This window comes from Eleutherodactylus coqui, chromosome 3, assembly GCF_035609145.1.
Source record: "Eleutherodactylus coqui strain aEleCoq1 chromosome 3, aEleCoq1.hap1, whole genome shotgun sequence".
NCBI classification, from domain to species: Eukaryota; Metazoa; Chordata; class Amphibia; order Anura; family Eleutherodactylidae; genus Eleutherodactylus; species Eleutherodactylus coqui.
The window spans coordinates 101,431,221-101,503,309 of record NC_089839.1 but is presented as its reverse complement, the minus strand read 5'-3'; the positions used below and the strand labels follow the sequence as shown (position 1 = coordinate 101,503,309).

Below are 72,089 nucleotides of genomic sequence, written 5' to 3'. Positions count from 1 at the left end.
GTTATGCATCCAGACATGAGATTAGGGCCACAATGGGTATGTCTCTGAACACGGGAGAAACGGGGGTATCTATTTTGGTGTGTAAATCCTCATTTTCATGGGCTCTATAGGAAAAAAATATGTCTTTAAAATGACATATTTGCAAAAATATGAAATTTTATTTTTTCTCCCCTAAATTTAACTAATTCCTGAAAAAAACTGGTGGGGTCAAAATACTCATGACCCCCCTCAGTGAATACACTAAGGAGTGTAGTTTTTAAAATGGGGTCATTTGTGGGTGTATCTATTATTCTGACACTTATGAGCCTTTGCAAACTTGCCTTGGTGCAGGAAAACAAAGTGCTCCTCAAAATGCTGAAAAGTAATGTTAAATGTGTACGTCCTCTAAATGGTTAAAAAAAACACAAAAGTTTTTCAAGTGTGCATTCAGAATAAAGTAAACAGATGGAAATACATATCTTATCAAAAATTTGTACAGTATGTTTGGACATATTTGAGATATTACGGTTGAAAATGTGAAAAAATGACAATTTTTTCAAAATTTTTCCAATATTGGTACTTTTAATAAATATACACAAATTATATCGGTCTATTTTTACAATCTAAATGAAGTACAACATGTGGCGAAAAAACAATGTCAGAATCACTGGGATATGTAAAGCCTTTACGGAGTTATGCCACGTTGAACGACGCATGTCAGATTTCCAAAATTTGGCTCCACCACTAAGGCGCAAACAGGCTTCGTCACTAAGGGGTTAAATATAACAACTCAGTGAGATCTATTTTCCCTGATTTTTCGGCGGATCTGCAGAAACAAAGAGCCACCTTCGTGGAAATAAAAAAGAGATTCAAGGATAGAGGCATTCCATACTCTATGGCATACCCGTCCCGTTTACGGATTGCAGCAAATGATAAAGTGATCTTTCTACATTCCCCTACTGAAGCCATGGAGTGGCTCCGTATGCACCTTGCGTCATCCGACGTTGCATAGTCCCGAGTTCTGATCTATGCAATGTAAATTCTGCAAAGAACATTTGGGCCCATGATCCATTGGCCTATGGTTGATACTGTATATGGCTGGGATGAAGAGATATGTCACCTAGCCTTTACGCTGTCCCGGATTGTGGGCTCGTCCCCGGGTAGCCACCGCTGCGGCAATAGCCTGAAGCCATGCTTAAAGGGAAAAAAAATTTTTTATCACATAAACCAATCCCCGATAGGCCATTGGAATGTCCCCCACTCACAACAACTGCTACTTTCAAAATAGATTGTAGCTTACTCTTTTTTTTTAGACACCTGCGACACATTATTGTTAAGCGGGATGTCAATTCTTAGTTGTTTAAGCTGTTACAGTTTCTTTTAAGTTACAAGTAGGTCTGTGCTTATATCCTTCTTTCTAATATGGGTAATATGCTCCCCTACTTGGAAAACCCGACTGTGCTATATGTCATTATGTCTCCCAATGTCGCTGTCATGTCTTAGTTGGAACATGTGAGGCCTGGGCACCGCTAATAAGCGTAAAGCAGTTTTCTCTTATACTAAGCAATTTAATCCCCAGATTGTGGGTTTGCAAGAGACTCACCTCACTATAGATAAAGCAGATACCCTTAAAAAAACGTGGGTACAGTGGACATGTCACTCCTTTCATACTTCTTTCTCCAGATGAGTCTCACTCCTTATTCACAAATCATTAAGATGGAACCCCATAAATGTCAGAAGGGACCCTGAGGGCAGATTCGTATTTGTATACGCAGAAATTGATTCTAAACCCTTTGTCATTTTATGGTCCCGGCGGCAGCATTGCACCACATGCTAGGGGCACGCGATGCGAGGTCTCCCATTAAAATCAATGTCAGAAACTCCTGTCCGTCACGGCGGAGGTTTCCTGCATCCCTGAAGTGATACGAGGCTGTTCTCACGTGACAACGCCTCACATCCTCAGGGATTTGACATAGCGGAGAGTGTGATATAGGGGTGGGATTCATGGCCCCATATTGCGCTCGCCCTTTTTGTGAAGTTAGCCTAAGTGAGTAAAATGCTTCTCAGGTTGCTGCCCACCCAACAGGTGGCAATTGTTTTTTTTTTCACCAGAGGGCAGCAACCTCCTCCTTCTGGGGTCCTACAAACTGCTGCCTCACGGTAGGGGCCCCGCTGCTAGTGCGTGCAAGAATGTTTAACGTAAAGAGAGTATTAAAGGCCCACTCCAGTGAATTCATTTCTCATTCATTATGTAACTAGCCCCCCGCCACCCCACCCCCAGTATATATTGTTTAAAGTGCACATTAATCACACCAGATCTGTACCTTCTCATATGTATGAGTGTATATATGTATTCCTCTTCACATCTATTTCATTAAGCCTGAAGAAGAACCCTGAGTAGGTTTGAAAGCTCGCTAGAACATCATGTCTTTTTGTTAGCCATTAAAAGGTATCATATCTCCAAGATTACATGGTTTTCTTGCTGGGAACAATCACATTTTGCTCTGCTGGCTAACACCGTACCAAACCTTTTTTTGTTCCTCCTATTACAGTGACTGATGATGATCACACGGCTCCTGTCAAAAAAAGCAGGCGGACTATAGGTAGTATTAACGCACGAGAATCCCGCTAGTAAAAACAAAACCTGAAAAAACACGTCCATCCGAAGATGTTCTCGCTGCGTATCTCATGCATCAATAGAGGACATGCTGCGTCTTTTATCATGTGTGCCTGAATGGCGCAGTGTAAATGGGCTTTTAGTACTGTGTATTACACATGTAAAAAAACAAGTGTAAATCACTTAAATTTTATTAAATATTAAAATAATAAAAAGGTAATAAAAGTTTAAAAAAAAAAAAACCTTTTGCCAGATGTATAATAAAAAAATCTACATAAAAAGACAAAAATCTATTTGGTATTGCTAAAAAATAAATGAGGCCCCACAGAACTATGTCGACGGAAAAATAAAAAAAAGGTATGGCTGTCAGAAGATTGCGGTAGAAAATAATTTTAAAAAATAAAATATCTTTGGGAAAAAAAGTGGTAAAGCAAAAAATAAAAATAATTTTTTTATGTTAGTAATCGTACTGACCCATAGAATATAGTTCTCACGTCATTTTTGCTGCACTGTGTACGCCGCAGAAACAAGATGCACCAAAAGATGGCAGAATTTACACTCAATATCTGACCACCTTTGCAAAATGGCGATCGAGCCACAAAACAGAAAAAGGTTGAATATGTGGCATGCGCCAAAATGTGTCACCTTTTTACACCAGAAACCCGGCAAACATCAGTTAATACATTTCCCCTACAACATCCTGATAAAGTAGTGTAGAAGGAGGCCAGACTAACGAGAGAAGTTCTAATTACTGTAACAACTATAAGGGCGCAGTCAGACAAGCAAATTTTTCACGCATGTAAAAAAAATAAAAGCACATGGCATGTAGAAAATAATCACGTGACCGGGTGCATTTTCACTCACACGTCCTATGTTTGGTAGGTGCGCATTTTAAAGAATTCTAAAAAACGGACATGTGACCGCTTTCATTAGAAAGCATTGGTTCTAATAGATTCGTTTCGGAAACGCGCCTATACATGCAGGAAAACTTTGCTGGTGTGACTGAACCCTAAAGCATGTGGAATGTCCTCTTACACAATGTAACTACATGACCAGCTACCTTGGCCAAATGGGAATTCATCCACTTGGTAAATGTTCTCTTGAACGGCTTCTTGCTCATCTGAAAAAGAAAGATTAGAATTATGATAGGATATTGGGCATTGTGGCATTATGGGGCCAATGCTACGGCTTAGGCACAATGCCCACGGACGGAAATTCTGCAGCGGGATTGGCACGCTATCATAGGATTGCGTTAGTTTATGCACTCTAAGGGCGCCTACCCATTGGCGTTGCTGATTTTCGTGCGTGAAAAACGCAGCGTTTTTCGCGCCTTTTTTGCGGCGTTTTTCGTTAATTTCCATTGACAATCATGGGTGCATTAAAGGGGTTGTCTCACGCCGAAACGGGTTTTTTTTTTATTCAATAGGCCCCCCGTTCGGCGCGAGACAAACCCAAGGGATGGGTTAAAAAAAAAAAAAAAGTTTATTACTTACCCGAATCCCCGCGCTCGCGGCGACTTCTTTCTTCCTTTACCAAGATGGCCGCCGGGATCTTCACCCACGATGCACCGCGGGTCTTCTCCCATGGTGCACCGTGGGCTCTGTGCGGTCCATTGCTGATTCCAGCTTTCTGATTGGCTGGAATCCGCACACGTGACGGGGCGGAGCTACGAGGACCAGCTCTCCGGCACGAGCGGCCCCATTCACCAGGGAGAAGACCGGACTGCGCAAGCGCGTCTAAAAACGCCAGAAGACAGCGAATTTATACGGATCCATGACAACGGGGACGCTAGCAACGGAGCAGGTAAGTGAATAATTTCTGTATGGCTCATAATTAATGCACGATGTATATTACAAAGTGCATTAATATGGCCATACAGAAGTGCTGAACCCCACTTGATTTCACGAGACAACCCCTTTAAGAGAAAAATAAGGAGACATATGCAACTGACAGTTCCTATGTGAAAAATTGCAACGCAACGAAAAAAAAACAACAAATGGACAAGAACACATTCTATGCTAATTGCTCTTCAGAAAAAACGCAAAACGCAATTTAGCATCGCAGGAAAAAAAAAATAAAAAAATCGCCAGTGGGTAGGCGCCCTAATGCTGGCTTATGATAAATCGCAGCATGTCCTAATTCTGTGCGGCCCCACGCTGGATGGGTAAGTATGAGACTCTATATGAATACACATATATTATATATATTCTAAACACACACATTTTATATAAATATACAAGGGCAACATCACACGGGCTTATGCACAACTACGATCACCAGTATGGAGCATAGTGGTGCATTAATGGAGGGTTTTTCCCCCTTCTCGGCCCATTCAAACTCCATGCCATTGTGCAGAAGGCTGAAAATAATTGGGGGAAGATAGGTGCGACGTAGTATTCACTCCCGAGAAAAGAGCTGAAATCAATTGCCTCGTGATTATCACGGCCGCTTAAAGGAACAAAATCATGCGCATGTGTTCAAACTCCTAGTAATACAGTATGCTAGGCTGAAGAATGACACCAGGGGTGCGGATTTTGACTGTTTTTGGTTGCAAAAATGCTGCATAATTAGCAGCAGAAATTTCTACCGTGGACAGTCTGCAGCACTTCTGCCACCTGTAAGCATACAGTAAGTCAGCTTGAGGTATACTGCCACATACAGAGTGGCGTCAGTAGTAATAGTATCCCCCAGAGTGGCTTCACTAGTAATGGGGACCCCACCCCCACAGAGGCCTTGGTAGTAATAGTGTCCCCCCATATACTTACCCTTCTCCTGGTCTACAGAGCTCTCTCTTCTCGGCGCTGCTGCAGGCAGAAGTGTGTGCACCCAAAGCAACACCTCCTCCCTTCTCCTCTCCTCCTGTGGAACAAATGAGGATCGGTCAGGGGAGAAGGATCCTGGATGCACACACTGCCGTCCGCAGCGCCACTGACTGATTACAAGCCAGGGAGCTTGGACCCTAGGAAAGGCAGGACACAGGGTCCCAAAGTGGGACTGTCCTGCCTAAATTGGGACGTCTGGTCACCTTATATAAGGGCTTAAACAGATGAGTGCGATATGTAGAGAATAGAACCCATTGATTGCAAACGGGCTCATTGCGGCTGTATTTGCCCTATCTTGTGCGTGTTTGTGCACCATAGAGTCCCACGTGAGGTGGGCAAGCGCGCACATCTGCCTACGCGGGTATGCACTAAGTGCAGTGCAGATCTGCAATCATCCACGTTAGGCAAATTAGCCTTTTAAATCAGGGTGCGGTGATTCCACTGCTTGTGTGAACGAATGGAGCCTGCGGACATACACTCCATATTTGCACAGGCATGAATGTTAAATACACTCGTTCACTGCGCAAAAAATGTGCAGGAGTGAGCGTGTTACGTTACACGCTCGTCTGTCGTTGCCCTAAACCTGACTATATCTTGCACACAACCTCTTATTCTCCCAGACTTTAGATTGCACTCACAAGCTTGTCTAATAAAATAGTCTTTATTGTCTCAGTGTAAATAAAAAGTCCTATAATACCGTATTACTGCGCCAATTTGCAGCCCCCAACAATAACTCACACAGCAACCGTAGATTTATAACATCCTCCTAACATTTCTGTATGACCCCTTTCTATCATTTGACACCTCAGCATTAATCCCCATTGTGGATAAATCCATCTATGACCTCCATAGAAGCATCTCCGCCCGCTACACCCAGATCTGCACTGGCGAGGGCGCTGCCCGCTGTAACATATGGAGATACACATCATGTATCTGGATGATGGACACTTATTAAATGACCTCTCACAAGACTTTATTATTCCTCTCATTAGTACAATTTATGTTTTTTCCTCCGCCGGGTTCATTTCAATTTCCAATCAACCGTAAGTTTTATAAAACTCCAAAAGTTTCTGATGAACTATGGGCACCACTGCCAACCCAGACATCAAGTGCCATCCCTGCCCATCTACTAATAATGTGGCACTGGAAGAACCAGCTATGATTTTCTCCATTTCCCTGGGCACTAGACTATCACTCATGGTGGCCACATCACAGTGTATATGGCAGAGCAGGGTACTGGCAGGCAAAGTACTGGCAAGCCTGGTACTGGCGGCTTCACTGACCTTTGACCTCCAATCGGCCAACTGCCATTTCCTTTCAACTGACGACGGCAGCGGTTGGATCGAAGATTACAGGACTGAGAAAAATGGAGTCCAATGGACAAAAAGGAGACGTCGAAAAGCGCAAAAGAGAAGATGAGAGCGTGAGCGGACTCACAGCTATAAAGAGGAGGAGGAGTGGAGAGGATGAGGAGCCAAGACCAGGCACCAGCCAGGACCTTCTACCATCAGACCGCGGATTTGACATCAAGCGCTTCACCGCCCTTCAGATCTTGGGCAGAGGAAGCTTCAGCGAGGTAAGTTATATGACTGTTATTTTCTGGGAATGGCGCAGTGACGGCTCCTCCACATATCAGTATTTTGCTCCCTTCTTTTTACGGCTTTTGCTGCGCAAAATTAATAGTTTGCTCAAATTATAGCACAGCTCATTACAGACACAATGATACCACATGTGGGGGGTTTCTTAATTTTTTTTCCATACAAATAGGGGAAAATGAGCAAAAAAAGGCTTTTTAAAATGTACTTATTTAATTTTGCTTTTTGACACTGTTTATGTCCCTGAAGGGGACCTGATCCATAGCAGCTATGATTACTATTACAACCTTATCGATTGTAAAAACAATCATAGGCAACAGTAAAGCAAGACGCCTCTATCTAGCATCCTGCCACCCATCGCAACCCATCGGCCCTCCGCGATTACATCGCAAGGGTCCAATGACATCACAAGGAAAGCGCCCTTCCTCTGTGAATCCTTTAATTTGCCGTGATCTACATAGATCGTGGTATGTAAGGAGTTAACAGCAGGGGTCACTGTCCTTCTGCACCCCGGCTGTCACAGCAGGAGGCCGGCTATCAGAAACAGTCAATGGGAAACCTCGCATCACACGCCATACAATCTGTTTTCCTGTCCCATTGAAAACAATAGACAATGGATTTTGAGGAACATGCAAAGAAAACATGCTGCAATTTTTTTTCCTTGCACCAAGATGCGGTGCGGGACAAAAAGAGAAAAACGCTCATGTATATGACTCCATTCAAAAGAACGGGGTTCTAATTTGCACAATCTTCTTGGCCATGTGAAAGCGCCTAGTGATAAATCCACCATGTGATAAATATATATGATTTTCCCTTCTGGCCGCTGTCAGTGATAATTTCTTATCTGCTTTCTTAAGGTGGTCCTGGCATCTTTTCCTGGAAGGAACACCTTCATGGCCATCAAGGTTGTTGACAGAGGAAAGAGCAAGGCAGACGTCATAAGGAGAGAGCGGCGGATACTCCTGAAGGCCCAAGACTGCCCCTTCATCTACCATCTGTATGCCGCACAGCAGTCTGCAGACCGGGCCTACTTCATCACGGAGTATCTGTCCGGAGGAAGCCTGGCGGCGATGATCAGGATGTGCGGCAGCTTGGACATCAACCATGTCAGGTGAGTAAATGACTAATCAGGAGACGGGGGGATACTGAGGGCGACATGACAGATATAGAAGAGTGGAGGGCGTACAGGTGACACTATGATGGTGACATGACGTCGGGGACTTATTTCATGTCATTGATACTACACTCTTTTCTCAGATTCTACACAGCGGAGATTGCATGCGGCCTCCAGTTCCTGCACCGACGCTACATCATCCATCGGTAAGCACAACTTTCCCACATCTCCCTGTTTCCCTGGTGAAGATAATGTACCCAGCTTTCCCAGAGTCCTGAATTAGGACTGGTTAAGCTGTGGTACATTATTTCTCTACTACATTATTACTGCATCACTCAACAGATTAACCTTTTTACTTTTCTTCATTGTAGTGACATAAAGCCGGCGAACATCATGCTGGACGGAGATGGACACATCCGCCTGATTGACCTGGGGCTGGCCCAAGACGGCGTCGTCCCGTCTAAGAAGATCAGCGGAGTGACAGGCACTTATAGATTCATGGCCCCAGAGGTGCTTCGTGAGAAGGCCTATGACGCAGCAGTCGACTGGTGGGGCCTGGGGATTGTCGTATCCTGGATGGCGACAGGACAGTCCCCCTTCTACCACGGCTCCTCCAGGAGAAAGATCATCAAGTCCATCACCAGAAAGAAGCCAAAATTCCCATCTTGGCTAGATGCTGACGTAAAGCATCTTCTGAAGAGACTGCTGCGGAAGAAGCCAAAGAAGAGGCTGGGTGTCCACAAGAATATCAGAGGTCACCGATTCTTCAACACCGTGAATTGGGAGGAGCTGAAGATGAAAAGAGCAGAGCCGCCATTCAAACCCTTCAGCAGAGTTCCCAGGAATCGAGACCTGCCGTGGCCGGAGGGTGGTACACCCCTTCACCCTGTGGACGGATTCTCGTACACTTCACCAAGCTGGACCCGGTAAGATCTTCCTCCTCTAGGGTTGATGTTCTTCAGGCAGACCTCTGTGTTGATTATCATTGTTCCTCTGGTGTCAGACAGCTCAGGAGGTCATATAATAACATTATTATTGCTCCTGTAAATACCATGTCTCTACTTCTTCTTAGGATGACGAGAAGAATCCGATTGTGAAGGAAGCCGCGACCATCTGGTAAGTATCCTCTATACACACTCACACATACATATCTGTACACCTATACACACAGGACACCTACAATCATATCCATACACTGTAGCAAAACTTCACATACCGTAGAAAGCTTAATACATAAACCATTTCCTCTAACATAGCAAAGGACTTTGGGGAAAATATATTAAGACCAGCAATATGGCCTCTATTATGGCTTCCACAATCACAAAACTCCCAATACCTCATAGTAAAGACACAGTTGCAGAAAATAACTTTTTTATATCAGATCCCAATCAGATCCTGATACAAGTCGTCATGTTACAGTAGTTCACTGGTTTATATCCACAACTGGTAACACTGACAATTCCTTCTTATGTCTTGTAGGCTCGGCCCACGACAACTGTCTGCTGAACCCACGACTCTGCTGCTGTAGAAGACCCCGGCTTACCAACAACATCCTCTCTCCACCAACTGCATCCTGCGTATTACCATCATGCTACCCCGACCTTGGCATCCTTCGGCTGGCATCGAACATCATCCTCTCCTGAAGACCCTCTACGCCCCCAGGAGCGGCCTGTGCTTGATTGGTAACTGGCGAGTTCAGGAACAATAGCCCGAGTGACTATTATCCCTGAACTCCTGGTTACTAGTAAGACCTCGGCACAGGCCAGGTAAGCAGCACGCACCACATACATAAAGGTTAGACACTAGTGTAGACACTAACACATACATAGACACAAATATACACACAGATAGGTGTAGATGTCGGCTTTGATCTTGGGACTTGCTCTGATCGCCATATTTGGGGTCAGGAAGGAATTTTTCCAACTTGAGGACAATTGGCTCATACCTCAAGGAGGTTTTTGCCTTCCTCTGGATCAACTCACAGCCTTAAATAGGGTTAGGTCTTATTTATAAGGAATCAGCCACATAAATAACATAATATAAACATAAAGAAACACAATCTTTAGCTGACATCACATACACCAGGGAGGTGAGCGGCTGGCGTTTGATCCTGAGATTTATTCTGGTCGCCATATTTGGGGTCAGGAAGGAATTTTTCCCCCTTAAAACAGGATAATTGGCTCTTTCCTCAAGGGGGTTTTCGCCTTCCTCTGGACCAACACAGTCTATAAACAGGTTTAGTTCAATACACTTTAGATTCCCCACAAACAATAAATGGTAAGAGATTTATTTAGATTTCTGACAACAAGAATACATTCTAATAAGTCAGGTCAGATGTTGGCTTTGATCCTGGGACTTGTTCTGATCGCCATATTTGGGGTCAGGAAGGAATTTTTCCCCTTTATACAAGGATAATTGGCTTCTTCCTATCAAAGGGTTTTCGCCTTCCTCTCGATCAATAGCCTCAAAATACCTCATAATAAAATCTACCATTTCCTACAGCTAGAAATAAAATGTTCTTTCTCCCTCCATAAACCTTTGTGTCGGTGTCTTTATTTCTATTGGATGTCTTAGGCCTCATGCCCACAGCCGTGGCGGACTCCGCTAGTGGAATATTGCAACGGAGTCCACCACGGCGCCCCCGAAAACCCTAACACTCAGCTTCCGGTTCCGCCATGCTGTTACCGTCCTTCGAGCCGGTGCGCATACGCAGTACAGTGCATGATGCGCCGGCAGTGCCAGATGATGCAGGTAGGCACGCGTTTTTTACGCGATACTTCCGAAGGATAGCATGACGGCTATGTCAATGGAAGCCGGCCACGCATATTCCCATGGCAAATAGAGCATGCCACCGTTTGTTGCACGCTGCGGAATTCTGCAGCGTGAACATTTAGCTGTTAGGTTCAATAGAACCGAATAGCTCCGGGGTAACGCCGCGGATTTCCGCCGCGTAAAACGTGGCAGAAATTCGGCAATGGGCATTAGCCCTTATTTAATGTTCTCTCAGACAAAAATGAGCGATAATCGCTACATGTAAACGCAGACATTGTGTACTTTTAATTTGATCGATGGATTTTAGCTAAACTTAAAATTCATCATGCAGCCGCTGAAAGACTGAGCACAAATACTCCGTTTGAACGTATTTTACTCATCCTTCAATAGACTGCAGGATGTTCTCCCTGTGGTATGTTTACACTAGCCAGGAGGAGAATAATGGAATGTGCAGGCAGCTGTTTGCACAGCTTGGAGTGTGTTTAAACACACACTGGTCTCTGCAAACAACTTCTAGAGGTCCTTTTACATGCAAATGAAGCTGATAAAGTGTTAATGTCCATTAACACTTTATACAAATAGATTGCTAAATCTTTCAATGTTTCAGTCCTTTGAAAGATTACCTTTGCACATAAAAGGGCCTGTAGTTATGCCCCTTCAACCTTCAGGGCTCAGACAGACAGACATTTTTTACATGCGTATATTCGCGCATAAAAAAAAAACATGTGACCACATCCATTGACACCCATATGTTCTTTTGTACGTGTCAATTTTATGCACATGTAAATATCGGACATGTGACCGCTACCATTGAAAAGCATTGGTTCTATATAGATGCGGATCGCAAACGCCAAAAACATTCTCAGCAAAAAACACCCGTCTGCCTGAGCCCTCAGATCACATCTGTCTTTTTGAGTTCTAAGGAGAATTGATGGATCATCAAGAGTGCATGTACCACAGGGACACCACTTAGGCTGGGTTCACACAGGGCGGATTTACAGCGAAATTTCCCTGCAGAATTTCGCTGTGGCCGCTAATATCAAAATTAGCCAGGCATGTGGACGAGACTTGTCAAAAATCTCATCCACACGGGGCGGACAATCTGTTGCGGCAAAACCAGCATTAGCTGGCGCTACGGCGCCGTTTCCTTGGATGCAGCATATCAATTCTTTTTTTCGCTGCGGCCTTGATCCTCTCTATGGGAGAGCTGGACGCAATGGAAAAGCATGTGGCTATGCCGCTCCAAAACCCGAGGCTAAGTCCTGTAGGTTTTGAAGCTGCACTTATCCCGCAAAAATCTGGCAGTTTTTTGCTGCGGCAAAACCGTGAAGCCGTCCTGAGGAAACCCAGCATTATGGTGTGAGAAGAAGACAACACAATATGATTAAAAAGAGCATCGCTATTAAGGTATTGTGCTTTACTGCCAAGGACTTTTAGTTCGGGTCATTATATCGGTGGTCAGGAGTCCTATGCGTCACCAAGATTTCTGGTTCCATCTATTTTAGGCCGGCTGCACACGACCGGGTCTGATTGCAGATGTGGATCCTGCACCATGACCTGCCCTGTGCCCGGCCGGTGACACCGTGTACCTGTCTCTTCATCTTCTATTTTGTACTGCGGATAGTTCGTGCGTGTCGACATCAGACACGTGCACTACAGTTTTTTATACCTCTGCTTTCCCCGCATCACCGCCTAGCAAGGACACGGGAGCGGACAATGTGAGCGGACATGCGAATGTTCTATTGGCTTGAATTGGTGCAGAATGCTGTGGATTGTCCGTGCAGGAGACGACTGCAGATTCCGTAATTCAAACCCCATTATGTGCACAGCAGAGCCCGGTTATGGACCTATTTGGCAATATGGCTATAAATTCCTTAGTACAAAGGTTTATAGCCCCTGTACACTATTGTGCACGTCTGTCGGGAACGGTATACATGGAAACATTCTCCAAGAAGCTGTAATCTTGTCATGTGAATGAGCCCCAAGAGAACCAGGGAGTTTGAAGGGCTTTTTCTCTGCTTTGGAATTTTTAGGAAGAACTGTTAAAAAGGCCTTGGTGACTGGAGTTAGGGTCCTTTTACACAGTGATGATCATTTCTGCGCTTTTAGGGTAAATGCACACAGGCGGAAATTCTTCAGCGGGATTTCCCACAGAATTTCCGCTCGTGCACGCTGCCATAGGATTGCATTAGATAATGCAATTCTATGCAGACTGCCGCGATTTGACCGAGTGAAAACCCGCGCGGTAAACAAATCGTGTCACCTCTGGCGCGCCGCCTCTGCTCTGCACATGTGCCGGCTGGGCGGAAGACGGCACACAGCAGAGCGGAGTAGACGCTGGAGGAGGTAAGACGCGGGGGTCACTGCAGGAGCACGGCTCGCATCCCACTGTGAGAATTCTCGCAGCGGAATCCGACCCAGCGGTCTGCATGAGGCCTGATCATCGCTCAGTGAATGGAGGTGTAGGCAGCTGGGGATCTTTCCAGCCCATCTGCCTCTATTCACAGTAAATATGCAGTAATTCATAAATGTCGGTGCATGCACGTACACTGAACGATAAGTGCCAAAATACTCACCAATCTACTACAACACCCAGACAGATGGAAATATCTAACAAGTTAGTACACACAAGGGATTGTATTTTGGCCAGAATATGTAAGCCCACAAGCCCACATCCTCTAGATGGCGACAGGCAGTAACACACACTGAACTGGACAATTCTCACCTAATGTGTAAACACCTACATACAGACCTTGAACATGTCACTGTTCACACCAACGAAGAGACAAGGGAATCCTACCCAGAACCTCATGTGTGCAATAACACCAAAGCAGAACATGCATGATGCCAAGCTCCACAGTTCTGAGAGGGAATGATATAAATGACAAATGACTAGAACCCTCTAGTAAGAGGGGCTGGTATATATGTGCAACAGACCGGTGGAGGTTGGCTAGCTGGAGCAATACACAACCAGCCAGCTCAATCATCCCACACCTGTGGAAATGTGCTGCTGGAAACCCGTAGCACTACAGGTCCCAGTAGCACAACATGACAGACACATATCGGTGTCAATGTATGTAATTCCTGCACTTCTGTATAGTAGTGCATTAGAAAGCCTATGAGGTTAGTAGAGGCTGAGCCTCCTCGGCCACAGACACGGAGGCTACATCCAAGCTTCAGGGTTCCATAGCAACCCATTGAGACCTCGTAATCACATTACGGGGGTCCAATAGGTGACAGAGGGAGCCCCCTTCCTTTATCTGCCTCTTATATTCCGCCGTTACACTGCAACGTGCAAAGAGTTAAATAGCGTGTAACAAAAGGTATCTTCAGTCCCCACTGTTAGAACAAGTGCTCAGCCATTATCTGACAGCTGAGCACCTGCTCCCTCTGGCAGAAGAGACCTGCGACAGACTTCTAATGCAGCGCCATATTTCTACGGCGCTGAAGAGAAAAAAGAGCTTTAAACGACCGCATCTGGAAGCAGAAATGCTGCATAATTTGACACATTCCACAGCATTTCCGCCAAGTATAAACATAACCTAAGTCAGCTTAAGGTATCCTGCAGAGTGGCATCAATAGTAATAGTGCTTGCCCTATATCAGCCCCAGTAGTGATAGTGTCCCCCACAATGGCCTCAGTAGTAATATTGTCCCCCATAATGGCCTCAGTAGTAATCTTGTCCCCCACAGTGGCCTCAGTAGTAATAGTGTCCCCCACAGTGGCCTCAGTAGTAATAGTGTCCCCTATATCAGTTCCAGTAGTAATAGTGTCCCCTATATCAGCCCCAGGAGTAATAGTGACCTCCACAGTGGCTTCAGTAGCAATAATGTCACCTTTATTGGCCCCAGCAGTAACAGTAGCCTCCACAGTGGCCTCATTAGTAATACTGTCCTCTGTATTGACATCAGTAGTAATAGTGACCCCCACAGAGGCCTGAGTAGTAATACTGTCCCCTGTGTTGGCCTCAGTGGTAATAGTGACCCTCATAGTGGCATCAGCAGTAAAAGTGTCCACTACATCAGCCTCAGTAGTAATAGTGTCCCTTATATCAGCCCCAGTAATAATAGTGACACCCACAGTGGCTTCAGTAGCAATAATGTTATATATATATATATATATATATATATATATATATATATATATATATATATATATATATATTGGCCGCAGCAGTAATACTGTCCTCTATATTGACATCAGTAGTAATAGTGACCCCCACAGAGGCCTGAGTAGTAATACTGTCCCCTCTACTGTCGCGCTTAGTAATAACAGTGACCCTCAGTAGTAATACTGTCCCCTGTATTGGTCTCAGTGATAATAGTGACTCCCCACAGTGGCCTCAGTAATAACAGTGACCCGCACAAAGGCCTCAATAGTAATACTATTACTGCTGAGGCTGATACAGGGGACACAATGATTAATGAGAATGTTTAGAATTGTAAGAATCATAAGATTTTTTGGTGACCTTTAAAAAAGAAAAGAATTGGTCACTAATTGTATTTAAAAAAAAAAAATCCCTAAAATCCTATATTTTCATACTGATCATCAACCCAACTTTTCCTGTTCTGTACGGAAAACTTTTCAGCAGTCACTATTATCACAGGCAGGATTGCAATGAAAGGTAACACCTACAATACATGTAGATAAAACAGGGTGTACCATTTAAAATAGGTAATGGTCACAGCTCACCTCTTCCCCCTCCCTGCGAAATTACCATTGAACATGTCAAAGCACATGTCTAGAACAGTCTCCCATAGAAGCAATGAGTCCCTTCCTGTCCGTTGTGTAAATGATCCATGAGGCTGCTGTAAAGCGTATCTCTAAATGCTGTTGAATGCAGAATGGGCGGCCCCATAGTCATGCACTGATAATAGAATTGAAGAAAAATCTACAAATCGGAAAATAAAAACAGATTACAAAAATAAAATGTGCTATTATCGGGTTTTAATTAGTAAAACCCTTTAAGGAACAGGCTGTTATGCACCTTAGGGACTGGACACTTTTTAAAGAATTTACCCATGTGCTGGTTTTACTGCCCTATTGTTTTTCCTTCAGCTACCAACATAATTTTTCCCCTGACATATGGGGCTATTTTTATATCTTTTTTCAATGACTTTTTTTTTCTATTTTTTTTCAAAAGATTTTTTGAAATTTATACCTGTTTTTTTCTTAGTTTATTTACGCTAAAATAAAGTACAGGAATGGGTTCCTCATTTTGCTTTGGATGTTTAGATATATATTTTTTGTATAGCTTCGGATTACAGGATGCATACGATGACGGTTTGGGTTGGTGTCGGCTTTGGGTCATTTTCTTTTTTACGTGTATAATTTTATTGTATTGTTTTGTCTTTTTTTACCAATTTTTAAAATAATTTTTGTTTACTATCTATGATAGCCATGACGTCATTTTCACGACCGGCGGATATATGCTACCATCTGAGCTGTCTTCCACTTTCCCTCCCCCTCCCCGACTCACTGCCTCTCCTCTCCTCCGGCTGTTTGCAATGGCTGTGGAGAACAGGTGGGGAGGGGGCAGCAGCTTAGCTCCACCTCCGTCTCACCCCTCCCATTGCAAACAGTCAGAAGGGAGTAGAGATGTAGAGAGCTGTTGAGAGGGAGGAAAAGAAGAAGAAAGCTCAAATGGTAGTGTATATCGCCGGCCGTGAAAACAGCGGCCGATATACGCTCCTGTGAATTTTTTTTGCTCGTACCAATGGTAAAGATTAAAAATATTGCAGCAGGTTCTATTTTGAGTGATTTTGTTCAAGAATGCCCACTATTTTCTGTGGGTGCATGAAAAAAAGGCCTCTGGCTTCCATGACACCTGGACGGCTCCAGCTACGATTGTCAGAGCAGAGGCGTATTCTAAAGTGATAATGCGCTAAAGGTCAGTTTATTTGACGGTCACTTACCTTGCAACCTTTGCATCACATTTGCGATGTCCCTGGTGCTTCTGTTCGCGAGCCGTGAGGTGGCCATGTTGACTCTTCAGGGTATCCTTAGCTATAGGAATGTTGACTCCAAGTTTAGCTCTTAAGATGTCACACAATATCTTGCACGGCTCTCCTGAAGCATGCTCTACCTCCTATTCCCACTAGGCGGCTGATGCTTGAGTCACTGGCACCAAAACAACAGCAGACCACTCACGACTGCGCTGCCGCTTTCAATCTCTTCTCATGGGTCCTGTCCTTAAGCTGCCTGAAAAGACACAGAGGTAGGATTTAGAAGAGACTTGCATGCTTTCTTGCAATGCTAAAACCTGTAAATCTCATTAGCAATTACGACAAAGATTGGCAGGCCAGGATATGCAGTATTATTTATGCCAAGCAGACAATTACTGTTGAAAGCGCATTTCCTGCAACCGCGCTGTATAGAGTGAAATATCCGTAAATATAGTCATCCGTGTGAGCGATGCGCCAGTACTTTATATATCGAAGACGTAACTGCTACCTAGTACTATCCAAGATGCTTCTAATATACTCTAATCCCGGACTTGTACGAAAGGCAACAAAACCATCAGCAAGAACACTATAAACGTTCTAAACAGGTAAATGCTGTATAATGGGTTTAATCATTTCAAGCCTAATGCCCTCTAAGATGATTAAATACTGCAAATATATATACACCGAGGGTGTGAGAGCAGTGATCCCCGTAGAGGGACTGTCCATATAGCTGCTGTATGATCCGCGCCGGGAAAAGTCATTCTACACGCCAATATCCCGGTCTTCTGCTGTGTTAGGGCATGTAAGGGGTGTAAAAGACATTAAAGACCTCTGTGCAGGAAGATATGGGTAACTTCTAAGATATGATTAAAGGGAATGTCCTAGGGATAAAGAATAAGCATCTGATTGGCAAGGGTCTGACTGCATGGATCCCAACGATCAAGAAATTAGGAACTTTCACATGTCCATGAATGTTCGGACCGGTGGTCATGCGTGTGCACTACCTCTCCATTCATGACAGCCAAAGATACTAGAGCGATTGGCTTGTCGATGTGACTACCACAGCCATGTGACCACTACAACCAATCACTGGCCTCGGCAGTCATGCTAGCATGTATGGCACATGTCTACTGAGGCCTCGGATTGGCTGAGGTTGTTAACCAGAAGTATAGTGCATCACTGCACCAGGAGAATAAAGAATGGCTGGGACCCCAGGAGCATCGGCACCAGAGTGCTGGGTGATTTAACGGAAGTGTAATGATTGCTATTTTTATAACATTTTACTGTTAGCTTTATTTCTTAAACTCTTGGACAATCCCTTTAAGAGACTGCAAAAGTGAAATTGACCAAACATAAACCCCTGACTATAATCCCTGTGGATGCCATAGAAGGTGGCTCCCGGCTCCGGATCCTTCTGTATGTGTGTCGCTCTATAAGACCAATTTCTGCATTGGCAGCACAACCCATAAATACATGACATTACCGGGCATCAGAGCAGCCGGATCAGGGCTGATCACTATTGATTTCTATTTAAAAAAAAGGGATGGTCTACCGAAGACAGATGTTTTAAAATTGAACACCTTCACCATAAAGGGCGTATATATACGCCCTCCTGGGGAAGGTTTGTGTGGAGCGGGACTGGGAGCCAATTTTACTCCAGAGATGGTGAATACCAACTATTTTTGACAGCTGATAATTCACCACAACTGCCATGATCAGCGTGAGCGCTAACACCGATGGTTAACCCTATAAATATCCAATCGGAGATTGAGAGTCCCGAACGGCGCCCTCGTGATGAGATTGCGAGGTGCTGTTCGCTTGTCATGGCAGCCCAAGGCCTTTTGAAGCCCTCAGGGTTCCCTGTGGCCCGTCATAATAGAATGCTGATAAAAATACCATATACAGCAATAAGTATTCCATCAAATGTTAAAGTCGATTAAACAACCTCAAGTTCAAGTACCCTAAGGGGACAAAAAAAAATTTATTGTAAAAAACATACTAAAAGTTAAAAAAAAACAAACTTTTCTTGTATTTATAATTAAAAAATACAAGCAAAAAAACCCCCCAAATATATTTGGTACCGCCGCTAATGTAAAAGTCTGATCTAAAAAATAATGCATTATCTATCCTGCAGGGTGGACGCGGTCAGAAAAAAGAAATTACACAATGCCACAATTGCGCCTTTTTGGTCACTCTATGTCCAAGAAAAATCACTCTGCATTTCATCTAACATTTTATTTTCTTGTGTGAATGAACTGGGGAATAAACCTTTTAACAGATTTGCTTTCTCCCCATCACCCTCTACCATTCTTACAGGGCCTACACATTCCATTTTAATCTGTTTATATACTGTTTATAGGAGAAGGGGCTAATAGATCCATTTTGGTGCACAGATAAATTATTGATTTACTTGTACTTGTAACACATAATCGTGTTATTACTAGTTGGGAATATTACCAGACTTGGCAGTCCTGGAGGTCACTGTTTGGCCTCAACCCATTAGTCCAGCCGTGAATCAACTCATCCACTCGCTGACGATTTGTGTCAGTGGTCGCAGCTGATGGTCTCCCACTGTGTGGTTTGTCTTCAGTGCTGGTTTCACCTTCTGTAAACCTCTTCATCCACCTGTGAACATTCCTCTTGTCAATGGTGTCATTCTGCAGCCTTTTGTGGATGTCGGACAGCCTTCATCCCTCCTTCATCAAGAACTCTATGACAGCACGTTGTTTCTGTTTGGAATCCATTACTGACCTGCAAGGAAGAACAAGATTCTGAAGCCCCCGTATAGAGGAAGAGTCCCTCCAACTACATGTGCAAGTTGAACAATCTACATCAATTAATAAAGAATTTATGACCACTTCTGCACTTTCGGTACAGCCCGCAGATATATATACGTTTTTTTTTCTTTACTAATTTTAATAATAAAATGTCTTCTTTAATAATATAGTATTTTCTGTTGCTGTCTTCTCACCGCCATAACCTTTTTATCTCTTAAAAAGCCGAGTCACAAGTATAGATCCGTGACGGGAGGTGAAACTTTTTAAAAATCTTTTACGTGATCGCCGTTATCCATTGGATAGCAGCGACCATGTGACCAAGGACCACGGCCCCCTGTGGCATCTCCAGACTCTCGGCAACGTTTCGTAGCCAAGAGCGGGGGGATTTTATATTATCCCGGCTTTTGTGCATGCGCCCGCTATTTTGGCGACAGGCACGTCCGCAACAGCCAGGGTAAGGTCCACATATAAATCCGAGGGCCGAACGTAATCTCATCTCCCCTCACGGACATAATCCATGATGGGAGAGGTTTTCTTTTACACCTTTTTTAAACTTTTACATGGTCGCTGTTATCCATTGGATAACAGCAATGAAGTGACCGGGAACCACATACAGCAGCTTCCGGTGACAGCTCTGTGCTTTTGACTACTCATACTATGATCATGGGTTATTCGGGCGATACTGGCGATCGTGTAACTGTGGGAAGGGGGCTTCCTGCGGCCCCCCATGACAGCTCCAGGTTGTCGGTTACCTCCGGGAGCTGGCAGCCAGGAACTGCGATGTCCAGAGCCTGCAGGGCTTTAATCCCCAGAGGAAGCATGTTTTTACGTCCCCGGGAATTACAGCTCACTTAGGCAGGACGTAAAAACACTATGGAGTGGTCAGATTAGCATTAATTGTGAAAACATGTCTCTAAAAATTACCAAAGAAGTATTTTAGTCAACTTAACTTCCTGGCAGAGGATAGGATAGGAATTCTTCACTTTCACCCCAAAACATTCATAGCCACAGTGTTGTAAAAGTGCTTGGGCTTCGCTATCGCGTTTCAAGTCATACAGGTGTCACACGGGTGTATTATTATTGTGCATGCGCACTTCTCCTATATGCAGCTCGTGATGTCGTTAGCCCATTGACTTGTATTGGATCGCTCACATCTGCGGGTTTTCACACGTGTATTACTGGTGCAGAGAATAAATCCACAGCATGTTCTATCTGGACGTGTATTACGTGTGCGTGGGGATTGGCGGGCGCAGCGAGTATGAATGTCACTGTGTGAGCCCGGCCATATACTCAGCATACATAAAGGGGTCGTATGACATTAAAACACGGACAGCGCAACGGCTTTCTTAGGCTGGGTTCGCACAGGGCGGATTTCTCAGAAATCTTGTCCACACGGGACAGTGAATCCGTCGCGGCAAAGCCGGCAAAAGCCGGTGCTGCGGCGCGGATTCGCCGGCCAGGCCGCTTCAAAACCTGCGGCACAGTGCCACGGGTTTTGAAGCAGCGCTTTTCCCGGAGGAAATCTCACGTTTTTTCGCTGCAGCCAAACCGCGAGTTTTTCGCCGGGAATCCGGCATGTGAGAACCCAGCCTTACATTACAGGACCCTGAGGGGCGGAATACGGCAGGATTACTTCATGTCCCTAAACTGTTGATCTAATTCCATGCTAGTCATCATACCCGCTCAGCTCCATGCCAGCCCTCACACCCCCCTCACCTCCATGCCAGCCCTCATATCGCCCTCACGTCCATGCCAGCCCTCATAGCCCCCTCACCTCCATGCCAGCCTTCATACCCCCTCTCATCTCCATGCCAGTCCTCACACACACCTGAACTCCATGCCAGCCCTCCTACCCCCCTCACCTCCATGCCAGCCCTCCTACCCCCTCACCTCCATGCCAGCCCTCATACTCCTCTCACCTCCATGCGAGCCCTCATACCCCCCTCACCTCCATGCCAGCCCTCATACACCCTCACCCCCATGCCAGCCCTCATACCCCCCTCACTTCCATGCCAGCCCTCCTACCCCCTCACCTCCATGCCATCCCTCACACCCCCCTCACCTCCATGCCAGCCCTCATATCCCCCTCACCTCCACGGCAGCCCTCATACCCCCCTCACCTCCATGCCAGCCCTCATATCCCCCTCACGTCCATGCCAGCCCTCATAGCCCCCTCACCTCCATGCCAACCTTCATACCCCTCTCATCTCCATGCCAGTCCTCACACACACCTGAACTCCACGCCAGCCCTCCTACCCCCTCACCTCCATGCCAGCCCTCATACTCCTCTCACCTCCATGCGAGCCCTCATACCCCCCTCACCTCCATGCCAGCCCTCATACACCCTCACCTCCATGCCATCCCTCACACCCCCCTCACCTCCATGCCATCCCTCACATCCCCCTCACCTCCATGCCATCCCTCACATCCCCCTCACCTCCATGCCATCCCTCACACCCCCCTCACCTCCATGCCAGCCCTCATACCCCTCTCACCTCCATTCCAGCCCTCATACCCCTCTCACCTCCATTCCAGCCCTCATACTCCCCTCAGCTCAATGCCAGCCCTCATATTCCCCTCCCCTCTCTGACAGCCCTCACACCCCCTCGTGCAGGGCTTCCCTCCGCAGCCTCCTCTCCTCAGGCAGCCTTGTGTTGTGGCTGACAGTCCTGCTCCTTGGTAACCAAGTACAACAACTAGTCCGGGCTGCATGCTGACTAGACCAACTTGTTACCCCCGTGCCGTACAGCTGACATGTCCTCCCGACCCCCATGCACACATACAGTATATACACACAGCAGTCTGTCTGTCTGTCGGGATATACACGATATCACTGGCGTACATATAGGGGGTGCTGGGGGTGCGGTTGCGACCCGGCCCCTGAGCCCCAGGGGGCCCACGGGGCTTACTTTGCAGTCAGTCAGGCGACACTGACTGACTGCACTTACTTTCACTATGGTCTCTGCGCAGGCAGGAAGCCTCTCCGGGCACATCGGCGCTCCTCCCAGGACCTCCGCTCAGACCCCTCCCTCATCTGGTTCTCCAGCACAGAGATCATCAGAGGGGAGGAGTCTGAGCGGAGTTCCTGGGAGGAAACGCCGATGTGCAAGAGGGGCTGCCTGCGCAGAGACCATAGTGAAAGTAAGTGCAGTCAGTGAGAGGGAACGTCCTCGGTATGATTAAGAGGGGGGAGGGGGGTGAGTGAGGGGTGTTCTGTGTGTGATGGTGAGTGGGGGAAACGAGGGGTGTTCTGTGTGATGGGGAGTGGGGGTGAGTGAGGGGGGTTCTGTGTGATGGGGAGTGGGGGTGAGTGAGGGGGGTTCTGTGTGATGGGGAGTGGGGGTGAGTGAGGGGGGTTCTGTGTGATGGGGAGTGGGGGTGAGTGAGGGGGGTTCTGTGTGATGGGGAGTGGGGGTGAGTGAGGGGGGTTCTGTGTGATGGGGAGTGGGGGTGAGTGAGGGGGGTTCTGTGTGATGGGGAGTGGGGGTGAGTGAGGGGGGTTCTGTGTGATGGGGAGTGGGGGTGAGTGAGGGGGGTTCTGTGTGTGATGGTGAGTGGGGGAAACGAGGGGGGTTCTGTGTGATAGGGAGTGGGGGGGCGAGGGGTGTTCTGTGTGATGGGGAGTGGGGGTGAGTGAGGGGGGTTCTGTGTGATGGGGAGTGGGGGTGAGTGAGGGGGGTTCTGTGTGATGGGGAGTGGGGGTGAGTGAGGGTTGTTCTGTGTGATGGGGAGTGGGGGTAAGTGAGAGGGGTTCTGTGTGATGGGGAGTGGGGGTAAGTGAGAGGGGTTCTGTGTGATGGGGAGTGGGGGTAAGTGAGGGGGGTTCTGTGTGATGGGGAGTGGGGGTAAGTGAGGGGGGTTCTGTGTGATGGGGAGTGGGGGTAAGTGAGGGGGGTTCTGTGTGATGGGGAGTGGGGGTAAGTGAGGGGGGTTCTGTGTGATGGAAAGTGGGGGTGAGTGAGGGTTGTTCTGTGTGATGGGGAGTGGGGGTAAGTGAGGGGGGTTCTGTGTGATGGGGAGTGGGGGTAAGTGAGGGGGGTTCTGTGTGATGGGGAGTGGGGGTAAGTGAGGGGGGTTCTGTGTGATGGGGAGTGGGGGTAAGTGAGGGGGGTTCTGTGTGATGGGGAGTGGGGGTAAGTGAGGGGGGTTCTGTGTGATGGGGAGTGGGGGTAAGTGAGGGGGGTTCTGTGTGATGGGGAGTGGGGGTAAGTGAGGGGGGTTCTGTGTGATGGGGAGTGGGGGTGAGTGAGGGTTGTTCTGTGTGATGGGGAGTGGGGGTAAGTGAGGGGGGTTCTGTGTGATGGGGAGTGGGGGTAAGTGAGGGGGGTTCTGTGTGATGGGGAGTGGGGGTAAGTGAGGGGGGTTCTGTGTGATGGGGAGTGGGGGTAAGTGAGGGGGGTTCTGTGTGATGGGGAGTGGGGGTAAGTGAGGGGGGTTCTGTGTGATGGGGAGTGGGGGTAAGTGAGGGGGGTTCTGTGTGATGGGGAGTGGGGGTAAGTGAGGGGGGTTCTGTGTGATGGGGAGTGGGGGTGAGTGAGGGGGGTTCTGTGTGATGGGGAGTGGGGGTGAGTGAGGGGGGTTCTGTGTGATGGGGAGTGGGGGTGAGTGAGGGGGGGTTCTGTGTGATGGGGAGTGGGGGTGAGTGAGGGGGGGTTCTGTGTGATGGGGAGTGGGGGTGAGTGAGGGGGGTTCTGTGTGATGGGGAGTGGGGGTGAGTGAGGGGGGTTCTGTGTGATGGGGAGTGGGGGTGAGTGAGGGGGGTTCTGTGTGATGGGGAGGGGGGGTGAGTGAGGGGGGTTCTGTGTGATGGGGAGGGGGGGTGAGTGAGGGGGGTTCTGTGTGATGGGGAGGGGGGGTGAGTGAGGGGGGTTCTGTGTGATGGGGAGTGGGGGTGAGTGAGGGGGGTTCTGTGTGATGGGGAGTGGGGGTGAGTGAGGGGGGTTCTGTGTGATGGGGAGTGGGGGTGAGTGAGGGGGGTTCTGTGTGATGGGGAGTGGGGGTGAGTGAGGGGGGTTCTGTGTGATGGGGAGTGGGGGTGAGTGAGGGGGGTTCTGTGTGATGGGGAGTGGGGGTGAGTGAGGGGGGTTCTGTGTGATGGGGAGTGGGGGTGAGTGAGGGGGGTTCTGTGTGATGGGGAGTGGGGGTGAGTGAGGGGGGTTCTGTGTGATGGGGAGTGGGGGTGAGTGAGGGGGGTTCTGTGTGATGGGGAGTGGGGGTGAGTGAGGGGGGTTCTGTGTGATGGGGAGTGGGGGTGAGTGAGGGGGGTTCTGTGTGATGGGGAGTGGGGGTGAGTGAGGGGGGTTCTGTGTGATGGGGAGTGGGGGTGAGTGAGGGGGGTTCTGTGTGATGGGGAGTGGGGGTGAGTGAGGGGGGTTCTGTGTGATGGGGAGTGGGGGTGAGTGAGGGGGGTTCTGTGTGATGGGGAGTGGGGGTGAGTGAGGGGGGTTCTGTGTGATGGGGAGTGGGGGTGAGTGAGGGGGGTTCTGTGTGATGGGGAGTGGGGGTGAGTGAGGGGGGTTCTGTGTGATGGGGAGTGGGGGTGAGTGAGGGGGGTTCTGCGAGCCGGCACCTGACTTCACTATTAGAGGTATGCTAGAACCGAGCCGCTGTATTGGTGACTGAGGGCTCAATGCCACAGCTGTAAGCCTACAACACTGTGGGAGACCACCGGCATCTCACACATTTCCCAACCATGCACGCTGCCGGCAGGGACCACATATGGCCTTGTGTAGCACTGCACATGCACAGGGGGATTCTTTTTTTAATTCCCCACTCTGTTTAGAGTGACAATGCGTATGAAAACAATGTAATGTGTATGGGCAGTGTATCATACAAGTGTACAGGGCTCACGTTACGTGGTACGCAGAGAAAGAGAGCATGCTGGGATTACCACGTGTGCATAATACGTGGTGAAAACCTGGTCGTGGACATGAGCCCTAACATGTGATAAAAGTTAGCTCATGCTGTCTCCAATGTATGTGTGCCTGTATTATGTATGTGTATATAGAATTATTTTTTTCTTTCCTGAGGAAGCAAAGCGTGCCTTGAGGCTTGTGTTCTGGATGTTTTAAAAATCTAAAACCCCTGATTACTAATGATCCATTGATGGGTCATTAAAAAAAACAGTAATGTAGCTAAAAGTGATATACAAGGAGTAGCTGTGAAAAGGAGTGGTGGGTGGACGGGTCTGGAAGGGGGCCCCAAGCTAAACTTTTGCACCCGGGCCCATGAGCCTCTAGCTACGCCCCTGCACGATATATCACAGCTCATCCTCCCGTCTCCCCCGGCTCACCGTGTTCCCCGCCAGTGATGACTGCCGCATCCTCCTGTCAGCAGCCCGGCTCCCATCACCGGAGTAATGTCCTCCGTCCGAGACTGTAGCACTGAGGCGGAGAGTGAGGCAGCCGAGGAGGAGGGCTCTGCTCTGTCACCAGCCTGGAGGATGTCACGACAGGGGCCGTCTACAGAATACATGTCCCGACAGACGGCTGCAGTCCCCTTCCCACGGCCGTTCACACACTGCGGCAGCGGCCCCCATTCTGTAGGGAAGCAGCTGGTGGCCCTATTGGGGCAGATGAAGAAGCCATGGCTGGTGGCTGAGGGTTCTGCGATGGCTGTTACCTCACAGCCTGTCTCAGGGCTAGTCACACATCCGTATGTTTACAGCGTATTACATGGGATCTGTACGCCGTGCGATACGCGGTAACTCAACATCACTTACATTGCTGTACGCTTATCAGAAGGAACTGCGTAATACACAAGCACCATTAATACGTGAGTTAGAGCCCATTATTCTCTATTGCCAAGCATATATACGCGTATGTATATACAATTACATGCATACGGGCGGGGGGGTATACGCATCATCACTAAGGGGAGTATAAAAAGACACAGGTGTGCTGCGCATGGCGGGGTGCGTGAGTACACAGTCATGTGCAGTAGGATTTTGCCGCCATATGCACGGTCACAGCCGGCTCCACGCTGCGCTTTACACTTTTGGCCGTGTGAGCCCGGCCTTAGAGCTTCTTCACACGACCATATGCAGAAAAACACTCGCCGCAGCGCATTATAGTGAATTAAGTATATTTGCGCTCGTGTTTGCGTGTAGTTCTGTACTTTGTGCGAACGCAGGGCCAGGTCACACGACACACCCCTCCGTGGATTAAAAAACCATTTAGCTTTAAAAGCTCCAGATGTGTTGTATTCCCCGTGTTTTGCGCAGTGTTTCACGCTCCCTCTTGCGTATTTGCGCTCCTCCCATAGACTTCTCTGGGGGACTTTGCTGCACAAACCACAGGAAAATACAACAGTTCCTACTTTTGTCCAAGTACGCAAAATCCTCGTGCAAAACGCACTCATCGGAGTAAATACATTGACGTTCTATTACACCTTTGCTTTAGGTACGCAAAAGCATGCGCAAATATGGTCATTATGTTGGCCATCGCTCCCGGGCCTGGCGTCAGCTGAAGGTCTTCCTCTCTTCCCTCAGGCGGCTGCAGCCTACCGGCCATGCTGGGGCCAAATGTATGAGCCCCCCAGGCAGGGCATCCCTCTCCAGGTAGTCGGAATAATGACAGCCCAGTTCCCTAAGGGCTCATGTCCACGGGCAAAAGAAGAATTAAAATCCGCAGCGGATTTTAACTCTTCTCCTGCCCGCGGATCCGCGTCCCATAGGGATGCATTGACCACCCGCGGGTAGATAAATACCCGCGGATCGTCAATAAAAGGGATTTTAAAAAAAATGAAGCATGAAAAAATCTGGACCATGCTCCATTTTCGTGCGGGTCTCCCGCGGGGACCGCTCCCGCGGGCTTCTATTGAAGCCTATGGAAGCCGTCCGGATCCGCGGGAGACCTAAAATAGGAATTTAAAAGAATTTACCCATCCGGAGCGGACCGGGAAGGTCTTCTATTCCTCACGGCCGGATCTTTCTTGCTTCGGCTCGGCGGATGTGCCCGGCGCATGCGCGCGGCACGCCGGCGACGTGCCAAGTTCATCCGCCGGCCGAAAAAGAAGATCCGGCCGTGAGGAAGAGAAGACTTTCCCGAACCGCTCCGGATGGGTAAATTCTTTTAAATTCCTATTTTCAGCGCTCATGTCCGCGGGGCAGGAGGGACCCGCTGCAGATTCTCCATGGAGAATCCGTAGCGGGCCTAATTTTCCCCGTGGACATGAGGCCTAAGGGCTCATGTCCACGGGCAAAAGAATTAAAATCCGCAGCAGATTTTAACTCTTCTCCTGCACGCGGATCCGCACCCCATAGGGATGCATTGACCACCCGCGGGGTAGATAAATACCCGCGGATGGTCAATAAAAGTGATTTAAAAAAAAAATGGAGCATGAAAAAATCTGGACCATGCTCCATTTTCATGCGGGTCTCCCGCGGGGACGGCTCCCGCGGGCTTCTATTGAAGCCTATGGAAGCCGTCCGGATCCGCGGGAGACAAAAATCAGATTTTACTCACCCGCTCCGTTTCTTCTCTTCGCCGCCGCGTCATCTTCTCTCAGTCACGGCCGGATCATTTTGCTTCGGGACGGCGCATGCGCGGGGCACGTCACCGACGTCATCCTGCGCATCCGCCGGGCCGAAGAAAGAAGATCCGGCCGCGACGCAGAGAAGATGACGCCGCGGCGAAGGAAGTATCCGGAGCGTGCGGGAGGTGAGTTAATTCTGATTTATTCTGATTTTCAGCGCTCATGTCCGCGGGGCAGGAGGGACCCGCTGCAGATTCTCCATGGAGAATCCGTAGTGGGCCTGATTTTCCCCGTGGGCATGAGGCCTAAAGGTGCCTACAGGCGGAGCGATTATCGTTCAAACAAGCGAAAGTGAATAAAAATCGTTCAGTCTAAACGCGAGCCAACGACTGGACGACAAACGATATTCATTCGCGTTTCATTCATTTTCTGCAGGCATATACGCCACCATCGGCTCCTTCACTTATTGTTCCGTTTATACAGACTGAATGATTCAACAATGGATCTGCCTGTCTAAACAGAGAGCACAAGTGAACGAGGCCGCGGTGACGCCATTCGCCCGGTCGAACAATAATAGAATCGGCTCGTCTAAAAGGACCTGAAGACAACTTTATATTGAACAACCCGACAGCTAGGTTCAGTCTCCGGGGGACGGAGGTTGCAATTAGTTACAAACCCGCAACTAAAGAATAAGGCCAGTTTCACACGGCTGATAAGATCGGGTGAGATTTCTGCGTTGCGAGACGCACAAACATGAATCCCATTCATTTTAATAGGTTCATACACATGAGAGATATTATCCCACATGGCAGCACGGTGCTATGTGAGAAACAGATCGCAGCATGTTCTATCTGGCTGCGATATCGCCCATTGCTTATTGAAAGCAATGGGAGAACGCGGTCATCCTCCATTACAGCAGCGGCAGGAGATTCCTTCATCCTCTCGGGGAATCCCTTAAGATGTGGTGGGGAAATCCCTTCAGCCCTGACTGGGGTGAAGCGATTCCCTGCGGGGATGAAGGAATCCCCTGCTGCTGCTGTCACAGAGAATCTCCCAGAGTTCTCCCACTGCTTTCAATGGGGCTGGCGCTGCTGCCACATGAAAATGCCTCACATCCACAGGTCTTTCACATGACCTTCTGTAACTAGTGCTGCTTAGAGTATATACAAGATTACTACTTGTACCCATTAGGCCGTGTTCACATGGTTGGACCTCCTGTAACTAGTGCTGCATAGAGTATATACAAGATTACTACTTGTACCCATTAGGCCGTGTTCACATGGTTGGACCTCCTGTAACTAGTGCTGCATGGAGTATGTACAGCATTACTACTTGTACCCATTAGGCCGTGTTCACATGGTTGGACCTCCTGTAACTAGTGCTGCATAGAGTATATACAAGATTACTACTTGTACCCATTAGGCCGTGTTCACATGGTTGGACCTCCTGTAACTAGTGCTGCATAGAGTATATACAAGATTACTACTTGTACCCATTAGGCCGTGTTCACATGGTTGGACCTCCTGTAACTAGTGCTGCATAGAGTATATACAAGATTACTACTTGTACCCATTAGGCTGTGTTCACATGGTTGGACCTCCTGTAACTAGTGCTGCATAGAGTATATACAAGATTACTACTTGTACCCATTAGGCCGTGTTCACATGGTTGGACCTCCTGTAACTAGTGCTGCATGGAGCATATACAAGATTACTACTTGTATCCATTAGGCCGTGTTCACATGGTGGAATCTGCATTAGTCTGTGTGCACACCTACCGTAACAAGTTAACATAAGCACATAAGTTAACAAAATGGACAAGGCTTCGGAGTTTGTAGTTTCACTGCTTCCCGATGCTGAGTAAGTGATGCCACTGTAACTTCTGAGTGCCAGGATGCTCGTTGCGGACCTTGGGGAGTGCCAGGACAATCGTTCCACGCTCGTCATTGGTAAGTGTCAGGACTTTTCCCTTTGCATTGTAATTAGAATAATAATACTAATAATATTCACTTTTTAATTCATTCATTTTCAATGGCGGCCGTATTCTGGCCGCAAATCGGGCGGCTGGAATACGGCCCCATTAAGGCAATGTGCATGGAGCCTTCGTATGTTGGTCTGGCCCTCTAAAACCATTCCAATTTCTCATGTGGCCCCATGGGAAAATTAATTGCCCACCCCTGCATTAGGCTGTGTTCACATGGTTGGACCTCCTGTAACTAGTGCTGCATAGAGTATATACAAGATTACTCCGTGTGCACACCTACCGTGTGTACAAGTTGCGCCCGAGTGATTGGGGTTTAACTTGCATCGGACAACACGCGGACACTTGTCCATGTGCTGTCGGACTCACTTGGATATAGCACATAGCCATGCATCAGCGTGATACGGACAGGAATAGAGCATGCGATGAGTTAGCGGTCCTCGTTAATCTGCATAGACCCATAGGCTATAATGGGGTCATGTGCTGCCCGGGATTTACCACAGACAGCACATGGCCCAAAGGCTTCATGGAAAGAAGAGAAGTGACATGTCCCTTGTTGATGTGGATTCCGCAGCGGTGTATCCACATACAGACTGAATGCAAGTAGTTGGTGTGCGTACCTACGGCAGCTCTAATCCAGATCCATGTCAGAGATCTACCGTTAACATGCAGATTTATGCCATGGATTTCCATTGAAGTCCGTGTTGGATGTTTCTGACGCTGAATATGGCCTGACTACTGGAAGACGGGGAACAAGGGGTCTGGTGGGACAACCGTCATCGGTGGGGGGGCATCAGGAGACGTCAGCAGCAGGCACAAACTCTTCAGCTACTTGGTTTATGCAGGTTGAAAACAGACAAATATCCATCAAGTCCAACCTTACTAAGCGATTAAAATCACGCCCGCAAAACGTGACCAATGGTTTCACAAGCCGACATCCACAGAAGATCTGTACTTAGCTCTCCAAGATGTCTGGAACAACCTCCCTGCCGAGCTCTTTCACAAACTGTGTGCAAGCGTTCCTAGAAGAGCTGATGCTGTTGTGAAGGTAATGGGCGGTCACACCAAATACTGATTTAGATTCCTCTCTTCACTCACTTTGCATTTTGGTTTTTGATGAAACTGAGAACACTTCTTCTCTTTCTGAAAGCATTCTCACTTTGCAGCATTTTTCACACCTGCCTACGGTCTCCCTCATAGAGACATTTTTTACCACGACTAGAGCGGCGTTTTCAGCATCGCGGTATAGCGCTCCCATTGTTTTCGATTAGACCGCTCAGACAGCCGCTCGATTGCAGTGACTTTTAGCACTGTGATTTTCCAGCAGGGTTTGTTCTATTTTTGAGCGTTTCGCGTTCCTCATCAAAACTAAAGTAAAATGCTGCAAAGCCCCGCAATTTAAATCGTAGCGCTTACCACAACGCCTGTGTGAGGGAAGCCTGAAACTACTGTTGTTGTATGTGTTACATTAAGATTAGAGATGAGCGAGCGTACTCGGCCAGGCCCTTTTTTCGCCCGAGCGCCGCGATTTTCGAGTACTTCCATACTCGGGCGAAAAGATTCGGCAGGCGCCGTGTGTGAGTGGGGGGTTGCAGCGGGGAGTGGGGGGGAGAGGGAGAGAGAGAGGGCTCCCCCTGTTCCCTGCTGCTATCCCCCGCTCCGCCACGCCTCCCCCCGCCCCCCGGCGCCCCCCCGAATCTTTTCACCCAAGTACGGAAGTACTTGAAAATTGCGGTGCTCGATCGAGTAATTACTCAAAACGAGTAGGTTCACTCATCTCTAATTAAGATCAAAATGTTTGAGATTCTAAAACATGAAATGACTTGGAAGTTCTGACAAACACATATATCCCACATACAAAACACGAGGCACAGGGATTACAGAATAAGGCCGCGCTCACACCTGCGTGACGGTCAGTTCACGGTTTCCATTTTTAGAGGAGAGAAAAAATGATTTATTACCCAAGTGATTTCAATGGGGTTTGAAAAATAACAGAAAGGCTTCTGTTTGCCTTCATTCTGTCAGGCCTACGTTTTTTAAACAGAAAAATCACGCTGCAGACTGCGCTATTTTATCATCCAAAGAAACGAAAATCTAATGAAATGGAAGCATACGGAAGCCTTTCTGCTTTATTGAAACCCCATTGGAATCAATGGGGAAAAAATGGATTCGTTGTTTTCTGTTTTATTTCAGTTTCTGTTCTCCAAAAATGGAGCAGAGAGACGGAAACCCTGAAGCGACCCCAACGCAGGCGTGACAGCAGCCTTATACTGCTAGAGAAGACATTTGTCACATCTTAGAGAAGCGATTCGAGGAGCATCTGAGACCTTCCGGAATCAGCAGTAGTAATACTATAATAATGCTGACTAGTAATACAAAGTATAAGGGCAGGATCAGAATCTCCATGATTTTGCTGTGATTTGGTGATAAATCCAGTCTCATGTAACACTATCTTGCTGCAGGTTTGTATTATATAGCATCTTGTAAGATCCCCGATGAATATCCTTGGTAAGGGCCTGAACACACGGGCCGTTATGTGGCCGCATGATGGGACGATACGAAACCACTGATCACTGGTTTAGTTTCCACTACCGGGACGCTCGCATGTTGTGTGCAAGAAGAGTTACGGCAGGACCCGTCTTTTCACGCTCACACACACTGGCGCGAAGTTCGAAGAGTCAGAATATGTTGGGGTTTTTCTTGTTTTTTTTTTTAAAACCCCGCTTCATACGCTAGAACAACAGGAGCTAAAATAATTCATGCAGATTAAAAATCAGCTTCATCCCTTTTAGCAGTGATTACTTGTGTGCAGTGACCTCTTCTTCTGCTTGGGTAGAGCTTGTTGACCACTAGACGCCTCTAAGACACACAGAAGGTTTTTCTTGGGATGTAAGAAGCTGGATGGTCATATTAAGGAATTGCCGACACCTGGACCGTTCTGACCAGACTTGTAGGAGGTGTTGGGACCAGTGGATGTGTAAGGGCACACAAGGGGACTGGGCTCAGGACCCCCTCGACAGACCACCAGTAGACAACATCATATGATCGTTCGACAAGTATGAGCAGTTCAGAAACAGGTGACACCATCGTTAGACCCCTGCATCTGTTGTATCCATTTCCAGGTGTTTGGCTAAAGGACCTTTGGTCTCATGGCACACATGATGTGTACTGCCTTTGACACCCACCATCACCATTTGTAGTGGTGTTATGCACGATTAAACTGGATGCTACAAAGTGGATTCCAGTTGTCTTCAGCGATTAATCCAGGTTTAGTTTGGGCATTGATGGCGGCTGTGTTCGTGTTTGGAGACCTGAGGGTGAACACTGCAATCCTGCCTTTGCTGTGGAGCGGTACACTGCTCACACTGCTGGTGTGATGATCTGGGGGCCATTGCATGACAGTCGGCTACCGCTAGTGGTGGTACGAGGGACAATGGCAGCTCAGTGATATGTTCAGCACATCCTGCAGGCACATGTGTTGTCTCTCATGGCGGCCTCCAACAGGATAATAGTTGGCCGCCCACAACAAGGGTTTCTAGGAATGTCTCTACAACACTGTCACACTTCCATGGCTGCCCAGTTGCCAGATTTATCGCCAATAGAACATGTATTGGACCATCTGGGATGCCAACTTCGACAGTCTACGAGTTTGCATGTTCTAGAGGCTCAATTACAGCAAATGTAGACCTCCTTCCTTGGTCTCTCACAACTCACAGCCTCTCCCACTCACAGAGATGGCAATACTCTTGATCTAGTCTTTCTCCGTCTCTGCTCTGCTTTGCACTTCACTAACTCCCCTATCCCGCTCTCGGACCATAACCTCCTCTCTTTGCCTGTCAAGCTGCCTAGAATCTCATCAGACCCACCAGCCTACCATATGTACAGGACCTTCAGACCGTTCACACCCAAAACTCTGGCATCTCCCCCTCCTAATTCAAATAGGCTATCATATCCCAACTGCTAAAGAAATCGACTCTTGACTCGACCGATGCTGCCAACTACCGACTCTTCTCAAATCTCCCCTTCATCTCCAAATTATTAGAAAGCCTAATTTACTCCCGCCTTAAAAGCTATCTATCAGAAAACTCTCCTCTTGACCTCCTACAGTCCAGCTTCTATCCTCTACACTCGACAGAAACTGCTCTGACTAAAGTGTCAAACAACCTCCTAACGGCTAAATCGAGGGGCAACTATTCCCTACTGATCCTCCTCCCTTGCTGTTGGGGTCCCCCAGGGCTCAGTCCTCTGCCCCCTCCTTTTTTCCATTAACACAGCCACTACCATCAGGACAGACCATCAGGAGATTTGGCTGTCAGTACCATCTCTACACCGACGACACCCAGTTATACACCTCCTCTCATGACATTACAGCACCGTTTCTTCAGTATGCAACCGGATGTACGTGGTCTCTAACCCTATGTCCACTCTCTACCTTAAACTGAACCTCCCAAAAACTGACCTTCTCCTGTTTCCGCCCCCTACTAACCGACCTCATCCTGACATCTCCATCTCAGTGTGAGGCACCACAGGCCCATTCGACTCCAATCCCTCCTTTACCCCTACATCCAATCTCTGGCCTGAACAGTTCGCTTGCACCTCAAGAATATTGCTGCGCTCCAGTCGGCAGCTCTGTCCAGGTCTTGGACAGCTCCTCTGCTGAAACCTAGCCATGCTTCTCTGTTTCCCTGTTTTGTCCCCACCATGTTCCTGATTAGGCCTCCTATATAAAAATGGCCATGCTTCTGTTTCTGATTAAGCCTCTTATATAAACCAGGCCATGTTCCCGCCTCCTTTGCGTGAATATTGTGCCTCAGCAGCCATTGATCAAGCTCTACTACTGCCTGCTTCTCTGCTATTCAACGAAGACCTTCTGATAAGACCCCTGGCTTCCCTTCCGACAACGTGACCCACTTTCTCCATTTCTAACTCAACACTGAGACCTTCTGATACCGACCCCTGGCTTCCCTCTTGACAACACGACCCATCTACTCCATTTGTTCTGCCCATAAGACCTCCTATTGCGGACTCCTGGCTCGTCCCCAACTACTCTTTCCACATCTGCGGCTGCTACACCTAATGCTCCAACCCAGTACCTAAAACAGCTATAGAGATAATGTATGAATGTTCCTTATGAGAGGAATTATATACAACTGTAGAAGTGTCATGAGGATTTTTTACGGGGGTTCCAGGAGTAGGTGAATGAGCAGATTCCGCCAACCTGGAGTCTTAATGCCACACTGTATGTGAATGATAGATAATAAATGCAAGGCATTGGTTGGATGTTGGCCAAGATACATGAGCCCACTAGCCACTTCACGGTTCCTTGCGTTGTAGTGGGTCCCTACACTAATATAAATGCATCACAGAAGGGGAAATCAAGAATTAAAAACAATCACAGAAAATGGCCGTTACTTACTGAGTAAGGAGTGCATATAGATGCATCCTCTCACCATGCAGGTAGCTGACCACCAAATGGAGGAGCCAATAACACCTGTGCAGGAGACCGATAAAACAACCACTCACACTGCCTCTTGATAGTGAGGGGGGTCCTGCACAGGTGTTATTGGCTCCTCCATTTGGTAGTCAGCTACCTGCATGGTGAGAGGATGCATCTATATGCACTCCTCAGTCAGTAATTAACGGCCATTTTCTGTGATTGCAATGGGGCTGCCAACAGCAGCCGTGGCCCCATTGGGGGCAATGGACACAGACCTGCATTCATGCATGTTTGTGCATGTACATGGGTGCGCGGTTTTGTGTGCACCTATGTATGTACAAGCTCATGTGAATGCACTCTCATGCTGAAAAAAGACACATCCATCCAGGTGAGCCTATTACTCCCAAATGTTGATCCAAAGGAAGGCAAATAAACAAACAAACAGTGAGGTAGAAGCCAATTTTCCTCAATGAGGCTGGATGTCCATGGGCGAGGTGTCATTGCGAGATTCGTGGCAATAAATCGCACACGGAACTCGCATGCCAGGATTACTATGGAAAGCGTAGCCTACTGCACACAAGCAGAAAATGAAAGCGATTTTCCGCTCGTGTGATTAAAATTGCTGCATGCAGCGACTCTTCGTGGTGAGCCTATCATTAATATAGGCTGATCGCGAAGACCTTTTATTGCTTCCCCCTCCTCCCCTATGGCAGAGGGGGGAGCACTAAGGCTGCCTGTTCATGGGTGTTGCGGTTTTACGCCCGCGGGCAAGCAGATTTCTGTCGTGGAAGGACACTAAAGTCACCGCAATTATCCTATCATTATGATAGGTTCATCGAGGAAAATATCGTGACATGCCGCAAATTTTATACTTGAGCGGAAAATTGTGGCGGATTACATTTGTGTACATCGGGCTGCGCTTTCCATAGTTGTCCTATGGCAAGCGTTCATTGTGTTACCCGCATGTGGATTATCGCCGCGGATAACGCAATGCAGAATTGCCCGTGGACAGGAGGCCTTAGGGCTTTTACCCACTAGCGTTTTTTTCATGCTGCAATATCGCTGCGTTCCCATTGAAAAAAGCGCAGCGATATCACAGGGGAAAAAAAATCCTCCATGACTCCAATCTGGCGATTAGAATAATCCCCGGATCACCAAACCTTCTGTAGTAATCAGTGATATAACATGTAAGATTGTATCGCTCAAGAAAGGCGTCCAGGCCCCTCTTATATTCTTTTACCAACTTTGCCATCACCATGTCCTCAGGCTGAGAGTTCCATAGTCTCACTGCTCTTACAGTAAAGAACCCCCTTCTATATCGGTGTAGAAACCTTCTTTACTCTAGATGTAGAGGGTGCCCCCTTGTTACAGTCACAGTCCTGGGTATAAACAGACGATGGGAGAGATCTCTGTATTGTCCCCTGATATATTTATACATAGTTATTCGGTCGCCCCTCAGCTGTCTTTTTTCTAAACTAAATAATCCCAATTTTGATAACCTCCCTGGGTATTGTAGTCCGCCCATTACGTTTATTACTTCAGTTGCCCGCCTTTGTACCCGCTCAGGCTCTGATACGTCCTTCCTGAGTGCCCCTAGACCTCTTTTAATGCATCTGATGATCCTATTTGCCTTGGCAGCAGCTGCCTGACACTGGTTACTTCAGTTAAGTTTACAGTTAACTAAAACCTCCAAGTCCTTTTCCATGTCAGTGTTACCCAGTGGTTTCCCATTTAGTGTGTAATGGTGACATGTATTTCCCTGCCCATGTGCAGAACCTTATATTTATCATTGTCCCTGCCATTTCTATGTTTTGCCTCTAGGTGGCAGAACTTACCTTACTATGATTTTGTACTTGCTATAGGGCACAGAGCTTTCCTTGTACAGTTCCACAGAGTTTATGGTTAAAAAAACCAGACAAATCCCATTACTATAAAAGTAGTTATTTTATATGAAACATAACTATGTTTTAACCAGCCAGCTCCTTTGTGAAGACCCGATGTCCAGGTGCGGATTTTAATTATAAAATCCGTGCGTGTCTCCTGCACAGGAGATCTGCGCGTCTTGCCACCCATAGGGATGTATTACCATCCGCATGGCAAGTAAAAGCATGCGGATATGATTTTTTTTCCAGTGTGCGAGATGCACGCATAGGAAGGAATCGCAGCATGCTTCAATTTCCAGCGGGTCCAACAGCGACGGGTTCTATTGAAATCAATGGAATCCACCCTCACCACAGCACACCTGCAGCTGTCACTGTGGAGGTGCTACAAATCCACAGGAAAGCAGGAGATTTGAAGGAAAAAAAAAAAGCCCAGACACATCCGCAGTGCTGAAGAAAGAAGATCCAGCCTGTACGGAGGGGAGCCGCGCTGGATTCGGTGAGGTAAGATAATGTTCTTCTCCTCTCCATGTCCCCGGGCACACAGGGATTCAGCAGTGTAATCCGTGCATGCAAGTGGACATAAGGCTTTAGGATTAGTTTTGACCACTCACAGATACAACTGAATATACAATTTATTCCACCATTATGGTTATAGTGTACAATCCACATGAATTAGGAGAAACAGAAAGAAACATAATTGCGGTTTCATGTCATGGTCAAAATTCTTGCAAATGGTGCAAATTTTCAGCAGTTTTTTCCTACATAGATAAGTGATAATGATGCATTATAGTAGCAGCATTCTGCTGTTTTATTACAGCTAGGCTACTAACATGACCAGCCTTTGCAATGTCTTAACCCTTTCCAATCCACTGTCTGATGTCTGAAGACATTATGATTTAAGGCTGTACAGCTCCGATGTTAGAAGACGTCCATCGGGGTTCTCTTACTGTATATTGCCAGCCTCTCTGCTGTCGGAGCCTATCCAACGTGTCACCTCATGCAGTACTTGCTTTAGCCAACAGATAGCGCCATTGTATAACGGCAGAAAAAGAGTAAGTCCCCTAGGAAAACCAGGATACAAATTGGATTGGAAAGGGTTAATAGTTGTAATAATGGTATAATGATAAGGTCTTATGATTAAAAAAAGATCAATTGATTAAATGTGTTATAATTGAGAAAGCGACCTGGCTATGTGCTAGGAAAGTAAAGGGTTTTAAAGAATACCAATACCCCTTCCCTTTTATCCATATGGCCCAGACTGCGATCATGACTTCTCCCAGTCACAACCTGTGTCTGCAGAATTTGACACATAGACATCTGTGACTCCTCAATTTTCTAGCCACCTGCCTTTGTTTTGCATACTTCTACATAATCTTCCTATCCAGAGTGGCCCAGATAGTAATAAAGCATAAGAGTATTCCCTTTTTGTGCTCTCTGTAGGCACCACAGAGTAAGTACCACTTTTAGTGCCCCATACAAAGTAAAAGTGCCTTCTTTTATACTCTAAGTAATAAAATCCTATACGGGCTCCTTTAAGTAACAATGCCCCTACTGTCCCCGTTCAGTAATAATAATGCCCCTCATGGCCACCTTCTGGTAATAAAAATAATGCCTCACTTGTCCTTCTTTTGGTAATAAGAATACTCCTCCTGATCATAATAATAATATCCCCTTTGCCCCCTATTGTATGCATTAAAATTAAAAACCACATACACTCACCTGGGTTTCATGGTCACGTAATCGCTACGTCTAGTGCCAGTCCCTAGCATTGGTGAGGCTGGAGACTGATTGTAGCAACCACGTGACCGTGTAATGTGAAAATCAGTGCAAAACCAATGCTGAGTGAACTTCAGAGCCCATGAGCCGAGAAGACAGACCCCGGTGAGTAAATGTGTTTTTTTTATTTTATGTCACTTCTGCAGTCAAATTAAAAAAAAATTGTCACCCCCAGCACCGGCCCCAGGACCCAATCGACCCACTGGGAATTTTCCTGGTGAGTTCACTGGCCAGTCCACCCATGCCTATCATCAATAGAAGACCTGAGAACAAAGATCCCCATTTCAATTTTCTGGTTTCGCCTGTCGCTAGCTGGTAATTTGACTCATTTTGACCACTACATTCCTCACTGTTTATTAGCAAGAGCTAACCTACTGGCAGAAAGCTACACGATAAGATGTGCCGCTAAAGTAGAGGATGTATATATACATTGTAGCTGCATGGTGCATCAACAAATACAAATGCTGAAGGGGTTAATATTTGCAGTTTCAGTGCACTGGTGTTGATTGACAGTTCCTGATCAATTCTGAATTAAAAGGGATTTTAATATCATATAGCTACAAGAAAAAGTAAGTGAACCCTTTGTAATTAACTCTTTCCCCTCGTCATCCTGACAGCATACACATGGAGGATGTCCACTGGACCCCTGTTGGGACAGGAAGCGGAAAAACATACAAAAGGCACCTCCCGCCACCAGCTCACCAGTGTCTTCCTGTCCGTACAGGACAGTCCAAGCGGAAGCCTCCAGGTGTATGCTGGAGGCAGGAAAAAAGAAGGAAAATTCCTATGCAGCCTGTCCGCCCGTGGGGGGACGACTCTCTGGTCGGGCTGGCAGAGCTTGCGCGGGTGAGACCCTACGTGGGGACCCTCACCCGCAGGATCCAAACCAGCACCACGTTCCCTGCGGGGAACCCTTCCCTAGCGCGCTGCCCAGTGGGGTTGTCGCACTGGGAAGATACAGCCCGTACCTGCAGGGCTTGGAAGCCGCCTCCGGACATCAGGCACCTGCTCTGGACGTCGGGCCCGGGACCCTGGCTTCCAGAGATCCTCTGTCGGCGGAGCGGCTGAGCAGGTATGCCAGCGAGGGGGGGGGGGGGGGGAGAGCGCGCGGCGCCAAATTCAAAAAAAAAAAAAAAAAAGAGAAAAGGAGAAGGCAGGATTCCCCACATGTCTTCGGTCTGCACCTAAGTAAAGATGTCGGCCAGAGAGGACACGGAGAGCAGCCCGCTGGTGAGTAAACCTCCGGGGGCTCACACCAGGGGTAAGGAAGGGTCAGGTGCTGGAAAACCCCCCCTTTCTTTTTCTGCTGTCTCCGTCTCTTAGGACAGAGAAGCACAAAAGGGCAGAGAGGCCAAGAAGCGCGTGCGCAAGTGCCCAGTCTGCCTGCGGCGACTGGACGAGGGACACACCAAACCCTTATGCGCAGCCTGCACAGAGAAGGTGGTCCGTGAGGAAGGCCCCTCGGGCATATCGGACATCCGAGCTATGATCCGCGAGGAGATCGAGGCCTCTCTCTCGTCTCTTTCCGTTCCGCCCCCCACGAAAAGGGTAAGGCGGTCACGGATAGAAGAATCAGACTCGGAGGAAGGGTTCTTAGAAGATTCCCCCTCAGAATCCATACCGCCCATGGAAGAAACGAGGAAGTACTTCTTCGCATCGGCGGATCTGGGGCAGCTACTAACAGCGGTCCGTCACACCATGCAAGTGGAGGAACAGACGCCGCAGCAGCCATCCCTCCAGGATACCCTGTTCCGGGGACTCATACCTCAGCCCAAACCATCATTCCCGGTCAATGATATCCTAAAACAGCTCATCTTGACCGAGTGGAAACAGGCAGAACACAAGTTTTTCCTGTCTAAGGAGTTTAGAGAGCGTATGGTCTTCACCCCGGAAGACATTGAGTTCTTGGACACCGTCCCGAAGGTGGATTTGGCGGTCGCCAGGGTCTCGAAGAAGGCTGCCCTCCCCTTTGAGGACATCTCCCAGTTGCGGGACCCACTGGATTCACGAGTGGATTCGGCAATGAAGAAGGCCTGGGAGTCGGCGGCCCTCACCATGAAGACCAACATTACGGCCACGTCGGTAGCAAGATCCATGACGGTCTGGCTAGACCAACTCCAGGCCCTGGTCTCGCAAAGGGGTTCGAGGGAAGATATCTCCAACTGCCTTCCCCTCCTCCAACAGGCCACCGGCTTCCTGGCAGACGCCTCGATGGAGTCAGTAAGGTTCGGGGCCCGGTCGGCGGCACTTTCGAACACTGCCAGGAGGGCCGCCTGGGTAAAAGCCTGGACAGGGGACAATGCCTCAAAAAACAGGCTTTGCTCTTTGCCCTTCCAGGGACATCGCATCTTCGGACCTTCCCTGGATACACTCCTGGAGAAGGCCTCAGACAAAAGTCAGGGGCTACCAGCAGAGAGACCCGTCAAGCGGCCTTCCTCCTCCTACCCTCCTCCCTTTGTCCCCCCGAGAACATACAGGGGGAAGGGGAAAACCGGACGCTGGTCTTACCCCAAAGGCGGAAAGGGTGAGAATCCGCCCATCGGGATCCGGCAGGTGGGGGGCAGACTTAGGGGGTTCGCCAGTAGATGGAGCGAAATAACCTCCAATCCCTGGGCCCTTCGCCTGGTCTCAGAGGGCTATAGAATTGAGCTTTCCGCCCCCCCTCCCCGGAGGTTCGTGGTTACCCCCTGCCAGTCACCCGCGTCAGCCCGGGCCCTCCAGTCGGGGGTACGGGACCTGCTATCCCTGGGGGCCATTATCCCGCTTCCCGTAGAAGAACGGTTCAAAGGCTGCTACTCCCCCTTGTTTCTTATTAAGAAGCCTAACGGGACCTACAGAGTTATCATCAACCTAAAATACCTGAATAAATCTATAACATACCGAAGATTTAAGATGGAATCAGTAAGATCAGCAATCCCCCTAATCACACCAGATAGCGTCATGGCCACGGTGGACTTAAAAGACGCCTATTATCATATTCCCATACACTCAGGCTCCCAACAGTTTCTTCGATTCGCCCTGGTGATAGAAGGGTCAGTCTCGCATTACCAATTCGCATGCCTGCCGTTCGGGATTTCCTCCGCACCTCGGGTATTCTCCAAACTAGTATTGGAGATGGTAGCAGCACTAAGGACGGACAAAGTACTAATTGTCCCATACCTCGACGATTTCCTGCTTATAGCAGGATCACCCTCGGAACTCCAGCACCGGGTCAACCTCACCCTCCACCTGTTCGAGTCGCTAGGTTGGATCATTAACTTCGACAAATCCAATCTTCAGCCCGAACAAAGGAAAAAGTTCCTAGGGGTCATCCTGGACTCACACCACCAGTGCTCTTCCCTCCCGCTAGAAAAGCAAAAAACGATCCAAGACGAAAGCCGGGCACTTTCGTTAGCCTCCCAAGTTTCCCTTAGGAGAGGCATGAGGGTCCTCGGTCTCATGACAGCCTGTATTGGAGTAGTCCCGTGGGCCCAGTTACATGGTAGAACTCTCCAGGACTTTATCCTGAGCAACTGGGACAAATCTCCAGCTTCCCTGGATCAGGAAATCACCCTCACTCACAAAGTAAGGTCCTCCTTGGGGTGGTGGACGTCTATCTCCAACCTCGCCAGGTCCACAAGTTGGGACCCGGCATCCCCAGTATCCATCTTCACTGACGCGAGCGCAACTGGCTGGGGGGCCCACTTAGGCTGTCGCTATGTCCAGGGGGTCTGGAACCAGAAAGAGGCCACTCAATCCTCCAATTACAAGGAGCTTTGCGCGGTCTGGAGGGCCATCCGTGACCTCGAGACAGAGATCGGGGGTAGACCCATTAAGATATTTTCGGATAACATAACAACTGTGTCCCTCATTCGCCACCAGGGATCCACGCGGAACCCCCGACTACAAGACCTGGCGGCGAAAGTGCTCGGGTGGATAGAGCAGCGGATGCCTTCCGTTTCAGCGTTCCACGTAAGGGGCCCAGAGAATGCCATGGCAGACTACCTCAGCCGCAGGAGGATAGACCCTGGGGAGTGGGCACTACATCCAGAGGCATTCCAATTGATTACAGAAAGATGGGGGACTCCAAAGGTGGATTTGTTTGCCTCTCGGGAGAACAACAAGTGTCCCCGGTTCTTTTCCAGGGGGGCAGACGGGGGCTCCCTGGGAATAGACGCACTATCCCAAGCATGGGAATGGGACCTGACATACGCCTTCCCACCTATCCCCCTGATCCCTCGGGTTCTAAAGAAGATCCAGGGGTCCCCGGGCTCCGTTATCCTGGTGGCCCCGTTCTGGCCCAAGAGACCTTGGTTCCCGCTCCTGGCCGCTCTATCAACACAGGAGCCCCTACATCTGCCGTGGAGAGACGACCTCCTACAACAGGGTCCCCTGATTTGCCCAAAAGCCCGACAGTTCAGACTAGCGGCCTGGAAGCTGTGCGGGTAAAATACCTGAACCAGGGCCTATCAGGGAGGGTGACCACCACCTTATGTGAGAGTCTCAAAGAGTCCACCAGGAACATATACACCAGGGTGTGGGACACCTTCTCTAGGTGGTTGGGGCACAGCATTCACGACCTCCAACAACCAGACATTAATAAGATTCTAGAGTTCCTTCAAGATGGACTGGACATGGGCCTAAAACCTGGTACCCTTAAGGTCCAGGTGGCCGCCCTAGGAGCCTTCTTTGACTTCCCGTTAGCCGACCATAGGCTAGTCAAAAAATACCTTAAAGGAGCAGTTAGACTTCACCCCTTTATAAGAAGAACCATGCCCCCATGGGACCTGAATCTTGTTTTACAGGCCCTTTGCGCACACCCCTTCGAGCCCCTGGAAGAACTCTCAGTTAAGACCCTCTCATATAAGGTTGCCTTCCTAGTGGCCATTACAACCGCCAGGCGGATCGGGGAAATCCAAGCCCTCTCTATAAAAACCCCATATATGACCATCTTCCCGGACAAGATAGAGTTTAGGCTCGACCCCTTCTTTCAACCGAAAGTCCTTACGGACTTTCACAGAGAGCAAAGAATAGTACTTCCCTCCTTCTGCCAGGAACCCCGGAACACTACGGAACAGAGGTTCCATAACCTAGACGTGAGACGAGCAGTTCTGAAGTACTTAGAGGTCTCACATACCTTTAGGAAAACTAATAACCTCTTCATTCAATTTCAGGGTCCACGCAGAGGAGGGGCCGCTACTAAGGACTCCCTAGCGCGGTGGGTCAGGAGGGCCGTAGAAGAGGCATACAGATCCCAAGGGATCCCACTCCCGGGCGAAGTTAGAGCCCATTCTACTAGGGCGGTCGCCTGTTCCTGGGCGGAGAGAGCCCAGGCGACAACCGACCAGATTTGCAGAGCCGCCACATGGTCAAGCACCCATACCTTTGTAAAACACTATCGTCTGGACGTGGGGGCCAGCCGGGACACGGCCTTTGGGCGGAAAGTTCTGCAAGCAGTGGTCCCTCCCTAAAGCCCTTGATTGTTGGTATTCCTCCATGTGTATGCTGTCAGGATGACGAGGGGAAGACAGGAATTAGGTTTACCTGTTAATTCCTTTTCTGGAGTCATCCTGACAGCATAGGGGCTTTTCCCTCCCCTTCAGTTATCCTTCTCTACGTGAAGTAACGTATTGTACTATGGTTTCGGTATTAAAAATGAGTGATTAAGCAAAGCCGGGTCACTGTAGTTATTTGGTACACACTGGTGAGCTGGTGGCGGGAGGTGCCTTTTGTATGTTTTTCCGCTTCCTGTCCCAACAGGGGTCCAGTGGACATCCTTCATGTGTATGCTGTCAGGATGACTCCAGAAAAGGAATTAACAGGTAAACCTAATTCCTGTCTTTTCTACATTAATTAGTAAAAAATGTGGACTGGTTGTTATATACAGGACAATTATAGACAAACAACTGTAGTTGCCTGAGGTTGGGGCCCCCACAGCTCTTGTTTGGCTATCTCATGTGGAATGTGTATGTGTGTATGTCTGTGTCATTGTTGTCCCAACCAACTTGTATGTTCTTGCACCCCTGTCACCCTAACCTGCTCTGTGTGTTGTGAGCGGTTTCTGTCTGGGTTAGGATTGATTGGGGGGCAGAGTTTAATGTAGGGAGAGAGACAGAGAAGAGAAGATGTGGTAGGAGAGATCGGACACAAGAGGGAAAGCTGAGTCTCAGACCAGCCAGTCTGAGCCAATCACAAGCCAGGGAGATAGTGATACAAAGATGGTGGACCCAGCCGTCAGAGAGACTTTTTCCTCCCTGCAGCAGCGAAAGTACGAGTCAGAGCAGACCCCACGGAATCTGGAAGGAACACAGGCCTAGGCATTGTGAGTGCAAATTATCCCAACTAGGTCAGAAGTCCAATAATATTTGTGTATATTTATTAAAAGCGCCAAAATTGGGCAATTTTTTTTTAAATTCTCATTTTTTCACATTTTCAATTGTAATATAATAAATATGTACAAACATACTGTACACATTTTTGCTAGGATATATATTTCCATCCGTTTACCTTATTTTGGATGCAGATTTGAAAAGCTTTCGTTTTTTTAACCATTTAGAAGCCGTACAAATTTAACATTGATCACACTGCCCAATGATGATTTTGTTTCGGGCTCAAAATTAGCGTATTCTTATGTATTTTCATCTGCTGAATTCAAAAATCAACATAAAAATGACCGATTAGCTCTTGCTTTGGAGATACAGTGACATATCATTTCTTAGAGTTTACATTCTTATTTTGTTGGAGGTTTTTTTGGGGTGGGGGTAGTTCTCACACCTCTCATCTGACATAACACAACGTTCTCCATATGTTTGTAGGTTATAAACATAATAAGTGTTGCTATGACTGAGTTTCATATTGTTTTTGCTTTACCTTTTCTCAGAATTTCTGGTTTTGGAGTGCCTTTGAAGTGTAACATTTTCTATATCAAAATGCCACAAAAATGTGTAAATTTAGTGAAGAATTTTTGTTACATTTGTGGTGAAATAACATTTTCGTCTCAGAAACGCAATCTTATAAAGACTGCCTATCAGCATTATTTTGGTATGAATGTAGGGGACCAGGATAAGTCATGGGCTCCACATATATGTTTCAACTCTTGCTCAGTTAAACTACGAGATTGGCTGAAAAATAAAAAATTATCTATGGCTTTTGCCGTGCCTATGGTTTGGCAGTAGCCTACAAACCATACAGATGACTGCTATTTCTGCTTGACTCAGCCTATAAAGGAAGGATTGTCAATGAAGAAAACAGGAACAGTTCAATACCCAAATCTTCCATCTGCTATTCCACATTCAGATAGTTGACCAGTTCCTATTCCACCCCAACATTATGAGTTTAAAGTAGAAACTGAAGAAAGTGTGGAAAAAGAAGAACTCAACAAGCCTTCCACATCCCATGACCCTGACTTTGAGGTAAAAGATGATACATGGCACAGACTGAGTCACGCGGAATTGAGTGATCTCATTCGAAAGCTTGACTTGTCAAAGGAGAAGGCGTAACTTCTAGGGTCAAGACTACAGCAATGGAGTCTTCTCCAACGTCAGGGGGATCTGCTTCTTTTTTTCGGAATAAAACCAATCTGGTTGCTTGCTGCGACGTTAATGGCTGGATAAAATGTTTGAATCTGAACCATGATCCAACTAAATGGAGGCTATTCATAGACTCCTCCAAGCTTAGTTTGAAAGCTGTATTACTTCACAACAGCAACCGTCTTCCTTCTTTTCCTGTTGGTCATGCAGTTCACGTGAAGGAGACTTTTATGCAAACATGACAGCCCTCCTCGACTCAATCAAATATGCTGAACACAAGAGGAAAATCTAAAAGTCATGGTTGTACTCTTAGGAATGCAACTGGGGTACACTAAATACTGTTGCTTTTTATGTATGTGGGACAGTAGGGATAGGAAAATATTTGAAAAGAGGTCTGCAGCACTTGGAGTAGGGATAGGAAATCAAATTACATTCAAGCGGACTGGCCTGCAATAAATCTTGACTCTGCCGAGAAAAATGTCGTTGCTGAGCCTCTTGTGGACCCAAAAGATGTTCTTCTTCTACCCCTTCATAAAAAGCTTAGTTTAATGAAAAACCAAAATGGTAAGAATTTTGCCATGGATTTTGGTGCAGTTTGCCTTAGGTCTTAAAGGTTGAATTCTGCTCTCAAAACCCACATACAGATTTAGAATCCGCCATGTACACTCATTGTCAAAAAACAATCTCTCCCATAAGAGAAGTTGTTGGAATGGAATGAAACTTTCTCTCTGATATTTGATACAAGTAAGTGATTACAATATCAGTGCAAAAGGATAATTTATTGTGAAAAACTGACCCCTTGAAAGGAGGCTCTAGTAGTCAGTGTAAAAGGTTGCCGTCTTACCTGTGGCCACTCTACTCGCCTCAGTGATGGCCTTTTTAGTTCCGCTTCTTGTACTGCGACATGCGGAGCATTCTGCTTTTAGGACATCTTGTTGTGTGACCACTACATATCCAGTGTGGAGTCGTCAATCACCCTGGTACCATCTATAAAAAACAACTCAAAATATGCATTGTTAACAAGGGCTTTCAGTAACTTTTTAAAACTTAAATTTTCTTGTTGCATCAATGCTAGACAATCAGGCTGATATTCTATTTCAAAAAGATCAGAATCTTGTTGCAAAAAATTTAAAAATGGCTGATTTGCAATACCTAGATCACCTATGCCTTCTCCTCCCCCCCCCCTTTGAACCAGGATACTCAATTGTAAGAAGAGTAGCCGAGTTCAAGGTAGTATCACATTGTAAAAAGATTTGATGGATGCAGATAAGGCCTGTAAGATGTTAGCACCAATAACAGAGACATGAGTTACATCGGGGCAGAATAATCTACAAACATCTATTAATATTGGAAATGTGATATCCTTTAAGCAAATTCATTATTAATCTGATCCTGCCTGCAATGTCTTATCAAATTTGAGAGAGAGAAAAAAAAACTTTTACTAGCTGCTCAAGATCCTCACCCCCTCCCTTGTGGACAAGAGGGATGAAACATTACGTCCTTTACATCATCTAGCTCCACCCCTTCGATATTGGTCGCTTGCGTCTTTTTTTTTCACACCTTCATTTCAGCTTAACCGTCCAAGCATCCACATCACAACCAAGTAAAGTCCCATGCATGGGGGGGACCTCCATCCCTAGTCAATATCTGCATCACACATCCCACATTCATCACAGCCTGAGCACTGGGCATTAACTTTCATCCATCCATGCGCTCAAGTCTGCTCCGTCACCCCCTATTGAAGGTGTCCCAGTACACACAGACGCACAGACAAAAAAAAGTTTGACAAACAAACATACATCAGTTGAAAAACATTGAGGTGAGTGCTATAATGTTATAAAGTACATGATTCTATTGAGATGAGATTGTGAATGAGCGCTATCTTTGACAAATTATGTGAAAAAAGTTTGCTGAGTGACTGAGACATTCTCTCTTTCTTATTTACTGAAGCTATTATATGCTATATTAAACGCGAAAGTATTTTAGTTTCTGTGACCCTGAGTTTGGAGTGAAATCTGAAAGCCCCCACCTTTGTAAAACCAACTGTTATCTCTCCGAATATGCATTCACTGACTGAGTTGTTTTGCATTTTCAACCCCTGTATAAGTAAGAATATACCTTAGAAATTGCTATATTTCCTGCCTTGTAAGACAGTATAATTAATTAAATTCATTATAAGCTTTCATTCCATTTAAGCAAGCAAAGATATTTTCCAGGGTCATTATTTCATTCTCTCTACTTTGTTATCGCTTGACCTTGAAAACTAAACACAAGCTCTGCAGCTTCATGTAAACAATCTTTCTCATCTAAAAGCAAGTTCAGTTAACCATTTGCACATACAGTATATACATATATACACATATATATATCCATCTAGTATGGATTATACATATTATACACCTTTTCCTCTCTCTTTGCCAACAAATCACATGCATTGTAACCTTCTTCTCGACTTTGCTTGTTCCCCATATTTCTCTCCCTACCTAACTGCCAATGTAACCTTCAATAGACACTCTCCCGACACCCTCTTGATCACTTACTGTACTTTCCAACATTTCACTTACGGATACTTTACTAAACAAATAATGTGTACATACTTAACTTTCTCTGACTGTCTCTCTCTCCTCCTCACTCCAGCACTTTCTAGCAAACCTTGGTCTTTCAAGGCACGCTTCTTGGTCCTAAAGACCTCCTCCCAGACACCATGCTGTAATCTACCGTGCGGGTCCTTGTTACACATTTTCATAAGTTTTCTTACATTTTACACATTGGAACTCCTGTCTCTCCTCCACCAATTGATCCGCACGGCGGCGGCCCATAAAGGGCTCTGTCTTCTTTAATAAGATCTTACGCATATTAGAACAACAACAATAATAATAACACGCTCCATAGAGTGCATCCCTCTTAATTCCAAATTGTCAGCCCCTTATATACCGGCAAAACAACCGAGGGTCCTTTCTCCTATGGAACCAGCCTCACAGAATGCATCTCTCTGAAATCAAATCGTTAGCCCCATATATAAGGCAAAACAACCGAGAGTCCCCTTTTTCTATGAGACCTATCTCATAGAGTGCATCTCCTCCTCTGCTAAACCATTAACTAACTAAACTAAAACCGAGGGTCCCTTCTACTATGAGACAAAATGAAAAGTAAGAGGAAAAAAAATTCTGCAGATACAACAATCTCCACTATTGTTAAAACACTATGGACTTCAAAGTACAAATAGACTACAGACTAGTTTCTGGGTGAGCGATTGGTGCGCATATCACGGTCAGTGGTCCATGACGGCAAACCCGAAGCCCACACGAGTTACCGTGTAGAACTCTTAACCCAACCCGTCCGGTCACAAAACACAGATAGTCCCTCCTGCTGCAAAACTCGCAGTGTAAAACACAACATAAATATATGCTGGTCTTACCTGGAGTTCTGTGAGTTGATCAGGCTCGGTTGCAGCAGGACGGCTTCCCCGTGGCGTGGATCCGGGTGGACAGGGCTGCACGGCTCCGGTTTTGTCGTCCCGGGTTTCGGCACCATTTGTCAGAGAAATTCTAAGTACAGCACCAATCAGGCCCACCCCACTTGCCCCGCTGCCGGCGGTAAGGAAGAAAACACCACACACGGAAGTCTGGTATAGTTCCTCACACGGGGACATGACTGCGCCGCGCGCTTTATTACAGATTACATGGGATCTTATACCCTTTGGTCTCATAACTAGAAATGGGTGATGAGCTCATTGGCTCAACTCCACCGTATAACCATATATGGAAAGTCCGGATTTCCGGCCTGAGATAGTGAAAGTTCAGATGCATAGTTGAACAGTCGTTATCTTGATATGGCGCCTCTGGCTTATGTACAGAAAATCACATATTCAATTAACTCCAGTGCAAAGAATCACCCACTCAATTCTAAAAAAGCAGCTAAGCATGCATTCTCCATATCTCTTCTCTCCTTCACTTTAACCTTCATCCAGTTTCTTTGGACATTCTTTCTCTGTTTGCCTTGCAAAGCATCTTGGCATATCTGATGTAAGGCGAAGTATTAAGTTTTTCATAGAGTTAGTACATATGAGAATAAAGTTAGTATACATATAAAAAGAAAGGCACATAACTATATCTATATAAATGTATATATTCCATTGTTTTCTCTTATCTACCTACAAGGATATATATATTTCCTTCTCATGGAGGCTCTAGTAGTCTGCTGTACCACCTCTAGCTTACATACAAGATGTGATAAGGGCAGCATGGAGGCTCTAATACCCTGTTGTACTGCCTCTAGCTTGCATACAAGATGTGATAACGGTGGGCATAGAGGCTCTAGTATCCTGTTGTACGGCCTCTAGCTTGGATGCAAGATGTGGTACAGCATGCATGAAGGCTCTAGTACCCTGTTGTACCACCTCTAGCTTGGATGCAAGATATGATATGGGTGGCTATGGAGGCACTAGTACCCCGTTGTACCATCTCCTGCTTAGATAAAAGATGTGATATGGGCAGGCATGGAGGCTCTAGTACCCTGTTGTACCGCCTCTAGCCTGGATGCAAGATGGGATATGGGTGGGCATGGAGGCTCTAGTACCCTGTTGTACCACCTCTAGCTTGAATACAAGATGTGATACGGGGGCATTGAGGCTCTAGTACTCTGTTGGGCTGCCTCTAGCTTGGATGCAAATTGTGATACAGGGGGGCATGGAGGCTCTAGTAACCTATTGGGCTGCCTTTAGCTTGGATACAAGATGTGATACAGGCGGGTATCCTGTTGCATCATTTGCAGGGAACGGGGCTTATGGCTGGCATCAGTATTGTGGAGGGAGTGTGGGGACTCCCACTGCTTCCCTAAAAGAAGCTCTGCAACTTCCTCCTACACCAAGTCCCTCCGGCTCCTGATATGGTACTCCACTCTCCTGATGTACCACAGGATGGGGTGCCCCTGCACCAGATAGATCAAGTGCTCCTCGTCTATATAAATGTATGTCGTGTTTTTGAAAGTTGCCAACAACTCCTGCCTCCACGCTGCTCCAAACAGGCCTCCACACTGCTAAGAAGCTGATGAGCACGTCCGCTTAAATTTGCATATATTCCCATAGCAATACGCATGAAAATGCATCACAGAAACATTGCAAGACAACACAAGGCAATGCGAGAATACAGAGGGTCCTTAGGAACACATGGGCAAGAAGACATACCATTCTGAAACAAGACAGGACATGCTGCGGTTTTTAATTCTCGCAGGATCACATAAAGAGAAAAGTCGCACATGGGAATAAACACATTGAAAAAAATACATTTCATAGTTGTGTCATTTTCCGGGCTCTTGCATCGCAGAAAACTGGCGCAAGTTTCTCGCCTGTGTGATTCCGGCCTTAGAAGTAAAGAGACATTCATGTCTGAAAATTATTTTGATAGTGTATATTTTGATGTTCTGCAGCAGCTGTGGCACAGCACTAAAAAATACACCCTGCAGCTGGTAGGATAACGGTGTGAGAATGGCATTTTTTGCCACATTTTAGAGTCCTAAGGAAAATGATCATACTATATACATTTAGAAGAACTTTTATATATGGCTTTAAGCTAAGCACAAAACTTTATATTCCCAGTAAAGTAATGGAGCAGCTTAGAGTTAAGATAAGTAGGTATATTTTCATAGATGCTAAATAAACAAAAATTAACTTCAAAGTCAATTAGTTTGAATTATTATGTTTAGTTTACCTGTTTGTACAACAGCTTCTTGGATTTCGCATAAACATTCATCTTGAGCTCCCAAAGCTTTTCTGAAATTTAATTTGTTTTAAAGGGGTTGTCCCGAGGCAAAACCGCAAAATTTTATATTATTAGCCCGTTCCCCCTGTCACCCCCCCGTCATAAAGCAGCCCTTTTGAGCGGTTATAAACCGCATCCTACTTACAGTTTAGCAGAAATAATAACTTTTAAACTTCTCCATGTAAGATGGCGCCTGCGTTGTCCCTGGGTGCGTTCCACGGTGCAATGCTCGCTCTTCCTGGAGGCCTTCATGCGCGCTCCCGAGACGCCGGTCACGTGAGCAGGTGACTGACGTCATCGGTGGAGGCGTGCACTTGCAAATGAATGAAACGCCGCTCCAGCCGCCACATTGGCTGGTCGGCAGAAAGCGTCACAGCGGGAGGTGGAGTCTACCGGAGAAAACAGCAAACAGCTGTTTCTCCCATCTCTTGACCACACAGAAGCGCAGGTAAGTGCACCTTTCCGCGGTACTCTTTCATGCTTTTATTAGCACAGGATCATTGCCTTATGCAGTGAGTCTGTGCATGAAAAATGTATTGTACTTGCCCTGTATAGTAATGTGTCTTACATTTTTACAGTGCCTGCCATGTGCTACGTTTTTTTTTTCCTGCTGTGTGCTGCTATCGCGACTGCAGTGTTTATTGTGCATGCCGCCTGCTTCCATTCGCCTGCCATGTGCTTATTTTTTTTTTTTTGTGCCTACCGTGTGCTTTCATGTGCCTGCCGTGTATTTTTTTTTTTATTTTTTTTTGTGCCGGCTTTTTTTTTTTTTTCTTTATTTTTGTGCCTGCCGTGTGCTTTCATGTGCCTGCAGTGTATTTTATTTTATTTTTTTGTGCTTGCCGTGTGCTTTTATGTGCCTGCCGTGTGCCTGCCAGGGGTTTTTTTTATTTTTTTTGGTGCCTGCCGTGTGCTTCTATGTGCCTGGCGTGTTCTCGTTTTTTTGTGCCTGCCGTGTGCTTCCATATACCTGCCGTGTGCCTTCCATGTGTTTTTTGTTTTATTTTGTTTTTTGCCTGCCGTGTGCTTCCCTTTTTTTTTTTTTTTGTGCCTGCTGTGTGCTTCCATGTGCCTGCCGGGTTCTAACATGTGCCTGCCGTGTGCTTCTGTGTGCCTGCCATGTGCTGCTTTTTTTTCTGTGCCTGCCGTGTGCTTCCGTGTGCCTGCCATGTCCTTTTTTTTTTTTTCTTTTTTCTGCCTGCCGTGTGCTTCCATGTGCCTGCCGTGTGCTTCCATGTTTTTTTTGGTTTTTTTTTGGTGCCTGCCGTGTGCTTCTTTTTTTTTGGGGGCCTGCCGTGTGCTTCCATTTGCCTGCCGTGTGCTGCAATGTGCATGTGACTGCAAACCGCTTTGAATCAGCATACATTCCGCACAATTCATTCATACAATTATCATGCAATCTTCGGAAAATTTGCATGGAATAGACATAGCATCTGCATGCAATCTACACACAAACACTGCCTTCAATCGACACTATTAACCTGCATTCTACATACAATATGCATGCTATCTGCCTACAGACTGCGGATAATGCTAGCTATCAACAATCTGTCCACAATCGCCCAGTAATCAATCTAAAATTTGCCTAAATTATGCCTGCCATGGACCTTTAAAGATTGTTATTAGAAAATGCTGCTGCTTCCATAACTGTTATTGAAGTGCCACTAACTTGGTGTTTTTTTGTTTTTTTTAAAGTTTTTTTGTAGTACAATTCAAGAACAAACATGTACCAGGAAGATCTTGAATTTGAGGAGCTTGATTATTCATCCGATTCTTTTGGAGAGGTAAGTTTTTGCTGAAAATAGAAAGGTTGCAGCAAACCAATGGTAATAAACAGAATACATTTTTTTTTTTTTAGCAGGACTTTTAATCTGATAGCGAGGAAAATGATGAGGATTTCCCCGAAACTCGGCATTATTCGGCAGTATGTGTTGAAATATGTATAAAATTTTTTTTGTTTATTGTTTGAAACCGCAACTATGCATCAGTCCTGTACAATTTATTATTTCAATACATTATTTCATGTGTGTATATACATACACACACGTGTGTGTGTGTGTATATACATACACACACGTGTGTGTGTGTATATACATACACACACCTGTGTATATACATACACACATGTGTGTGTGTGTATATACACACATGCGCGTGTGTATGTATATACACACGAACGTACGTGTGTATCTGTATATACATACACACGTAGGAACGAGTGTATGTGTATATACAGTCACACGTAGGAACGAGTGTATGTGTATATACAGTCACACGTAGGAACGAGTGTATGTGTATATACAGTCACACTTAATTACGTGTGTACACACACATTATATTTAATATATATATATATATATATACACACAGACACACGCGTGTACGTGTTTAGGCATACACTGGTACGCACGCGTGTACGTGTTAATGCATACACACCCGTAAGTCAGTATATACATACAAACACGTACGTACATCTGTGTATATACATACAAACTCGTACGTACGTCTGTGTATGTATGCACATATACATACAGGAATCTGTGCCCTGCCTAATAAGGATGATCATGCCGCTTTCAGCAACACCATACAATTAAAAATGTACCCCTTCCTTTTTTCCTAAAACATTAAATACAGTATTCTTCATATTAATCCCTTCTTAGGTTCAACAACAACTGGCAGACTCGCTATATGCTCAGGCGGACATAAGCAGTCTCCAGTGTTTTCAAAACGATCCGCAGGGTGCACCAGAAGCGGGTGCTTCAGGATCCACTGAAGATCCCCATGGCAGGCTTGCCAACAAAGAGTGGTGTCACTATGGGCAGTGCATTTGCATGCCCACAGTGGCGGAGTGTGTCTGTTGTCGAGAACACGAAGTAGTCCTACAGATGTTACCAGAAGCTTGCGTATGTGTTACACAACATCCGTTATTTGCTCAGTATGCGCTTGTGCGCGAAAACATAGAACACGCGATAAGACTATCTGCACTGGTCACCCGGAGACAGTACGACACCACAAACAATAGGTATTTATTACAATTTTATTGTACAACACACAAGACAATGCAAGTATAATTTTTAACAAAGGAAAAAGTTTATTTGAAAAGGAAAAAAGGTTAGTGAAAAAGGCAACATGGAAAAACATAAGATATCAATGCGTCTTTTTTTTTTTGTTTTCATGTAGACTATTAAAATTTTTTTAATAAGTTTAGAAATATTAATATATTTCCTTTCGTTTTTTCTTAGGGTTATGCGTGTGGGCGCATATCGCTCTTATACAGCGTGGATACATGGATTCTTGGGGAAAAACAATAGAATCCCCATACCAGCGTGTGTGATTAAATCAATACGGACAGCTTACCCTGATCCGCAAGGAAATTACACTGGTTTCCAGTTCTACATGGACCCGACTGAAAGCAATTTGGATTTCCAGTTGAACTTGTAGGATGTTTTAATTTGTGCAATTTTGTATTCAGGCTTTACAGATTTTAAAATGTTAATACATTTTTTTGTGAAATATAGTGTGTGGTTTTTTTATTTGGAACGTCTCGACTATAATCACTAATCGTTTTATCATTATGTATATACATGACTACATATGCGTATGTTAGTGTGTATAATATATACACACACAAACTGTGGGTTGTGTGTGTATGTATTTTGACACACATATATATCTGTATGCCTGTGTATCTGTCTGCCTCTCTCTATCTATCTGTCTGCCTCTCTCTATCTATCTGCCTCTCTCTATCTGTCTGCCTCTCTCTATCTGTCTGCCTCTCTCTATCTGTCTGCCTCTCTCTATCTGTCTGCCTCTCTCTATCTATCTGCCTCTCTCTATCTATCTGTCTGCCTCTCTCTATCTATCTGTCTGCCTCTCTCTATCTATCTGTCTGCCTCTCTCTATCTATCTGTCTGCCTCTCTCTATCTATCTGTCTGCCTCTCTCTATCTATCTGTCTGCCTCTCTCTATCTATCTGTCTGCCTCTCTCTATCTATCTGCCTCTCTCTATCTGCCTCTCTCTATCTGTCTGCCTCTCTCTGTCTGCCTCTCTCTGTCTGCCTCTCTCTGTCTGCCTCTCTCTGTCTGCCTCTCTCTGTCTGCCTCTCTCTGTCTGTCTGCCTCTCTCTATCTGTCTGCCTCTCTCTCTCTATCTGTCTGCCTCTCTCTCTGTCTGTCTGCCTCTATCTGTTTTTCTGCCTGCCTGCCTGTATATTCCTTTGCAGGTCTCTATAAGGGAGGAGGGAGCTGTCCAGTGCTGAACCTTTCCCCTGCACAGCGAGGCAAGGCTTCGTTATAGCAGGGAGCTGTCGAGTGCTGAAGTCTCAGCAGAAAGTACTGTAATAGCTGCAATGCACTCCCAACATCGATGGTGTGATGGAACAAATAGTTTTCTTCACCAAAATATGTGTGGGTATATATGCGTGTACACACATATATATAGTATACGCGTGTATGTCTATGTATGCATGTATGTAACATACCCACAGGTGTGTGTGTATGTGTGTAATACATACATATATGCATACGTCTGCGTGGGTGTGTATGACAGAGATTATATATATAAATATATATATCTCCCAGACAGACGTAACCATGTACACATGTACGCTTGTACACTTGGACAAGTGGACACTTGGACAAGGTGCGCGTGCGTATGTATTCGCAAACACATGCACCTACTTTGTAAGTCATGTTAGTACAATAACTTACATCAAAAAAAATTTGCAATGAGGTATTGGTTAATAAAATGACCAAATTAAGAATTTTTGTGCAAAAACATTTTATAAATATTATGGCTATACTTTTAAATACGAGTGTCATTAATTTGGTCATTTTACCGTAAGCCCGCAATCCACGACAAGGATCCTCATTCTCTTGCGAGACCAATCTAAAAAAATTAAAAATTCCCTAACTAAAAATTCTACCGTAAAGGACCGAATTTTTTACAAAATTTAAAAAATTAATAAAAAATTTAAAATTAGTTAGAAACACCCGTGGAAAAATGCATAGGATTTATGGGATAAGACCGGCAACATTTCACATTGTACCAGTTATACATTCTATACAAAAAAGACATTTTATGCAGATGATTGCAAAGAGTAAAAAGGGATGTTAATGCGATTAACAAAAGGGACTAGAGGGCATAGGAAATAAATAAGGATAAGTGACCAAAATGTTAAATAAATATCACTATACACACATGGAAATAAGATTGCAACGCACATGTAAACTATACAAAAGACAAAGTAAGTAATAAAGAGACACAGATAAAAGAGACAGACGAACCGTTGAAAATTGTAGTTCACTTATTTACAATAGACAGACATGAAACAATGGTTGCACATGATACAAAAATATTACTAAATTTTTCGTTAAAGTTTGTTGGTTTTTTGTTTTTTTTTTATACCCACCAAAATTTTTTCTTGATTACCTTGGAAATCGACTTTGAAATTTGTGAACCAATTCCTCTTCACTGGGTTTCACAACAGGTGCAATATTATGAGGGAATTCTGAGGATTTTGAATGCCAGGAGATGGACATCTCACCTTTGGCGAACATCACAATCTCACGAATTATGTCAAATACAAATGCAATGAACTTAGGCTCATAAAGAGCTTTCAAAATCCACTGCTTCCGTGCTTTTGAGTACTCCACTCGGTAACACTTCCGGTCCTCTATCCCGTCTTCTGATTGCGTTTTTCTGAGCTTTTGAATCCTACCTACGTTGTAATTGTGGTCTAGAACAGCAAGTTGCGTTCTAGCCACCATTCCGTCATAAAAAAAATGAATTCGTTTGGGCCTGTATTTCAATACACTTGCGTGAAAAATCTCCAAATCGCCAGTGTGACAAAAATTGGAAAGATGGCGGATGTCTTTCAGTAAACTTGTTTTCAGAACCACGGTTTTGAATTTGGTATGTGCTGTAGTGTTAGGGGCTAACCAAGCGGTGGTTGGTTCAAGAAGGGTGTGACTGCAGCGGTGATATTGGGCATTGTTCTCCCACTCGTGAACGTTGATAATGTGATTTGTTGCCGATTTCCATTTTTCTACCAGTAATTCGGGATTTTTTTGACTGGTATGCGAACACCACCACAGATGATTTTTGAGGCTCGATATCCACGGGGAAATGGTTGCGCAGTGTGTGCTTTTGGAAGCCACAAGCAACTGCTTGCCGACAGCTTTGGCCACATGCCAGACATCAAATTCATGCATAATTTCTGGGAATTCCTGGCGCATTACCTTACGTATGGAGACATGCCGATCAGTTGTGACTATTTGAATGTTTAATTCATCGGCGATCAATTCAAGTAGTGTTTTCCGGAATGCAGTGGTTTCGAGCGAAACTGACGAAGCAGGTGGAACAAGTTGTTCCACCGTGAAGCCCACAATTTTTTTGCTCTTCAACTCCAAAAAAGTATAAACGGTGTACTTTGCTGAAAAACCCAGGCTATCGGATTGCCCATCGCCAGCTAAATACAAGGGTGTTGATTTCATTTCTGCTATTAGATTTGCCCTCTGCTGCATCCAATGATTATCTATCACTGAGAATAATAAGTGATGTTGGTGGCGGTAGAAAGTGGTTTTTGAGATTCCTTGAAGTTTCAGAATATGTAGCATATTACTAACTTTTGCAAAATTAGATCCGCTAAGAAGGACACTGGAAGCAAGTAAAATGTTCCCCACCGGGCAATTGTGGATGAGTGGTTGGCTTCGCCACAAGTTGCAGGTGTAGCCTCTTTCACAGAAAGATTTCACAATTACCATTGATCCCTTTGGGAAAATCTTGACATGAGTTAGTTTAAGAAAGCATTGATTTCGGTAAGGGCAAGGGATCATTGAAAATAAACCCATCAAGGAGCTTTTGAAAACTATGTACTTTTCTTCAGCGGATGGGTCCATCTCTGTTGGAGCTAAGGTTACAAATTCTGGTAAGGGGTAGCTCAAGGGGTTATTGGAATCAGAAGGAATGGCAAAATCCTCACTACCGGAACTCTCCGATGCTTGCGATGCTTTGAATGTCGAGTCGTTTTGATCATCAGAAAAAACACTTGAAAGGCTTTCCTCAAAAGTAGAAGCAATATTGCAACTTGAGGGTTGCATATTGATTCTATCGGCCTCATTGGCTGTTTTGGATATTGGGCTCTCTTCTGGTATCTCTTGGAAGGCAGTATTACCCATATTGGTTTTTAATGGTGTAGAAGAGCACGGAGTGCCCTGTGGGATTTTAAATGAAATTGGATTCCGGTGTGGACTGGCTTCTACTTCATTGCATTGGATGCCAATGCTTCTTGACTGGAGTTGTGTCCTGTGTTGCGATTTATTTGCCGCTGCTTGACAGGCCTTGCATTTACCCCTCCCTGCATTGCTTGCTTCGTTGTCGGTTTCTCTTTGCTCAAACTGTCTTTTGAAATTGACAATTACCTTTGCATCTACTGTACAACCTTCACTGATTACTGTCATAGGAATTTCTAGCTGTGTTTCATCACCTTGTAGATACACGTCGACTGTCATTTCTTGAACCGCGCTAGGTGCAACCAGGGTAGATTCTTTGTGCGAAGTTTCTTCCCTCGAAGTTTCTTCCCTCGAAGTTTCTTCCCTCGAAGTTTCTGTGGCTGAACTTTCTGGCTGCTGCGTCTCCCCAATTCTTCTGCGTTTTCTTGAAGGTTCACCTTTCTTCGCTAACCGGGTCTCAATTTCCAACGCTGTTGGGAATATACTTGGCACAGCATTGGGCTTCAATTTTTTACGGTCGCCGACTGTTATGTAGCAATCCTCCAAGAAATGTTTGCTGCACAAACGATAACTGTAAGAATCTTTTTTTGGGGAAATCTTAGTAAGCCACTCTTCAACGTCAACAAAGATGTGAGGAGCCTGCTGTAGCCAAAGTCTTGTTTTTTCGATTTCGTTGGAAAGACATGAAGACAAGCACTTTCGCCTCCCTTCTTCCAGTATGTAGTGCAAGTTGGAACCACGCAGCTAGGCATTGTGATTTTGTGTTTTAAAGTGACTGATCTGCTGTGTGTGGGAAAGAAAATGTGGTGCAAATACTCACCCTCCTGCAGTAACTTCGGAAGAATATCACGAGTCCAAACCCTGGAATCTCCAATGGCCACCGATGCGCTCCGACGTGTACGCTCTGCATTTTAAAGACAAGAAGGTGTAGATCAACAGAGATGCTAAGCTACAACAACCAACCCACCCACCCACAGATACAGACCAACAGACACATCCATCCATCTGCACATACACATACATGCATGCATCCATCCCTATACACACACACACAACCACACACACATCCGCCCATGCGGCCCCATCCATGCATCCACACAGACTTATGCACGCATCATCACGTACAAACACATCCGCCCTTGCGGCCTCATCCCAATGCCCATGCGGCCCCATCCATGCATCCACACAGACTTATGCACGCATCATCACGTACAAACACATCCGCCCATGCGGCCTACACGCGTCCGCCCATGCGGCCCCATCCATGCATCCACACAGACTTATGCATGCATCATCACGTACAAACACATCCGCCCATGCGGCCTACACACATCCGCCCATGCGGCCCCATCCATGCATCCACACAGACTTATGCACGCATCATCACGTACAAACACATCCGCCCATGCGGCCTACACACATCCGCCCATGCGGCCCCATCCATGCATCCACACAGACTTATGCACCCATCATCACGTACAAACACATCCGCCCTTGCGGCCTCATCCCAACGCTCATGCGGCCTGCACACATCCATGCATGCATTCATTCATTCATTCAGCCTCATCCATCCATGCATCCGCACGCAGTTATGCACACATATCCAGCCATGCATTTATTCATGCACCCCAGACACCTCACCCCCCCCCCAGCGCCCACAGCACCCCAGACACCTCACCCCCCCCCCCCCCAGCGCCCACAGCATCACAGACACCTCACTTACCCAGGCAGCTGCACGGCTTGGATTGTGTTCGTCCCGGCTGGCGGCTGCTGGTCCCGTGTGGCTCCCGGCTGCTGGTCCCGTGTGGCTCCTGGCTGCTGATCGATTGTCCCGGCTGGCTGCTGGTCGGTTGTCCCGGCTGGCTGCTCCTGGATAGTCCCGGCTGGCTGCTCCTAGATGGTCCCGTCTGGCTGCTCCTGGATGGTCCCATCTGGCTGCTGCTGATTCGGGGTGAAAGGCTAGACTGCTCCTTCACCCGTGTTTAAAGGGACGCCGGGAACTGAATAGCCGCCCCTGCGCGCTCTCGTGCAGTGACAGCTCGTCTGCGCATGCGCAGATGAGCTGTATCACGTGGGCACGCTGGAGAGGCTCGTTCACAGAGGGAAGAGAAGAGACTGCGCAAGCACGTCTAAAACGGACTGGTGAAGAAGAAATTAGACGGCACCATGGCGACGGGGACACAGAGACAGCGCGAGGACGGAGACAAGTAAGTGAATAACTTCTGTATGGCTCATATTTAATGCACAATGTATATTACAAAGTGCATTAATATGGCCATACAGAAGTGCTTACCCCCACTTGCTTTCGCGGGACAACCCCTTTAAATGCTTTATGCAGGGCTCTTAAAAATGTACATCCTGCTTGTACCCAGCAAGATAATCATCATGTTATATGAGTAATGTATGGAGGGGGCAATATACATTAAAAGGAGCTTGGATAAACAAACAAAGGCTTCAGCCAAAAAAATAATAATGAACCCACAAAAGATAATTGGTTCACCAGCAGACGGTCTTTCAGAATGTTTGCACAAAACATAATCAATGTTAATACTTTTGATGGGTACATAATTTAGTTTTATGCTTTCTTTAGAATTTAGCATTTTGAAGGACTTGTGTACAAGGTAGAGCTGTAAGCACTGTGTGCTGCCTTATGGTGCCTCCATAAGCTGCCATATCAAGGATATTTTCTGCCGAGAAGCAATGGAGCATAATCACTCAGCCTAGCATTTCATATGCTGATCTAAGTACTGCTGTTCACCGTGATCGATCAGATTTTTGCCAAATTGGATTGGGACTCTTGCAGCCTCTGGTACGGCAAGCTCCTGGGTACATTCATGACTACACAGGTGTCCACAGGAATTCTGAGCCTAAAGTTGGTCTTCTCAGTTTTTTTTGGATAGGACGTGATGCGGTTTCTATTCATACTTGTATCCCACATGATGTGGCTATGTTGGCTTAACAGTATCATTTGAGACATTACAGCAATTATATGATTGATCTACAAGAATTTATCACAGAGGCCATGCTGATAAGTCTTTGGCTTTACCCAGAAAGAAACAAGATAGGAAGATGAAACTTTACATTTATTCCACATACTCTCCACTGATATCAACACTCTTCTTACATCGGTATTCCAAGTTCTGTAAGCCTTGCGAAAAGAAGGATTTCGGTTGTGCCTCAAACCAGTCATCCGTACCAGCCATGGTATCAGAATTGGTGTGAATTTTGGTACTCTTGAGGTGTTTCTTCAGGTTTGAAAACAGATGAGAGTTGGAGGGAGTTAGATCTGGTTAATAAGGTGGGTGGTCAACCAGCTGGAAGCCTAGCTCCACCAGTTTTGCCGTGGTTGCTTGTGCAGTGTGAGCAGAGGCGTTGTCTTGCAGGAACAAGATTCCTTTGGACAGCTTGCCACGCCTTTTGGCCTTCAGAGCTGCCTTCAATTGGTCCAAAAGTTCAATGTAATACCTTGAATTGATGGTGGAACCATTTTGAAGGTAGTCCACTAGTAGCACGCCCTCCTTATCTCAGAACACAGAAGCCATCACCTTAGTGACTGATTTTTGCACCCTGAACTTCTTTGGGCGAGGAGAACCACTGTGCCTCTACTCTATTGACTGCTCCTTGGTTTCAGGGTCATACAAATAAATCCAGGTCTCATCCATAGTGACCAGTCGATCCAAGAAGTTCTTATCAGTCTGGAAACGCTGACAAATGGACTGGGAAGTTTTCACTCGCATGCTTTTCTGATCTTTTGTCAAACATTTGGGGACCCACTTTGCAGATAGCTTCTTCATGTTCAAATGTTCATGGATAATGACACAAACACGTTCACGAGAAATCCCCATGATGTCTGCTATTCCTTTAGCTGAAATTCTCTGATTCTCCAGTATGAGGTTGTGCACAGCATCGACGATCTCCAGGACAACAACCTCTCTCGGTCGTCCAGGACGTTCCTCATTATTGGTGCTGAAGTCGCCCGTTTTATATTTGGCAACCCAGTTCTTAACTGTAGAATATGAACGGCATTGATCCCCAAATGTCTGTGACATATCACCATGAATATCATTTACGGACTTTCCTTGCAGAAACAAGAATTTTATCACTCCTCTGCTCTCATTTGCTGTGAATATCGCCTTAGACTCCACCATTTTGTTTTCCCGACTGCCTAGATCACTGTTGCCATAAGCTACAAACAAAAAATTTTGAAAACATATATTAGACATATAAGGCTTTCATGTGATGTAACATTCGTTACCATAGAAACAAAAAAAGAACACAAAGCCAAAGACTTATCAGCACCCCCTCGTATCAGTTCTGTCTGGTAAACGGGGCTTTGAATACCCCGCCTCCAACAAAGCGAGCACTGTGATAGGATCGAACGCCGGCTATGACTGGCTGGCGCACGATCCAATCACAGCGCTCGCTTTGCTGGAGGAAGGGTATTTAAAGCCCCGTCACCAGAAAGAAATTATATAACATCAGAATGTGCCTCAAGCAATTATATGTATATAAATAAAAGTGGAAGGTGAATATGTAACTCACCTGGTGCTCGAAAGGTTAATTCATCTCACTGGGAGAACCCTCCGGCACCTGTTGTCCAAGTCGGCTTTAGGAAGTTTCTTTTTCTGTCCACTTTCTCCTTGGTGGGGAAGAGGCGTCCAGGGTAACACAGGCTTTTGCTCTCAGGCAAAGCCAGTTCAGGAATATCACTATATACTATTTAAAACCTACCCGCGCCATTATGAACTACGAAACTTCTATTGATAAAATCTTTTATTCCTACGTGTTTCAGAACTATTATTGTGACTTTGTGAAGTTTAATACATTGTTACACAGTTACATCTTCCGCCTTCCAATTCATGACGTAATGGATGTGGGAGGGATTCCCCTCTTTCTAACGTGAATCATCACCCGATTTAGTTTGGACCGCAAGGTGCGTCTCAATTTCTCTATCAACTTTATTGACCATCCTGTGATCTCAACAGGATTTATCTAAGTGCTCCGCCCTCAGTCATACACTGGAGATAGAATTCTTTTCATCATTATTATAAATTCATTCTTAAAACCTTTCCCTAAAACCATCTACCAGTATAATACTGTATAGATAAAATGTTGTTAACCAATTATATCTCATTTAAAAATATATTGTACACAAACATTATAAAATATGCATATGCATATTAGAAAAGCCTGTTAATAACCAGTGCCATCATAATCATAAATTAAGGATCATATTTAAAATATGTTACAATTAGAGATGAGCGAACGTACTCGTCTGATGCTCGGGCGAATATTAGGGTGTTCGGGATGCTCGTTACTCTTAACGAGTACCACGCGATGTTCGGGTTACTTTCAGTTTCCTCTCTGAGACGTTAGAGCGCTTTTCTGGCCAATTGAATTTCTGGCCCTGTGACGTTCAAGCCCTATACCACCCCCCTGCAGTGAGTGGCTGGGGAGATCAGATGTCACCCGAGTATAAAAGTCGGCCCCTCCCGCGGCTCGCCTCAGATGCCTTGTGACTGAGTTAGCTGAGGGAAAGTGCTGCTGCTGGTGCTGCTGTAGGGAGAGTGTTAGGACGGAGTGTAGGCTTCAAGAACCCCAACGGTCCTTCTCAGTGCCACATCTATCCGTGTGCAGTACTGTGGAGGGTGCTGTTAGCAGTGTTGCACAATTTTTTTTTCTCCAAAATCGGCTGTCTGCAGAGCATTGCGCCCTGCAGCAATAGTCCAGGGACAGAAGTGGTGGTTAGGCAGGGAGAGTGTTAGGAGTGAGTGTAGGCTTCAAGAACCCCAACGGTCCTTCTTAGGGCCACATTTAACCGTGTGCAGTACTGTGCAGGCTGCTGTTAGCAGTGTTGCATTTTTTTTTTTTCAAAATCGGCTGTGCAGAGCATTGCGCCCTGCAGTAATACTACAGGGAGAGAATTGTGTAGGCAGGGCCAGAAGACATATATTATCTGATTGAATATAGTCAGTGGGCCTTTTCTTTTAAAAAAAAGGGAAAAATTGTATGTGCCCTGCCTCTGTCAGTCCTCAGCGTTCTGTGTACGTGTGTGGTGGGTGGAGATAGTAAAAAATTCATACGCAGCCAGCTACGTTTAACAGCAGGCTTGCGCCAATTTATTTCCTGCCTTCCTGGGAAAAATCACCGCTCTGCTGCACTTCATATAACTGCATTTCTGTGGAACAGATTTCTTATCTGATTGAATATAGTCAGTGGGCCTTTTCTTTAAAAGAAAAAGGGAAAAATTCTATGTGCCCTGCCTCTGTCAGTCCTCAGCGTTCTGGGTACGTGTGTGGTGGGTGCAGAACGTTAACAAAAAACATACGCAGCCAGCTACGTTTAACAGCAGGCTTGCGCCAATTTCTTTCCTGCCTGGGAAATCAAATCACTGGTAATACACCATGCTGAGGGGTAGGGGTAGGCCTATAGGATGTGGACGCGGGCGAGGACGTGGAGGCCCAAGTCAGGGTGTGGGCACAGGCCGAGCCACTGCAGTGGCCAGGGGTAGAGGCAGGGCCAGACCGAATAATCCACCAACTGGTTCCCAAAGCACCCCCTCGCGCCATGCCACCCTGCAGAGGTCAAGGTGCTCTACGGTGTGGCAGTTTTTCACAGAGACGCCTGACGACCGACGAACAGTGGTGTGCAACCTTTGTCACGCCAAGATCAGCTGGGGAGGCACCACCACCAGCATGCGCAGGCATATGATGGCCAAGCACCCCACAAGGTGGGACGAAGGCCGTTCACCGCCTCCGGTTTGCACTACTGCCTCTCCCCCTGTGCCCCAACCTGCCACTGAGATCCAACCCCCCTCTGAGGACACAGGCAGTACCGTCTCCTGGCCTGCACCCACACCCTCACCTCCGCTGTCCTCGGCCCCATCCAGCAATGTCTCTCAGCGTATCGTCCAGACGTCGCTAGCGCCGCAGTTTGAGTGCAAGCGCAAGTACGACGCCACGCACACGCACGCTCAAGCGTTAAACGTGCACATTGCAAAATTGATCAGCCTAGAGATGCTGCCGTATAGGCTTGTGGAAACGGAGGCTTTCAAAAGCATGATGGCGGCGGCGGCCCCGCGCTACTCGGTTCCCAGTCGCCACTACTTTTCCCGATGTGCCGTCCCAGCCCTGCACGACCACGTCTCCCGCAACATTGTACGCACCCTCACCAACGCGGTTACTGCCAAGGTGCACTTAACAACAGACACGTGGACAAGCACAGGCGGGCAGGGCCACTATATCTCCCTGACGGCACATTGGGTGAATTTAGTGGAGGCTGGGACAAAGTCAGAGCCTGGGACAGCTCACGTCCTACCCACCCCCCGAATTGCGTGCCCCAGCTCGGTGGTGGTATCTGCGGGGGTGTATGCTTCCTCCACTAAACCCTCCTCCTCCTCCTCCTACGCAACCTCTGTCTCGCAATCAAGATCTATCAGCAGCAGCACGTCGCCAGCAGTCGGTGTCACGCGGCGTGCCAGCACAGCGGTGGGCAAGCGTCAGCAGGCCGTGCTGAAACTACTCAGCTTAGGAGAGAAGAGGCACACGGCCCACGAACTGCTGCAGGGTCTGACAGAGCAGACCGACCGCTGGCTTGCGCCGCTGAGCCTCCAACCGGGCATGGTCGTGTGTGACAACGGCCGTAACCTGGTGGCGGCTCTGCAGCTCAGCAGCCTCACGCACGTGCCATGCCTGGCCCATGTGTTTAATTTGGTGGTTCAGCGCTTTCTGAAAAGCTACCCCCACTTGTCATACCTGCTCGGAAAGGTGGGCCAGCTCTGCGCACATTTCCGCAAATCCCACACGCACGCTGCCACCTGCGGACCCTGCAACATCGGTTTAATCTGCCAGTGCACCGACTGCTGTGCGACGTGCCCACACAGTGGAACTCTACGCTCCACATGTTGGCCAGACTCTATGAGCAGCGTAGAGCTATAGTGGAATACCAACTCCAACTTGCGCGGCGCAGTGGGAGTCAGCCTCCTCAATTATTTACAGAAGAGTGGGCCTGGTTGGCAGCCATCTGCCAGGTCCTTGTAAAATTTGAGGAGTCTACCCAGATGGTGAGCGGGGATGCTGCAATCATTAGCGTCACCATTTCTCTGCTATGCCTCTTGAGAAGTTCTCTGCAAAGCATAAAGGCAGACGCTTTGGAATCAGAAACGGAGGCGGGGGAAGACAGTATGTCGCTGGATAGTCAGAGCAACCTCATGTCTATATCTCAGCGCGTTGAGGAGGAGGGGGAGGAGCATGAGGAGGAGGGGGAAGAGACAGCTTGGCCCACTGCTGAGGGACTGGGGGGACTCCCCACTCTTCCCGCTCCCTTCCAATAAAACACGTGACCACTTCTTAGTAACAAAACTTCTTTATTAACAAAACTTCTTTATTAGACATCTATATATCACTCTATGCTGGCATAAATTATGTGGGAAGGCCACAGCTTATTTATTATTAATATATAACATCAACTTATTTCCTTCTTTCCATGCCTATCGCCTATTCTTAACTTCTAATGCTCTAAACCTTTCGAGGCGTGAGAAAGCCCGTTACGGCCTGTACGCACCCTCAATCTTCCAGCTGGCATGGAAATACCGCTAAACCGCCACGAAGGATGCAGCCTGCCTACGCTGCCATCCGCCCCCCACATGCCAGCGTCAGCGCCGCCTCAACCCCGTCCTGCAACCCCGATAAGAATGTGTCCATGCCTATGTCGCTTAAATGGACACTATCCTTCCTCCACATCCCTGGCACCTTCTTCTCCAACTCCCAATGCCTAATGGCTACCCCTCCTATAGCCTTAACAAACTTTGAAATTTTAAAATTCACATTTTTTCTGACCCTGTCAATCGCCTCCACATCCCTTGCTTCCTTCCACACTCTCCTAGCGATTATGTCGGACCATACTATAACAGTCTCCTCAAAACATTTTTTAAACCTCAGCATATCCTCCTTCATGAGGGCGACAAACTCCGCTACCTTCACCCTCCCCAGATCATTACCGCCTGCATGAATTACTAGGATTACTTTTCCTTAAGACCATCTGCTGATACACAATACCTCGTGCAGCAGCCTGGCCCATTGTAAACCTCTTATCCCGTGCCATTTCACCTGGACCTCTTTCAGGCCCAGGTTCCTGCCAATGGGCCGGGTCCCCGCTCTTTTCTCTGCCCAATGAATGAAAGAGTGGCCCACCACCCAAACTGTCCACTCCGAACCTGCAAAACAAACACATAACGGCACACCACAATGTAACTTTAACTATAAAACTCTCAAATTTGGTCGGACGTACGCCCTGTACGCCTCCGACCTCCAGCGTCCAACCCGCTTCACCTCGTCTCCTCTTAATCCGCAAGCGAACGCCGACGTTGCTGCGCCAATCCTGAATGAATGCGTGCCAAACTCGCTGGGTTCGAAACCTAATCTCTTCAAGCATGAGCGCATGACCGCCCCAAATTGGAACTTGGTTAGTGGGGCGCCTGAAGCATGCGCCAACAGTTGTCCTTTTCCGCTGTGTTGCGACAAAAACTGTTTCAGCAATGCCACAGGACACGCAGCTGTCCCCAACGCCGTCAAGCGCAGCCACCCGCCTGCGCCATACACATTAGTCTTGGACTTTTTGATGCATAACTTTATATCATCTGTACTGCACAGCACATCCTCGAAACGCAACCCCCCCAGCTTCCTACAGCTGGGAGCCACTATTTCGCTCAGTCTCAATGCTGCGAAGAACGCTAACGAAAACGCAACCCGAAAGAGCAGCACCTCGCTTTCGTCTTTGCACACTGCTCCCAAAACGTTCAGCATTGCATTTAGCAATTCAAATGTTATCGGCCGCCTGTCGTCTCTTGACGACCTTTCTTTTTTCCAACCTTTAAGTATCTGTCCGAAGACAAAATCCTTTGTCACATCGCGCCGTCCGTGCAGGCGCAACAAAAACGCAATGGCTGATAAGTGCTTGCGCGCCGAGCTCGCCGATGCGCCCCGACGCCGCAGCTCCGCCATAATGTCTAACGTCACCGCTCTCGCCCGCGCTCCATCAGGGAATTGTCCCCCTGCTGCCATCAACCATGTTTTCCATATTGCATATATATATATCGCTTCCACGTCGATTCCGCAACGGAGTTGCGAATCAGAGTCGTGAGCTCTCTTCTACTATCTCTCGTAAGATCGCCGGGCAACATATCCCTTTGACATCCGCTGTCGGGTGGAGTTCCCTGAATCTCTCCATCTGGAAACGAGAAAGAGCGTCAGCCGTGTTATTGTTTACTCCGGGTACGTGTCTCGCCTTCAGCTTCATATTATTTTGCAGGCATCTCAAGACCAAATGGCGTAAAACTGCCAAAACCAAGGGAGATCTGGATGTCTGCTTGTTCACCGCTGTCACTACAGCCTGGTTATCCGACCAGAAGCAGATATTCCTGTTTTCCAAAACCGGCCCCCAGATCTCCACCGCCACCATTAGCGGAAAAATCTCCAGCAGTGTTATGTTCTTCACCCACCGTCTTTCGAACCATTCTCTGGGCCATGGTGCACTGCACCAACTGTCCTCCAAAATTACACCAAAACCACAGGAGCCCGATGCATCCGACATCAGTCCCAGCTCCTCGTTTGCAACTTCCGCAGTTTGACAAATCACCTGACCATTGAACGTTTGAAGAAAGACTTGCCATGTGTGCAAGTCCTCCTTCATACCCTTTGTCACTCTGACGAAGTGGTGTTTCTCTTTTATCCCGACTGTCGCCAATGACAGCCGCCTTGCAAACGGGCGGCCCATCGGAATGACCCGACACGCAAAATTTAACAAGCCTATAATTACTTGGAGCTGGTGCAGAGTAACTTTTTTAGAACTGCCAGCCAACTTAACTTCTTGCCGCAACCGCGCTACTTTCTCGTCCGGTAAACGAAATACCATTGCCATGGTATCGATTTCAATGCCTAAAAATGTAAGACATGTCACCGGACCGACCGTTTTCTCGCGTGACAGCGGTACTCCCGCTTATTCCCATCAGATCCTGAAATTATGCCAATAACAACCCGCATACCTCTGAATCTGATGGCCCGACGAAAAGGAAATCATCCAGATAATGTAACACCGATCGGATGCCCGTCTCGTATCGAAGCATCCAGTCCAGAAATAAACTGAACGCTTCAAAGTAATAACAAGAGATGGAACACCCCATCGGTAAGCACATATCCACAAAATATAAGCCGTCCAGGCGGCAGCCCAACAAGTGAAAGCAATCTGGATGCATCGGTAATAGTCGAAAAGCGGACTCGATATCAGCTTTTGCCAACAGAGCCCCCTTTCCGGCCAGTCGTACTAGGCAGACAGCCCTATCGAAGGAAGTATATGATACGGCTGTTTGCTCCTTGGAAATCCCGTCGTTGACTGACTCGCCCGTCGGGTAGGATAAGTGATGGATAAGCCGGAACTTACCCGTTTCCTTTTTTGGTACCAAGCCCAAAGGTGAAACGCGTAAGTTCTCGAATGGCGGTTCCTGAAAAGGCCCCGCCATCCGACCCAGTTCTACCTCCTTTAGCAGCTTCTCCATCACCATCTCTTTATTGTCTTACGCCGATTTTAAATTGCGACTAAGCGTTAACGCCGAACCCGGTTGATGCGGAATGACGAAACCCGTGTTAAAACCTTCTTTAAGAAGGTTTGCTTCCCTTATCCTGTGGTACTTGCCTAACCACTCCTCCAGGAACAGCGCGTTCACTGGCGTTGCCCCCGGGCGATGCTGTGGCCGCGGGCAAGTTTTGCTTTTGTCTCCGAAAACAACGTACCGCTGCATGCGCACCGCCGCAAAAGGAGCACTCGTGCCGGAACTTACATGCTGCAAGAAACCGACAGTTACCCTCATTGAATGCCCAGCAGGAACCCGAGGGCTTATGTGCCACGGGTGCCTGCTGTCCACCAGTTACCGCGTTATTGCTGTGAAAAAGGGGCTTCGCCGGCTTTTGCGCCGGGATCAACTGGATCCAAGCATCCGTCGCTTTTGTCGCCCAACTCACGTTACTCATTCCCGAAATCCGTCAACGAAAATCTTCGTCATAGCGCCACCATGCTGCACCGCCGTGCAGCTTGTAAGCGCTATGAATAGTGTTAATATATACCAGTAGCTCCGGGCCTTTTCCCGGCTGGTACTGGCATATAACGTGAGCCAGGGTCAACATGGCTTGTAGCCAATTGCTAAATGTTTTAGCTATTTTGGGCTTCTTGTCCCGTTCAGCGAAGCGCTCCTTATCAACCGACACATGCTCCACCGATAGGAGCGACCAAATGTCCACGTATATTCCACTTTTGATTTTCTCAATTGTGTCCTCCGCGAGGCCCACCCCCAGCGGGGCCACGCCACAAAATAGAGAATCTGAAAAACGTAGACCATCTTTTACCGACTCTTCGCTTTTCCCGGTC

At 46.9% G+C, this 72,089-nt stretch overlaps 1 long non-coding RNA gene across 1 annotated transcript; it reads left to right on the top strand.

Annotated features, from left to right (window-relative positions):
- The first annotated feature begins 22,719 nt into the window (after window positions 1–22,719).
- LOC136619792 (uncharacterized) lies at window positions 22,720–55,252 on the top strand. The gene is made up of 4 exons (XR_010791033.1): window positions 22,720–22,762; window positions 54,135–54,223; window positions 54,298–54,363; window positions 55,100–55,252. It is a non-coding gene; the product is annotated as an uncharacterized lncRNA (long non-coding RNA).
- The last annotated feature ends 16,837 nt before the right edge of the window (window positions 55,253–72,089 follow it).